General features: G+C 45.8%; 2 protein-coding genes and 1 long non-coding RNA gene across 6 annotated transcripts in view; all 3 read right to left on the bottom strand.

The window, feature by feature from the left end:
• Positions 1-9320: 9320 nt before the first annotated feature.
• LOC116861053 lies at positions 9321-37376 on the bottom strand. Of its 2 annotated transcripts, XR_004381401.1 has the most exons (5): positions 37168-37376; positions 27050-27273; positions 18202-18274; positions 12411-12644; positions 9321-9744 (listed from the first exon to the last, which is right to left on the bottom strand). It is a non-coding gene; the product is annotated as an uncharacterized LOC116861053 (long non-coding RNA). The 2 variants fall into 2 exon arrangements; XR_004381400.1 differs by lacking the exons at positions 9321-9744; positions 12411-12644; positions 18202-18274; positions 27050-27273 and adding an exon at positions 34612-35335.
• A 16124-nt stretch (positions 37377-53500) lies between these two features.
• On the bottom strand, positions 53501-59353 carry IGIP (IgA inducing protein). The gene has a single exon (XM_032847511.1). It carries the CDS (start codon positions 53825-53827, stop codon positions 53666-53668), a length of 162 nt encoding a protein of 53 aa, XP_032703402.1. The 5' UTR covers positions 53828-59353; the 3' UTR covers positions 53501-53665.
• Positions 59354-67023: 7670 nt separating this feature from the next.
• The window catches only part of PURA (purine rich element binding protein A), a 7378-nt gene continuing 5942 nt past the window's right edge, over positions 67024-68459 (bottom strand). For all 3 annotated transcript variants that reach the window (XM_032847508.1, XM_032847510.1, XM_032847509.1), the window contains exon 2: positions 67024-68179. In XM_032847508.1, coding sequence (XP_032703399.1) covers positions 67067-68035 — 969 coding nt within the window. In that variant the 5' untranslated portion in view covers positions 68036-68179 and the 3' untranslated portion in view covers positions 67024-67066. The remainder of the gene's footprint in view (positions 68180-68459) is intronic.

The following is a 68459-nucleotide window of genomic DNA, read 5'->3' as shown; positions in this document are numbered from 1 at the left end:
GGCCACCATCCCCAACATTAAGCTAACACAAAGATGTAAGCCCACTCAACTTGTCCTGATACATTAGGAGTAGTAAAGTCTGAAAAGTCATCCCACATTAATTATCCACAGTACTTCAACTTTATTTGAAAATATGATTATAGTTGGGGCACCTGGGTGGCTCAGTCAGTTAAGTGGCCAACTCTTGGTTTCACCACAGGTCATGATCTCAGGGTCACGAGACTGAGCTCCAAGTAGGGCTCTGTGCTCAGTGTGCAGTCAGCTTGAGATTCTCTCTCCCTCTACCCTTGCTCCTCCCCTCCCCCTCTCAGTCTCAGCAAAATAAAATCTTAAAAAAAAAAGAAAAGATGACTATAGCCAATCAATCTTGCCTCCTTCCAACATTAAACTCAGTGTGCAGATTTTAGTGTTCTTCCAGTCTTGGAGACTTTGAGGGAATCCCAAGGAGTTCTCTTCAAGAGAGGGTAACATACCCACAAAAACTGTTTGTATAGCTGTCTATAAAGAACCTCTTGCTGGATCCAAAGTTGTATAAAATCTAACATCTATAACATTTATTAAATGGTCCTTAAAAAAAATAATTGCTACATCAAAAGGTCTCTCAACAACTGAAATAGCCTACCTGAGCTGCCCAGGCATTGGTATTGCATTCCTCCCTAATGTTGGAGGAAGAATCCCTTTTTTTTTTTTTTTTTAAGATTTATTTATTGAAAAAACGAGAGAGACAGAGACAGAGAGACAAAGAGAGAACGCACATATGAGCAGAGGGAGGGCCAGAAGGAAAAGCAGACTCCAAGCTAAGCAGGGAGCCTGATGTGGGGCTCAATCCAAGGGCCCTGGGATCATGACCTGAGCTGAAGGCAGACACTTAACCGACTGAGCCACCCAGGCACCCCGAAACAGCCTTTCTTTTTACTTAGGGACCATCCTGTTTTCGTACATACTCTTCAAGAAAAGCATGTTTTTAAGTGAAACATTAAATAAATAAAAACACCCTATTCTTTGAACCAGCAATTCCACCTTTAGGATTTTATCTTACAGATAAACACTAGCTCTGGAATGCAAAAAAAAAAAATTTTATACACACAAGTTTAAACCCTCTCCACAGATATTACAGCATTTGTTTATCACAGCTATATAACACATCACACACGCAGGGACACACAAACACACACACACACAAAATGTATAAAATCCCAAGGGGCCACCAATACGGGAATGGTTAAATAAACCATGGAACTTACAAGCCATGGCATTATAATTTGGCCAATAAGAATGAGGTAGAATTATGTGCGCTGATATGGACAGGTGCCAACATCCTGAAAAAAGCAAATTGCAACAAAACACATTCTACTGCCCCATTTGAGTTGAAAAATAAAGTTCTATTTCTAAACCTGAATACATTACAGTTATATTAATGAATATAATTATTCATTTAACTGTATTTTACATACACACACACATTTCCACCTATATTTAACAATGGAAGTTAAAACCCCTGCCGATCATCTTTGGGTAAAGTCTACCACATGGCTTTGGGGAGAAAATAATCCATTTCATAATAAGTAGAAAGCCATGCTTCCAACAACTATCCAATGACCACTGAGAAAACATTCTGCTCTTGTCACCACCTAGAAAACCCCAGCTCCAGATCAGGATCAACTGTTACAAACAGTCTCATGGATTCCAGGACCACCTCAGCAAGGACCCCTTTTCCAGCCTTCATTAGTCATGTATGGTCCTCTGCAGAGACCATAGGCCTACCTGGATGTGGGACTTACTTCTGCCTTCAGCTTCTGGAAGGACTCCCTAATGGTGGACCTCAGCTTGTCTGACAGCTCCCTATAATGCCAACAAATCCCGACCACCACCGCCCTCCCCACACCACTGGGACCCGTATTTGGAGGAAAGACACCTCCAGCCTCATCCAACCACTCAGCTCAGGGGCTCTGGTCAGTAACCCAGCTACAATGTTATCTGAGAGCCAGTGGGGAAGTGAAGGTTGGCTCCTCCTCAGAAAAAAAGGCTGGGGACCTCTGAATTACATCTAGTCACTGGGACATATGGGACAGCATTATAACTCTCGAACTTCAAACAGCCAGCCCTCAAAGTGACAATGGAGAGAAAATGAGGCCCAGCAAGAGGCTGCAGGGAAAAAGAAAGCAGCAGTGAACAGAAGGGACAGAAAAAGGGAAGAAAGCTATTAACATAGAAAGTGAGTTGGGGACATGAAAGAAGAGGTTAGAGCACAGAGAGGAGGAGAAAGACCCAACTCTGCCCCCTGCCAAGTTGAGAGGACGCAGTATAAAGGGACAGGTCCATCGCTCCCAACAAGCCTGACAAGGCCACTTCCTAGGCCAGGTCCCCCACCAGCACAGCCCCTGCAAGACTGGCTCCCCTGCCCCCTCCGAGAGCATTAGATTAGGCTTTGTGGGAAATTTGAAATCCCGATGGCTTAGAAAGAGGCCCCTACAGCTTAATGTGGTGGCAATTTAAGTAAGCATTGCTGGTTCCTGCCAGCTCCCGGGCCAGCCAGGGCTCCACTCTGCCATTAGCCTGCTCTCCTGACCCTCGGAGCAAAGGAGCAGCTCCATCAGCGCTGTGGGGGTGCCTCTTAATGGGCCAGAGGGAATATCATGTCACAAGAGCCAGAGCCACTGCTGCCTACCATGTGCCCGTGTGGGCCACCCTAAGAGACCAGACCAGCCCCAAGCAGCAAGGTGTCTCCTCCTTTCTTCATCTTCACTGGACTTTTAGAGTGAAAGGCAATAAGGCCCAACCAAGTTTCCAAAAAAACAAATGCTAGGTAATTCCAGATTTCTGTCAGTAACATCCACAAAGAGCTATGATGTATGAGGAAGACAAGGGGCTCAAAGTAGTGGCAGGCATTGATGAGTTTAAAACAAAAACAAAAACAAAAAACTTCAATCCACCCAGAAATAAACCCACACTTATATGGCCAATTAATCTACAACAAAGGAGGTCAGAATATACAATGGGGAAAAGACAGTCTCTTCAACAAACGGCGCTGGGAAAACTGGTCAGCCACATCCAAAAGAATGAAATTGGACCACTTTCTCAGCATACACAAAAATACTCAAAATGGATTCAAGATTTAAATGTGAGACCTGAAACCACGAAACTCCTAACACAAAAACCATAGGTAGTGAATTCTTTGACACTGGTCATAGAAACATTTTTCTACATATGCTTCCTCAGGCAAGCCAAACAAAAGCAAAATTAAAGTATTGGTACTAACACAAAATAAGAAGCTTTTGCCGGTGAAAGAAACCATCAATAAAAACTACTAAAAAGGAAAAGATATTTGCAAATGATTGATCTGATAAGGGGTTAATATTCAAAATCCATAAATTAAAAAAATACAAAAAAAATACACACTCACACACGCATATATGATCTTACACAACTCAACATCAGAAAAACAAATCCAATTAAAAAATGAGCAGAGGACCTAGAGACATTTTTCCAAAAAAGACATACAGATGACCAACAGACACTTGAAGAGATGCTCAATGTTCCTCATTATCAAGAAAATGCAAATCATACCCACAATGACATAGTACCTTACACCCATCAGAAAGGCTAGAGTTGAAGACAAGAAATAACAAAAAATAAACAGCAAAAAACAAAGACAAGAAATACCAAGTGTTGGTGAGGATGTGGAAAGGAGCCCTCGTGCATTGTTGGTGGGAATTCAAACTGGTGCACCACTCTGAAAACCAGTATGGAGTTTCCTTAAAAAGTTAAAAATAGAATTATCATATGATCCAGTAATTTCACCACTGGGTATTTACCCAAGGGAAACAAAATAACTAATTAAAAAAGATATATGCACCCTATGTTTATTGCAGCATTATTTACAATAGGCAAGATACGGCTAGAGCCCCTTGTTGGCTTCATCTGTGGAACACGTGACTCTTGATCTTGGGGTTTTGAGTTGATATATGCTCCCCAAATGATCCTGCCCAAAGTCCCAATACCAAAAGCTGACTGGTAAAGCATTGTGGACAGCATTAAAAGTTTAATGTGTCATGGGTGCCTGGGTGGTTCGGTTGGTTAAGTGTCTGACTCTTTTTTTTTTTTTTTTTAAATTTTTTATTTATTTGTCTGAGAGAGAGAGAGAGCGCGAGCACAGGCAGAAAGAGTGGCAGGCAGGGGCAGAGGGAGAAGCAGGCTTCCTGCTGAGCGTGGAGCCTGATGTGGGACTCGATCTCGGGACACCAGGATCATGACCTGGGCCGAAGGCAGCCGCCTAACCAACTGAGCCACCCAGGCGTCCCAAGTGTCTGACTCTTGATTTCAGCTCAGGTCTTGATCTCACGGTTTTGAGTTCAAACCCCACATTGAGCTCCACGCTGGGTGTGGAGCTTACTTTAAAAAAATAAAATAAGGGGTGCCTGGGTGGCTCAGTGGGTTAAAGCCTCTGCTTTCAGCTCAGCATTGGGCTCTCTGCTCAGCGGGGAGCCTGCTTCCCCCTCTCTGCCTGCCTCTCTGCCTACTTGTGATCTCTCTCTGTCAAATAAATAAATACAATCTTAAAAAAAAATAAATAAAAATAAAATAAAATAAAAATTAATGTGGCAAAAGTCTAGCACCTCTTCCCAGGTCATCTTCTTTCCAAATAACTTTGTTGTTAATTATTCCCCATCCCTATCTTTCTTTGAACAATGAGACCATGTGGTCTGATAGTTTTCAGTAATGATATATTTTCTGGGCCAACTCTCTGGGGATGACTAATGATTCTTTAGCATAAATCAGAGAACTAATGATAGGCATTGTGAATACAGCATTACTCCTCAGTGAGTAAATTCAGGTAGATCAAACTCTCCTCCCACCATGACTACCAACACTGCCTTAAACCATTTAACTGAAAGGCTTCACAAAAATATAGGTTCGTCTGGGTGGTTCAGTGGGTTAATGCCTCTGCCTTCGTCTCAGGTCATGATCCCAGCGTCCTGGAATCAAGCCCCGCATCGGGTTCTCTGCTCGGCGGGGAGCCTGCTTCCTCCTCTCTGTCTGCCTGCCTCTCTGTCTACTTGTGATCTCTATCTGTCAAATAAATAAATAAAATCTTTAAAAAATACATATAAATCATCCCTTGTTTTTGGCAAAGTCATACTTCAGAATTGCTATCCATAGAGACTGAATTCAAACCACTTGTCTCGCCTACTTTAGAAGTGAGGGCCCATCAAGTTTCCTAACGCAGGTTCTGAGGCCTAAATCAATACTAATATTCTACCCATGTCTCTTTAAAACCACACAAGAAATCATTCCAAGTTCATTTCCTTTTGAAGAGTCCTTTGTAAATAGTGCACAAAGTGGTGTGAACCTTTTTGGCTGGAGAGTCAACTCATGCCCAATCCCCTTGCTTCTGTACTGCTGTTTAATTGCTGACTCCCACTTTATAGCCAAGCCAATTAGTAGCCTTGGCCAAGTGCTGGGAACTTGGAGGCCTGTAACTCTGTGCTGCCTGAGAAAAACAAGAAGCCTCTCCCATCAGAATTTTCCTCATGTGAAAACCATGCCTAGCCAACAAATGCCGGAAGTCTAAGAGATGGAGACTGTAGTTCTGTCCAGTTCTGGGCACACCAAAGCATGTGAGTATCTGAGTAGCAGGACCAGCGGACTGACACAGGATATGGGAATTTTAAGAGAGGACTATTTCATTCCTCATTTAATTTACGAAGCATTATTACCCACTTTTACTTCTGATGAGAATAACTAACTCCTTTAGAGCTGACAGGATATTGAGTAGAAAGCTCCAGAAAGCTCCACACCCGGCTAAGTTACTGGCTTACTCTAGGCACTCTCAGAGAACCAAAAAAGAGTGGGGAACCATCGAACTGATTTCCTTATGAAACATAAACCTGCATTTACCCTCAGGCCTCCAGGTGTTGATTATAGGCTTATCGATAATCAAATACCGCAGAAAAAGCCAACAAAACACCTTAGAGTCTGAATAAGGATTTCAAAAAAAATTTGAATGTTCACCTCTTTTTTATTTCATTACATCTCAAAATACACCATTCATCCAAGAATTAAAAGATTCAGCAGTGGAGGTATCATAGCCAATGAGGTTTATCTGAAGCACAATTATTGCTAATTGAAAAGTTTCAGCTTTGGAAGAACTCAAATTTCATACATGCCTCTCATTAATTCTCCTTGGTACCTCTGCGAAGGGAGTTCTAACTATTATCCCGTTTCAAGGTCAAGGAATGTTTCTCTCCCAAGAAAGGACTCTTGTTTCTCCTGCCCGGAGGGCCTTGGGTGACAAAGGGCAAGGCTAAGAATTCTCCTAGCTCAGTCTCTGGCCTGTACCACCATCCCCCCCACCCCCGCCTTACCTCTCACCTTGGCTCCTAGCCCCTTATGGGACAGCATTCCCGTTCCTCGACACAGAGCAGCCAGCCCTGGTGTGTATCATACTTAGGTTTAGGGAAACACATGAAAATAATTATGTGGGTGGCATGGGTGAATGAAAGCAGAAAATTTCCCAAAACTCTTGGCCTACTTAATGGCCCTGACAACACATAGTTATAGTGTTTGGGGGGTGGGGGTGGGCTGTTTCTTTTCAAAGGAAGCATGATTAGTCAGCTGGTTCAAATACGTCCAAAGAGATTTAGAAAATGGTTAAAAATCCTTTTTAAATGTGGCCGAGAAATCTAACCTTCAGAGATTCTAAATATTATAGGACTCCTGCAAAGACCCTTAAAAATCATTATCACAAAAGCCCTACCACCTGTAGGAAAAACTCTTCAGTGAGTACTGCGTGGTAAATGCCCATTGCTCAGGTGACGTATCATAAAACTTATTTCACAGAGAATGGCCTCACTGATCTGAAGGAAGGTCATTTTCCCTAAGTGCCACCCCCCTGGATTTGCTCTCCCTTGAGTACTGTGCTGGTTTGGGCTGCACAAACCAGTTGCCGCCACCTTCCCAAGTTCTCTGCTGTTCCCTAAACTACCTTCTACTGTACAGGATCCCTAGAGGTCCAATTCTATTTTCTGCAGCAAACATAACACAAACTGGTGGGAAGGTTCAGCCATTTCACATTCTCCCAGAAAACAAATTGCTAAGGTTCAGTATAAAATGGAAAGCAGCGATTTTTTTTTTTTAAGGTCACAGAATCAGCAAATTTCAGAACTGGGAAAAAAAGCATAAATCAGCAAATCATTACTCTTAAATAATCAAAATTTTTTGTTTCTTGGGAGGCCTGGGTGGCTCAGTCGGTTAACCGGCTGGCTCTTGATTTCCTCAGGTCATGATTTCAGGGTTGCAGGAACAAGCCCGCGCATGGAACTCTGCCTGGAGCCTGCTTGAGAGCTTCCTCTCTCTTCTTCTCGCTCTCTGCCCCTCCCCGCCACTCACATGCCAGCATTCTCTCTTAAAAACAAAAACAAAAAAAACCTTGAGGGTGCCTGGATGGCACCCTCAGTTGAGCATCTGCCTTACGCTCAGGTCATGCCAGGTTCAGGGATTTAGACCTACAAGGGCTCCTTGCTGGGTGGGGAGCCTACTTCTCCCTTCCCTGTGCCTGCTGCTCCCCCTGCTTGTGCTTCCCCTTCTTGTGCTCTCTCAGTGTCAAATTAATTAATTAAATAAATTTTTAAGAAAAATTGTTTCTCAGGAAAGTAAGACAAATGGCCAATTAACACTTAAACAGCCTTAAGCTGAGAAGCCCACAAGAGGAAGGGGGCATGTATGAAAGAGCACCTCTTAGTTCTGCAATTAACGAAAAACAGACTCCTTTCAGTTTCCCCAATGTTCCATTTCATGTTTTGGGCATGGATTATCCTTTAATAACTTTCCCCCATTAACTCTCCTACCAATCACTTGGCATTTGGGTTTCACTTTGGGGATAATGAGTGTTTTTAAGACACTGAAACCTCTGAAGGCCAAGTGCTGTGGACAATACAACCCCCGTGCTTAACGAGGGGGACAAGCTCACAGGTAGACATTAAATCCGGTCAAAAGAGACAAGAGGAGCCCAAGACTAGCTCAGTCAGTAGAGGGGCAACTCTTGATCTGGGAGTTTTAAGTTCGAGCCCCACCTTTGGTACAGAAGTTACTTTAAAAAAAAAAAAAAGGCAATAAGAAAATGAGCTGCAGTTGGGTGCTTCCTTTTCCTGACAAGAATTTTTTTAATTTAACACTGGCTGGAGAGGAGGCACCTGGCTGTCGGCGTCCTCTTTATATTTCATAAGCAGGGGTCACAGAATCCCAACAGGCCAGAGTTCTAGGCGTTGTCACCTCTTTCCCAGGCTGTCCCAGCAGCCTCCTCAGCTTCTCCCCATCCCAGTGTTCCTCTTACCCCAACCCACGATTCAGTGGCTCCCAAACCCTCAACCGGGCACTCAAGAGTTTTTCCTAACCAGCCCTAACCTAATTCTCCGAAGTTTTTTGTTGTTGTTTGCTTGTTTGTTATTTTTCCCAGAACAGCCCTAGCCCTTGGTCTAGTCAGTCACCCAACAGTCTCGTCTTTCCTTCACCTCCTGCGCAAGGCTCACGGTCTCCTTCCGCAGAGGTCCTCTTTTCCTCTCTCTATTCTTCCGTCCCCCAACCGCTGCGGGGAGATTAGTCCTCAACCCTCAGGACTCCACTCAGATTTCACCTACACCAACAGGTCCACTGAGATCCCAGTTACCCCCCTCTCAAGAATCAGGATTCCTTCACCTCCCCTAACACCTTCTCTGAACACCCCGACCTCTGCTCCCCCCAGGGGGCCTCCCGAGCGGCCTCCCGGCCCCCGGCAGCGTCTCAGAAATCGCAGCCCAAGGCGAAGAGCTGCAGAAGCCTCCCGTACAAATCCCCCGGGACGGGGTGTGGCGGTCCCCGCTTGGAGCACGCCGAATCCGGGCATGGCGAGACACGCTGAAATGCGGTGCCCCTTCAGACCACGGCCCAGTGGCCGGCCGGGCGGCGCAGGATCTCCACCCTCCCAGCCTCCGACAGCGGCGCGGCGACCCAGAACTGGACGAACAGCCGCGGGGCTCCTGGGTGGGCTTTGCGCCGGCTCCCGTTCCCTCCCCGGGGGCTGCGAACACCCCATCCGAAGTCGGTCCGTCCCGTCCCGGTGCCTGCCGCCCTAATGGTGCTCTTTGGGGGGCTCGCGGGCGCGCCAAACCTCCGATGGGCCCTGCCTGCGCCTTACCCCTCCCCGGTTCAGCTCGGCTGGGCCTGCGTCCGCCCCGACTCACCTCTCCTCTTCTCGAATCCGTAGGGCACTGGTTTGGTAAAGACCTGACCCGACTAGATGAGACCGCACCAGACGCACCGCACCTGCCACCGAGCCAGAGAGGAGCCGCGGCAAGTCTGACGTCACGGCTGCCCGGAGCGCCGGGAGCTCCGAGTCACCTGATCACCCCGGCAACGCGCGCGGGGCGGGGCGAGGCGGGGGGCGGCGTCACAGCACGAGCCCCACCCCCAGCCGGCCGGCCTCTGGGCGCCTCCGGGAGCGCTCCGGGTCGCTTGGCTTGGTGAGAACCCGAGGCGGGATCCGGGCTTTCCTGCTCCTGCCTGTGAGCTGGGGAGGACCTGAGACTCCCAACGGGCACTCGTTTCAGGTTGGATCAGTCGCGAAGACTCCAGATGATTATCCCTCTCCGCTAGGACAGGTGCCTGGCTGCCCCCGTTGTAACCCGCTCAGGCTGGGTTCACTGTAGGCCTCTCCTCCTGGTGTCTTCTTGGTCTACACCCGCATAGTCCGGGATTCGTGAGCTGTACCTGAGAGGAGTGGGGGGCTATGGCTAACTGGATTGCTCTCTGGCAACTTTTCCTCATAAACGTCACAGCAAGTAGTGCAGCCTTTGCTAGAGAATGTAATAAAACCTCGTTCTTTCAGGCGCAGGTCCAAGACTTCCTGTCCTAAAGGTCTTCTGTTCCAGCAAGGAGAGAAATGACTGAAACACTCCCAGAGCAAAGTCGAGGAAAAACCTGCAAGTCCTGCTTGCAAAGAATTTTTTGTTACTCATTTTAGAAATTGATTTTTCTCTAATGTACTCCCCTTGCTTGCTACAGCCATAGGCATACACCTCACTGACTGGTGTAGACCATCAGCTTCAAAGTGAGAATTTAACATCCCATGGAGGTCCCAGTTTGAGAACCACTTTTTATCTCCTCCCTTGGCTTCTTGCTGATTGAATTTCATTTTAGTTTTACTCTCTTATTCCCTGCGCTGCTGTGGAGGTTTCATATATATTGTCCTTCCCTCTCAAACTATAGGATTTTAGACCTGTCAAAGAGAAAAACCATGGGTCCCAAAAGGTGTCACTTTGGCCAAGTCACCAAACCCAGGCTTTTTTTCTTTCTTAAGATTTTTAAAGGGGCACCTGGGTGGCTCAGTGGGTTAAGCCTCTGCCTTCGGCTCAGGTCATGATCTCAGGGTCCTAGGATCAAGCCCCGTGCATCGGGCTCTCTGCTCAGCAGGAAGTCTGCCCCCCCCAACTTGTGCTCTCTCTATATCAAATAAGTAAAATCTTAAAAAAAAAGATTTTTAAAAAGTTATTTATGATAGAGCGAGAGAGGGAACACAGCACAGGGGAGGTGAAGATGGAGAAGCAGGCTCCGAGCTGAGCAGGGAGCCTGATATAGGGCTTGATCCCGAGATGCTGGTTGGGATCATGCCCTGAGCTGAAGGCAGACGCTTAACGACTGAGCCACCCAGGCGCCCCAAACCCAGGCTTAATAACACAACATAATTGCAGTTTCAACCTTTGCCAGAAATGTGGTCAGGAATTTCCTGATAAGCACCAATGAGGCAATCTGTCACGTGGAGCTCTCCATCCCTCAAAGGAAGGTGGGGTAATCTGTATTACAGGAATCCCGCTACTCTACCCCAAACAGAATATCCTTTCTCTTCTTTTGCTAATAACTTCCTTGCTCCAACCTCACTTCTACGAAAAAAACCTCTTCCATTTTGTACAAATCCCCTCTAATAGGTAGATGGGATGCTGCCTGATTTAGGAATCATTTATTAAAGCCAATTAGACCTAAAAGATAAAGTTATTTTACAATCAGTTTCTAGTGAGCACCTTTTGGCGTTGCCCAGCTAACTGGCAATGCCCAGCTGACTGAGACATTGTCTTAGAAGATCAGTTGATGAATAGTGTGTCTCATATCAAAGTACCACCTGTACTGTTTACTATTTACTTAATAGTTTAAAGTGATACTTTTTCTTTTATACATTCATTTTTAAAAGAAATGCATATAAATGGGAAAAAAGACAGTTGTGAGGGGCGCCTGGGTGGATCAGTCAGTTGATCAAATGCCTTCTGTTTGGGTCATGATCCCAGTGTCCTGGAATGGTGGGAACCCAAGTCGGGCTCCCTGCTCAGCAGGGAGTCTGCTTCTCCCTCTCCCTCTGCTGCTCCCTTTGCTTCTGCTCTCCCTCGCGTGCTCTCTCTCAAATAAATAAATAAAATATTTAAAGGGGGAAAAAAAGACCATTGTGAAAGGTAGAGAAGAATCATGGCTTCAGACAAAGTATTAGCTCTACTAACAGAAGAGACTGAAAACACGACCCCAGGGTCCTAAGGGGCAGAGATGAGTGGGCAGGAAGATGCTGTGAGCAGGGCAGGGCAGGGAGAACTGGGTTGTATGGCAGATCTGCAGAGGGGAACTCCATGTGGAGGTGGGGTGTGTGCGGAATTGAGCTGGAATGAGGTTTGAGGGAAATGGTGGAGGGGAAACATGCTGAGAACCGAGACAGAGAAGGGATTGGAGAGAAAGGAGAAGTACCAGGGGTTTGGGGACAGAGGCCTATTAGCCTCTGAGGAATGAAGGTCACTCAACAACACCCCAAAACCACATTTGGACCATCAGGGGCAAGATCCACCCTTTACAGAAACTAGTACAGAGGAACTGATGCAGAGCTCATCTGTTCCTAAGTATACTCTGACAGCAAGACTTTTTGGCTAGAAAATTTTCCAGGCCTTTGGGATCAAGCATATGCCGCTGAGGTTCTAATGAGGGCAGGGCAAGGTGAGGAAGGGGGTATAAGGCAGGTATAAGCATCTTTAAAGGGAGGAAAGCTTCTCAGGCTAGTTGGGACAAATGGAGGCTGTGCTGGGGAAGAAGAGATGATGAGACACATTTTCAGTAAGGTCCCTGGCCACTCCCCTTTTACTGAATGGGTAGGGATTGAGAGGGCTTAACTATCAAAAGAAAAACAGGGGTGCCTGTGTGGCTCAGTGGGTTAAAGCCTCTGCCTTCGGCCCAGGTCATGATCCCAGGGTCCTGGGATTGAGCCCCACATCGGGCTCTCTGCTCAGCGGGGAGCCTGCTTCCTCCTCTCTCTCTCTCTGCCTGCCTCTCCGCCTACTTGTGATATCTCTCTCTGTCAAATAAGTAAATAAAATCTTAAAAAAAAAGAAAAACAGAACATTTCCCACCTTCACATCCACCTCCACATCCATAGTAAAGGAGGGTTCTCATGTGAGTACAAACCCAGAGAATGTTGCTGGCAGCAGCCAAGAACCCAAGAGACATGGCCAGGTTATACATACCATGTGGTTCTTTTCTAGAATTTGACCTCAAGGGCCAGAACTCAACAGCCAGCCAGTGGTAGAAGTTGCTGGAGTTTCACCAGGTTTCTTCACACAACAGCGGCGAGTTGCCTTCCATTCCTGGAAATAAAGAAAAATGTCTGTGTAGAAGACCCTGACAAAACATATTTTCTGTAAAAGTTCATTAGCCACAGAAGCTGCAGTGGATTTTCCACATACGTGACTTTGGGAGAACCAGCTAGGACTGCAGGGGCGGCACAGCACAGGGGTCGGGGAGCCTGGGATTCATCCATTTCACGAACGTGGCCAACTAACCCACTTTCTCTGAGCCTCAATCTTACCTACAAAATGGGGATAATAACACCTACCTCTTTTACTTTTTTTTTTTTTAAACACCTACTTCTTAAACTTTACAGGAAGTCTCAATGAAAGGAAGAATCCAGATTCATGATTTTTCACAAGGCCATTTTATCTCAGATTTTTTTTTAAGTAGGCTCTACGCCCAACATGGGGCATAAACTCACAAACCTAAGATTAAGCGTCACACGCTCTGTCCACTGAGCCAGCCGGGAGCCCCTTCACAAGGCCATTTTATTTTATTTTTTTTCCCTGTAAAAAGGATTTATTTTAACATAGTTATAAAGCCATTATCACATCCGACAGAATTAATTGTAACATGTTTTTGTACACTATTAGCAAGATACTTTACCATATAATTTACATGTATATTATGTACATAAACTCTGTCTACGTCCCTGTCTGTGTAGACATTTGCCTGTAGAAAAGAAGATTCAAGAACTTGACCTGATTTGAATGTTGGAGGATTGTCACATGGCAGAAAGTTTTAGATTTGTTGTGTTTATCTGCCCACAAGGCCATTTTAAAAACCATTATATTCTTAGGGGCGCCTGGGTGGCTCAGTTGGTTAGGTGGCTGGCTTCAGCTCTGGTCATGACCTCAGACTCCTGGGATGGAGCCCCATGTTGGGCTCCCTGATCAGCAGGGAGTCTGCTTCTCCCTCTCCTGTGTTCTCTCCCTCTCTCTCTTTAAAATAAATAAATAAAATATTTTAAAAAATAAAAATAAAAACCATCGTATTTTCACTGGATCCCATTTGTTCTTTCATCCAATGAAAGAATGTTTCTTGGATGGCTAATGTGCACTCAAAGCTGTGATGGCCACGAAAGGAGAGGTGCTCCTTTAACAACTCCTCCAGGCAACTGCCTCCTGGTGGGAAAGTCAGGGAGCATGAGACCTGGTAAGACCCCTGTGAAAATGAAGGCTCAACTATGTTGTCATGCTCTTTTGTATTCCCGGCATTCATGAAAGGGAGGCCACACCAGCTGCACAGGCTAAGGTGGGATGCATGAAAGGAAGGGTGTGGAGTGGAGCCTGGAATGGCAGGATTTGGAGAAGTAGGAGAAAAGAGAGCATTCTCAGTATATATGTGCTGAGTGAGTAAATGAATGAATGACTAAACAAATAAGCAAAGATGGGGCGCCTGGGTGGCTCAGTGGGTTAAGCCGCTGCCTTCAGCTCAGGTCATGATCTCAGGGTCCTGGGATCAAGCCCCACATCGGGCTCTCTGCTCAACAGGAGCCTGCTTCTCCCTCCCTCTCTGCCTGCCTCTCTGCCTACTTGTGATCTCTCTTTCTCTGTCAAAATAAATAAATAAAATCTTTAAAAAACAAAACAAAAAAAAAAAAGGAAAAAGCCAAATAAGCAAGGACAATAAAATCAGAGAATAGTAGGCATAACTGTAAGACCTGCCTGAGTGGACTGTGGGAATTGTAGAGCTGTGAGGAACAAACTAAGAGACAGCACAGGTTGTAGAAGAGCTCTGGAGATAGCAGAATCTTCTGGTAGGAGCATGGGGTCTAGAACTGGAATGACAGGGCTGCATTTAGACTCCATCACTTACTGGCCATGGGACTTGAGCAAGTTACTTGACCTCTCTGTGCTTTAATTTCCTCATCTAAAAAAAAAATAGGGATAGCATTAATATCTACTTTAGAGCATCATTTTGAGGATTAACTGAGATAATGCATGTGAAAGCATAGTGCTAGCACCCCATAAATGCTCTACACGGTGAGCTTTTAGTCTCAGCATTTGTTTTATTAAATGCTAAGAAGAGAGGCACCTGGGTGTCTTAGTCGTTAGGCATCTGCTGTCAGCTTGGGTCATGATCCCAGCGTCCTGGGATTGACCCCGAAATCGGGCTCCCTGCTCAGGGGGGAGACTGCTTCTCCCTCTCTAGCTCCCCCATGCTTGTGTTCCCTCTCTCACTATCTCTGTCATAAATAAACAAAATCTTAAAAAAAAAAAAGGCTAAGAAGAATATAGATTCAATATGAAACCTACAGTGAAGCAGTGAAACACCTGGGAATGGGAAATGGGAAAGGGAGGCAGTCTTTTTTTTTTTTTTTTTAACATATAATGTATTATTTGCCCCAGGATACAAGTCTGTGAATCATCAGGCTTACACACTTTACAGCACTCACCATAGCACATACCCTCCCCAATGTCCATCACCCAGCCACCCTATCCCTACCTCACCAACCCCCAACAACCCTCAGGTTGTTTCCTGAGATTAAGAGTCTCTTATGGTTTGTCTCCCTCCCTGGTCTCCTCTTGTTTCATTTTTTCCCACCCTGCCACCCATGACCCCCCGCCCTGCCTCTAAAATTCCTCATATCAGAGAGATCATGTGATAATTGTCTTTCTCTGATTGACCTATTTCGCTTAGCATAATACCCTCTAGTTCCATCCACGTCATTGCAAATAGCAAGAGTTCGTGCTTTTTGATGGCTGCATAGTATTACTGTGTGTGTGTGTGTGTGTGTGTGTGTGTGTGTGTGTGTGTACCACGTCTTCTGTATCTATTCATCTGTTGATTTTGATCTGTTATTTTTTAGATGAGGAAATTAAAGCACAGAGAGGTCAAGTAACTTGCTCAAGTCCCATGGCCAGTAAGTGATCTAGGTTCTTTCCATAGTTTGGCTATTGTGGACATTGCTGCTGTAAACATTCGGGTGCATGTGCTCCTTCAGATCACTACGTTTGTAACTTTGGGGTTAATACCCCGTAGTGCAATTGCTGGGTCATAGGGTAGCTCAATTTTCAACTTTTTGAGGAATCTCCATGCTGTTTTCCAGAGTGGCTGCACCAGCTTGCATTCCCACCAACAGTGTAGGAGAGTTCCCCTTTCTCTGCATGGGAGGCAGTCTTTTGTTAAGAATCATTGGGCAGCAGAGTTCAGGCTGGTCAGAAGGGAAAGGGGGGTCATGGCAAAGTTGCAGCCCCAAAGGGTCAAGAAGGGCTGACAAAGGACTGGAAATAAGCCTTCCTCAAAAAGAGAAAGCCTGCTACCATTTCCTCAGAACTGTGTGGAATTAGAGCCTGGCACACAGAAGCACCCAGTAACTGTATTAAACAGCCTCCTCTAGATGCTGTGCAAGTTGAACATCTTTATGGAGCTCCCTGGCTCATTGGCAAACACTAGTGGAACTCTTCTAGGTAAAGTCCAAAAAGTTTTATTTTATTTTATTTTTTAAAGATTTTATTTCTTTGACACAGAGAGAGCGCAAGCAAGGGGAGCAGCAGACAGAGGGAGAGGGAGAAACAGGCTCCCCACTGAGCAGGGAGCCCAATGCATGGCTCCATCCCAGGACCCTGGGATCATGACCTGAGCCGAAGGCAGATGTTTAACTGACTGAGCCACCCAGGAGCCTCAAGTCCAGAGAGTTTTAAAGCACTGGAGAAGTCCACTAAGACCTGGCCTCTGGCTTATTTCAGTGTCTTCTACTTACAGAAGCAGACAAATGAACATATGTGAAAACAAAGCCAATGAATGTGGCCAACACCAGCACTGACTTCAGAAGAGAATGACCAGATTCTTATTTTGTATCAGGGTATTAAAGAAATGAAACAAACACTTATGCTTCTTCTTCTCTTTCTTAGTTCACTGCTTTACCAGAGTCTAATGGAATTTGAGGTCCAGGTCAAGGAAGAAGAGGCAAACTCATCAGTTTGCCTCTGGCCATGGTTCAAGATTTTGGTTTTCATCTGAGCAATGAGTCTCACAGTTTTGTGCCTCTTTTCCTGATCTACATTTTCAGATTCTACTTTACTAGGCAGGAACATCTTCAACGTAATTGACTAAAATGTTATTAAAATTGGTATAAGAAAGAAGGAAAGAGATTTTATGTATTGGCTCATGAAACCAAAAATTCAAAGGTAAGTTTCAGGCATAGCTGGATCCAGTCACTCAGACGCTGTCACCAGGAATCTCCTCCCCTGCTTTTTCTGGCTCAGCTCTCTTTTCTCTGCATTCCCAAGTAGCGCCTCTGACAGTTTCACAATTACATCTCACAGTAAAAAGTCCCAGCAAACAAAAGGCATTCTCTTTCCCAACAGTCTTAAGAAAAGTTCCAGGTTTAGTGTTTACACTGGCTTTGGGTAACTTGGCTTTTTTCAGAATGGGGGGCTGGAGCCAAGAGATGTGACACCGTGAACCAGCTCCAGAGGAGAGCTGGGGGTGAGGTTAGGCACCACCAAATCCTACAGTTGGAAGTGTGCAAGGAACATTTCAGGTTTCCCTAGGAAACCTGAAGTTTAGTTACCATAACTAGGAAGTGGATGCTAAATAAACAAAAAACACAGCTGACCCCTACATGCCACCAAAACCCAAACCATAAGCCTTTGGCACAAGTGAAACAACAATCCAACAGGCTAATATTGAATCAGTTTGGGAGTCAGCCTATCTTCACCTGTATTTCCAGGAAAGTTGCATCCAACAGGGAACAAATTTCAGCACTCAGAGGTTGAGCCTTCTTGAGATCATGGCATAAAACCAGCCATTTGTTTTACCTAAATGCACTCTCCTTTCTGGAAGTGTTCTTTCTGAGGAAAGTGCTTCAGGGAGCACTTAATGCTTTAAATGTTTGTACAGCACCTTGAGCCCTCAAGAAGCATCACATAAATGCGTACGCTTTTAATTGTGACTTTTTGAAGCATTGATTCCTCAAGTGGCCTGGTATTCAGATAATGATCTTAGGACCCCAGTCCTGGAGAAAACCACATTTTTCTCTTAGGCAATGACGCAGGGGAGTATGGCCATAAAATTCCCATCAATAATGTTGGAGAATAGCCCTGAAATACTCAACCGTTATGTCCATTTGCATTTATATTTTTTAAAATGGGCCAATAATAATAATGAAGCGCACAACATACGAGGCATAAGAACTAAGGACAAAATTAAATCCACGTATTCATTCAATACACTTGCTATGTGCCTACCATGTGCCAGGGACTATCCTAAACTTCGAGGGTGTAGAAATAAAAAAAAAATGGATTTAGAAAATCCTTGCTTATGGGTGCCTGGGTGGCTCAGTCACTAAGCGTCTGCCTTCGGCTCAGGTCATGATTGCAGGGTCCTGGGATCGAGCCCCGCATCAGGCTCCCTGCTTGGCAGGAAGCCTGGTTCTCCCTCTCCCACTCCCCCTGTTTGTGTTCCCTCTCTGGTGGTGTCTCTCGCTGTCAATTAAATAAAATCCTTTAAAAAAAAAAGAAAGAAATTCCTTGTTTATATGAAGCTTACATTTGCAATAGTGTGTACATTGTATACATCTTCCAGCTGCCTCTATTATTGACAGGAAATATACAGCAATAAACCAACCTGGCAAAGTCTCAGAGAATGCCATTCTCCTCTTCATAAGGATTAAAAGGAGTCTTCTGAGAGATGCAGACACCTGTTCAAGGGGCCACAGAAAATAAGTGGTAGAATCAGGACTGAAATTTGTATCTCCTTATCTGCCTCTAAACTACTATTCTCTCTTAGGGTGTGGATGGAGGGTGACAGAGAGTGGTGGGGACTTTGGCAAACCAGAGACCAAGCTCTGTGCAAAGGGAGCCACTATTATTCAGCTCCCGCCATGTGTCACAGGGAAATGTGGCCCACGGCAGCTAGGTTTTCTGAGTTTCCAAGAGGAGCCTGCAAACAGGATTTTGATGTGAAAACTGATTTTTAAAACACCGTGGAAGCCAAAAATAATCTGTCTGGGCATAATTCAGGCCCTGCGTCTGCCCCTCTATTAGAGGTCACAGTGTGGCCAGGAGCGTCCCTGGGGAGGTAAGACTCCAGATAGCAGCTCCAAAACTCAGTGTAGGGAGCAAGCTGCAACAACAGCTGTGGTCCTTGCACAGTCTGTCTCAGGTTGATTTGATATGGCTAAGGTAGAAAACAGGTGGCTTGTTTACTAATAAAAGCGAAGTCCTTAATGAAAGGGAAGTCTGAGGAAGCAGCTGGAACATTCCACCACCCCCCAGGCCCCAGCGTGGAGGAGGTTGGCATAGAACCATCCTATGGCGGGTTGACAGGCCACGCTTATCTGAAAGGGAAAATTTAACTTCAGGGCGGGCTTCGTGTTACATCTGAGGTCCTAATAATGATCATTATGCTGTCAGCACACAAGACGTGGTTCAAAATAATTCTCCTCCTAAAAGTCACATTCTACTCGCTTCCTGGCCCTCCTTCACCCCCTCCACCCCTCAGCCTCCCACACTCAGCAAGTCTTTCCTCTTCCCCATCCCATTTGCCAAGGGGTGACAGCCATGGGGCATACAGAGGTCTCCTCCCTGGGGTGGCCTGGGGCCAGAACAGAGTTGGTGGCCGGGTCTCCTCCTGTCCTAGCTTTTGGGGGAAGGGAGGGAACACAGAAGAGCTTCCACCTTTAAAAAACATTTGCACCATCAATAGAATGAAACTCTGCAAGACAATAGTTTTACTTACAAAGTGTAAAGGAACTCCCATCCTCCAGATCTTAAGATCAGAAAACCTCCGTTTACTACAAGAATTGTTTCAGAGAGGGAGTGAAATCTGGCACACGGAAAATCCCATTCCTGTCCGCTCTCAACATAGTAGCTTTGTAGCCATATGCCGTTGAGTACGATGGCATCACAGCCAAACAGGACTACGCTGTGGCACTGGAGACAGATTTGCCGCCTCAACCACCTCCTTCTGCTGCTGGAGGCAGGTGGCAGGGCTGTGAGATCCGCAGATCAGGCAAGGGCTCCCGGCTGGGACCTGACAACTCCGTTTGTGCTATGAGGCCCTGGGAGCCTTTTCTTTGGAAAGCACAGGAAGTAAGGACCTAGATTCTTTCTTTTCTTTTCTTTCTTTCAAAGATTTTATTATGAGAGACAGCGAGCAAGCCAGAGAGTGAGCAAGACCATGAGTAGGGGGGAGGGGTAGCGGGAGAAGCAGATTCCCCGCCAAGCCAGAAGCCCAACCCCAGGCTTGGGCTCCATCCCATGACCCCAGGACAATGACCATAAGCATGAGCCACCCAGGAGCCCCAGGACATACATACTTTCTGAACAGGACAAGACGGAGAAAACTTATACTGTGCCCCACTCCCTTGCTTGGAAGATCATTTAAGATGAAGAGAGAAAGTGACCTCTCCCCCTTGTGGGGACAGGGCAATGCTAGGATTCAAAAGGTCCAGAGGCCAGTGTTCCAGCCCAGGTTCCCCTGCATCCTGGCTTTGGGACCCAGAACAATTTACTAAACCTCTAGAGGCCTCATTTCCCTCATCTGTAAAATGGAAATAATGGGACCGAGCCCACAGATCTGTAGTGAAGTTCGGGTGGTGCACAGAGGAGAAGCTGCTTTCTCTTCGCAGAACTTACATAGAGCTCCCCACGGCCTTCCTGAATCCCCACCATGCACCCCCCCCCATCTACACCCTAGGAGAGGGTGCATATGCAGACCTGTGCTTCAGCCTTGGCCCCAATCCTAGTTTCTGCGGCTCCCTGGACACGTCATCGGGAGTTTCATGTGACGACCAGGGTCACCCTCTTGCTATTCTTTAGCTGCCACAGTGGAGACACAAGCTACCTTTGCTCCCACTCCACCCCGAGCCTTATTTTGGATGCCACCTTTGCCTGAATTGCTGGACTGCTTTGGCCACATTCCAGACGAGAACGCACCTGCCCCACCTCCTGCTCCAGGCCTCTGGACAGCCCAGATGACAGCCCTGTAGGTATGGCATCCACCAGCTGTCCGCACTCTGTCCATACGCAGTTTCTCGGGCTCTGGCATAAACCTGTTGCTTCTGACTCCCTGGGACCAGGGCCTAGGGATCTTCAAGTAACAAGCCCAGTGAGGGAGCAGGTGCACATTAAAGTTAGCATCCATGGCCCCCTGGGGCCTCCAAGCATGAATCTCTTCCTTAACCTGTTTCTTGTCATCTGTCCTATTTAACTCATCATTCCCCAGGGGAGCCAGGCCTCCAAGCCAGAAGCCAGGTGGTCCCCCAGCTTCAGGACAGGCCCAATCACCTCTTAACAGATTTGGACCTTCTCCCTGCCCTGCCTGCTCCTGCTTAGGCCTTCCCTGTGATCTCACTCCAGAACCAGTGGTCTTACTCATCACCTGACCATTCTGGAAGGCTTGATCTGAAATGTTAATTTAGGGACGCCTGCGGGGCTCAGTCAGTTAAACCTCTGCCATCATCTCAGGTCATGATCCCAGGGTGCTGGGATCGAGTTCCACATCGGGCCGCTTGCTCAGCCATGAGCCTGCTACTCTCTCTGCCTGCTGCTCCCCCTGCTTGTACTCTTTCTCTCCCCTTGACAAATAAATAATAAAAAATTTTTTTAAAAATAAAATCTTAAAAAAACATGAAATGCAAATTTGGCCCTAATATTCCCTTACATAAAATTCTTTAGGGTTTTTCCCTCCTCTGCAGGATTCAAAAGCCTGTCCCTACAGCCTCAGATCTCCTGCCATTTCCACTCCTACAGGGAAAACTCCAACTAGACTGACATTATGCTCAAGTCTTTGAACGTTCCATGGGGCTGCATGTCTTTGGGCTTCTGTAGACACAGCACCCTCCACCGGAATAGCCCCTCTCCTCTGCTACTCTTCCTTCAATCTCAACTGAAATGTCACCTCCTCCAGGAAGCCTTCCCAGTAGTGCTGAGTAATCCCTCCTTTATCTCCATACACTCCCCAAATATATCTATACCCATGATCCTATTTTGCCTTTATTTGCTTCTGTGTTTCTGCCCTACTAGATCCATACAGGGCTGTGCATTTTATTCATTTTAAATTCCAAGCCTTTATCAGGGCTGATAAGGTCCTTCAAGATCTGGCTCCTACTCTGTCTCCTCTCCACTCTGTCTCCTACCTCTCCACTCTGTCTCCTACCACTCTCTGCCCCACCCACTTCACCCAGTCACACTGGCCTTTGGACTGTTGCCGAGGGCACCAAACTCCTTCCTGCTTCTGGCTCTTTGTTCCTGAAGTGACCCTTTCCTCGAATGCCCTCCCCTGGATCTTTCCATGGCTGGCTCCATATTGACATTCTGATCTCTGCTCTAGTATCACCTCCTCAAGAGTCCTTCCTTGACCAAACCATCAGAAGTAGTCTTCCTTCTCCATTTTTCTCTCTTATAATACCATGTTTTCTTCCTTTGGGGGCACTTATCACAAGCTATAGCTATTTCTCATTCAAAATCAGCCTTATTGGGGCACCTGGGTGGCTCAGTTGGTTAAGAGTCTGCCTTCGGCTCAGGTCATGATCCCAGGGTCCTGGAATCGAGTCCTACATCAGGCTCCCTGCTCAGTGGGGAGTCTGCTTCTCTCTCTCTCCCTCTGGCCCTCTATGCCACTCATGTGCTCTCTCTCTCAAATAAGTAAATAAAAGCTTTAAAAAAAATAAAACAAAAAATCAGCCTTGTAGAGGTATAATTTGCATAAATAAAAGGTGTACAGTTAGATGAGTTTTGACAAATACCCATATACCCACCATTCAATTCAAGATACAGAGTATTTCCAAAACATATTCAATTTTCCTGATCCTTCTTTCCAGTCAGTATCCACCCCCCACTATCAGTCCACAGCCAGCCCCAGCCAACCACTGCCCTACTTTCTGTTCCCATGGCTTTCTTTTGCTTGTTCTAGAACTTTATTTAAATGTAATCATATGGTATGTGTTGTATCTGGCTTCTTTCACTCAGCCTAACGTTTTGGAGGTTTCTTGGTGTTGTGGTGCTTAGCTTACCCATATTTGTTTCTTTATTACTGAGTACCAAGCAATTGTAGGAATTTTCCACAATGTATCTATTTGCCTGTTGATGGATACCTGGGCTATTTCCAGTTTGGGGCTATTATAAATAAAGCTGCTTTGACAATTCATGTACAAGTCTTGTGTGTGGACATCCATTTTTATTTCTTTCAGGTAAATAACTATAATGGAGATCGCTAGGCAGATGGTAAGTGTATGTGTAATTTTATAGGAGACTGCCAACCTTTTTTCCAAAGTGCTTTTCCATTTCACACTCCTAGCAGCAATGCATGAGAATTCTAGCTGGTCCACGTCCTTGTCAACACTTGTTACCAGTCTTTTCAATTGTAGCCCTTCTAATGGGTGTATGGTGTCATCTTGTGGTTTTAATTTACATTTCCCTAATGGCTAGTACTATTAAACAACTTTTCCTGTGCTTATGAATATTTGTATATCTTCTTTTAAACTATCTGCTACGGCGCCAGGGTGGCTCAGTTGATTAAGTGACTGCCTTAGGCTCAGGTCATGATCCTGGAGTCCCAGGATTGAGTTCTAGGATCAAGTCGGGCAGGGAGTCTGCTTCTCCCTCTGACCCTCCCCCAGCTCATGCTCTTTCTCTCTCATTCTCTCATATAAATAAAATCTTAAAAAAAAACACTATTTGTTAAAATCTTTTGCCATATTTTAATTTGGATGTTTGCCTTCTTATTGAGTTATATATTTCTCTGTATGTTGTAGATGCAAATTATTGTTAAAAATATGTATTGCAGAACTTTCTTCTATTCTGTGACTTACATTTTCATATTCTTAATGCTGTCTCCACCCCTTTTTATGATTATTTCTACCTGTGATCTAAGAAAACTCTGCCTATCCCAAGGTCATGTAGATTTTCTTTTATGCTTTCTTCTAGAAGTTTTATAGTTTTTCTTTATTAAATACTTAATTCTTTGATCTATTTCAAGTATGTTGTGAAGTAGGGATTGAGATCCCTTGTTTTCCTTTTGGATATTTGGTTACTCCAGCATCCTTTGTTGAAAAAAAATCTATCCCTACAACCATAGTTATTTAAATTCTGTTCCCTTTTTTAAATTATTATTTGTCTCTCCCACTAGACTATGGGCTCCATATATTTATTCTAATTTATTTATTTTTTTTAAAGATTTTATTTATTTATTTGACAGAGAGATCATAAGTAGGCAGAGAGGCAGGCGGGGGTGGGGCGGGGAAGCAGACCCCCTGCTGAGCAGAGAGCCTGATGTGGGGCTCGATCCCAGGACCCTGGGATCACGACCTAAGTCAAAGGCAGAGGCTTAACGCACTGAGCCATCCAGGCACTCTATTTGTTCTAATTTAATCTGAGCTCTTTTCCACCCCTGCTACCTCCTTTCAAGGGGAGAAGGCAGAGAAAGAGCTTACTTGGAAGTCACTTATAGAGCTGATTCTAGGGGCCAGGAGCATGGAAGTGGGGAGAGCCCACGGGAAGGAAAGCAAGCCAGGACATGGTGTGCTATGGAGCTGGTCACTGCTGCAGGGAACTGGGGCCTCCGCACCTCCACCCTGTATCAGAGAAGGGAGAAAATATCTACCAACTCCAGCTCTGTTGGTCAGCGGTTACCCCAGCAGAATTAACCTCCCCAGACCTGCAGACCACGGTGCTCGAGCTCAGAGACAAGCCCTGGGCAGAAGGCAAGAGCCTCAGGGAGCAGCTAAGACAAGGGGTTTCACCTGCTCCAAGCCAGATGCCAGGATGCCCCATGAGTAAAAGGTGGGTCAGGAGGATGAGAGGAGAGCGTCCCACATTTCTGATACACAGTCATAACAAGTATTTATCTAGTGTCTCCTCTGTGCCAAGCATTGTGTTGAGCAGTGGAGACAGTCATCCAAAAACCAGTCCCTCCCCTTAGGACGGAGACAGACAGCAACCAAGCCAGTGACTGATCTGCATTATACCAAGAAGAGGTCAGTGCCGGGAAGACAAACAAAACAGGGTAAGAGAATTGTGAATGTGAGTGCTGGGATGGGAGTTATTTGCACCATCAGCAAGTTTCTTGAAAAACTGCTGGAGAGAGAGAGAGAGATAGAGAGAGAGAAAAGAGACAGAGAGACAGAGCCATGTGGATACCTGAGGCAAGAACAATCCGGGCAAAAGGAGCCACAAGTGAAAAGCATTTAGGAAGGACTAGCTTAGGGCATTAGAGAAAACAGGAGGTCACTGGGGCTGGAGCAGAGTGAGAGGCAGAGCCCCTAAGAGGTCAGGGAAAGCCTCAGAAATTAGTTTGAATTTTATTCTGACTGTGATGGGAAGCCACTGCAGGGCTTTAAGAAGAGTTATACATTTGTCTTATTTATGACTTAAAAGTTATGTGAGATACCATTACACATATGTTAGAATGGCTAGAATTTTTTTTTAAAGGGATGATAGCCAGGACTGGCACTTTGCAGAGGGAAGGCAGCTCTCCCACCACCTGCTGGGCCACCAGTGTGCAGAAGGGTTGGGCGGAGTCACAAAAAGATAGACTTAAACTTAACTGTGCAGCCCAGCAATCCCACCCTTAGTTATTTACCTAAGTGAAGTGAACCTTAGGTTCACATCCAAACCTGTACATCAATGTTTGCAACTTTATGTGCCATCACCAAACAGCAAAAATAGTTCACATGTTCTTCAGCTGGTGACGCTAGCCTGTGGTCCATCTGGGTAAGGACACTCCTCAGCCACTAAAGGACATAGACTACTGAGAATACACGTGACAACCTAGATGGACCTCAAAGGAATTATGCTTCATAACAAAAATTCCGTCTCCAAAGGCTGTATTCTCAAAATGAAAAGACTGTAGAGTTGGAGAACAGCTTAGTGGTCACCAGGGGACAGAGAGGCATGAAGAGAGAGTGGGTGTCCATACAAAGAGGTGGCAATGAGAGTCCTTCCATGATGAGGGCACAGTGACCTTCCTTGGCTGTGGCTGTGGACACACAGATCCGTACACAGGATTTCAGTGCACAGAACTATACACACATCCATGCACACAAATGACTGCAGGTTATAAAATGGTGAATGGAGAATAAGGCCTGCCACATAATTAACAGTAATGTGCCAAGGTCAGTGTCCTGGTTCGGATATTTTCCTACAGCTCTCTGTAAGATGTCACCATTGCAGGAAGCTGGTTCCATGGTGCACAGGACTCTGATTTGTTTGCATCTTCCTGTGAATCTGTAATTATTTCAAACTTGTAAAAACTTAGAAACAAAACTCTGACAGGTGGGTAAAAAGTTAAAAAAGACTTTTTTTTTTTTTTGGAAATAGGGGACATTTGCAAATGGATGGGTAGTAGATGGCACTTGAGAATTGTGGTTGCCTTTCTCAGTGGGACATGCTTCTCAGTTGTCCTCACTCTTGGGTAATCCATGTGAAGCATTAGAGGGGCAGTGTCAAGGTCTACCACCTGCTTCCAGTGGTGCAGCAAATATATACCTGTGTATATACATCATTTTAAAAGACAGCAAAATGGAAACAAATATTGAATGTAGGTAATAGGTTTATAGGTGTCCACTGTATTATTCTTTAAACTTTATATTTGAACATTTTAGTAATAAGAAGTTGAAAGAAAAAAAAAGGCATGAACTGTGGACAGGTACAACAATCTGGGTGAACCTCAAAACATCATAGTAAGGGGGCACCTGAGTGGCTGAGTCGTTAAGTGCCTGCCGTTGGCTCAGGTCATGATCCCAGGGTCCTGGGATCGAGTCCCAAATGGAGCTCCTTGCTCAGTGGGGAGCCTGCTTCTCCCTCTGCCTGCTGCTCCCCCTGCTTGTGCTCTCTCTCTTTCTCTCTGACAAATAAATAAATAAAATCTTTTTTTAAAAGCGCGAAAGAACAACAAAGAAGTCCATCATGGTAAGTAGAGAAGCCAGATTCAAAAGGCTACCTACTGAAAGATTCCATTTTGTAGAAGTTAAAACTATAAGGACAGCGATGGGAACAGTGACTGCCAGTTGCTGGGGATGGGAGCAGGGGGGTGGCTGGTCACTAAAGATCAAGAGCAAGAGAAAATTCAGGAGGTGATGAACATATTCTGTATTTTGGTTGCGATGATGATGGTTACGTGACTCTGTTTGTCAAAACTCATAGACTTTGTGCTAAAAAATAAAAGTGATTTTAATGCATGTAAATTACACCTGGAAAAAACAAAACAGAAGCAGAGGAAGTTATCATGTGTGGAACCATTAAAAAGCAAGCTACACGAGGGCAAGATCTTCTCTGTCCTGGACTTGTTCGTTGTGCTTATGACACAGTTGGCATCAACTAAGCAATGAATAAATATGAGCTCATATGTGCAGTGAGTTTTTTCCCTGGATAAAGCCCTTGCACCACAGGGACCAGGAGCTGGGCAGTGTGGTGTGGCACAGGCTCGGCACAGGGTCACTGCCTGATGGGTGATGTGGCTTCATCTTACTCACATGGGCTTGACATTTCACTGTAGCATCACCAGGAGCAGGGAGGTCCGTCAGTGTCCTGCGTGCTGGTGCTCTCTGGCTGGAGGGACCTCTGTGGGCCATCTCAGGGACCAGCAACAGCTCCAGGAAGTGACAAGTGGCTGCTCCAACAGAAGGGGAGGTAAAGGAATTTCCCTTTCTCTTGAGACTTGTCAGTCAAAACCGAACTTCCTTCTCCGAACTAGCTCCTTTTAAAAAGAAGGAAGAACTTATCAATTCCCTTGGCAAGACTAACATGCTAAATAAACATGACACGTTATTTTCCAACATAATAACAACTACCATTGAGCTTTCTCAGTGCCGGGGCCCTTTATGGTGCCATGTTACTCTTACAGCAATTGAATGTGATGGCTACTCTAGGAGCCCATTGTACAGGTGAGTGAGCAGAGGTTCCGGGAGGTGAAGAGACTTGCCCTTGGCCATGTCCTGGGGTGCTCAGCCGGCTGACCCTGCACTTAGGTAAGTGGCCTTTCACAGAGAGCCCGTCCTCTTGAGCCCCCCAGCTGCCCAGGGGACAGCTTTCATGTAGAGTCACTGTGGATTCTGCAGCACTGTTTGGGCGGTGGAAGTCTCTTCCACTGGCCCAGAATGGCATGTTCTCCCTGCTGTGGGGTGAGTGGTTGCGTCTAGGTCAAATATGGAAGGCGAGGGGAGGAGTGGGGGTGAAGGAAGGGAAGGGCAGGGAAGAACATGCAGAAAATACCAGCTGCTTCTTCTAGCTTTGAAAAAACACAGGCATTAGGGAACACAGATTTTTATCACAGTTTGTCAGGAGGGAAGAGGAGGGGGAAGAGCAGGCTGCAGAGTAAGAAAGGGCTTCTATCCAGACCTCAGCACTGGGTCTGAGGCCCGATGATAATGACAAGAAAGATGGTAATGGTGATGATAGTCACCAACACCGTGCCAGGTGCTGAGCTGAACACTCCCTATGAGTGACCTCAGGTAGCTTTCCTATTATTTTCATTCCCATTACAAAATGGAGGCCCATGGGGCGCCTGGGTGGCTCAGTGGGTTAAAGCCTCTGCCTTCTGCTCAGGTCATGGTCTCAGGGTCCTGGGATGAGCCCCGCATAGGGGCTCTCTGCTAGGCGGGGAGACTGCTTCTTCCTCTTTCTGCCTGCCTCTCTGCCTACCTATGATCTCTCTGTCAAATAAATAAATAAAATCTTAGAAAAGAAAAAAGAAAAGAAAAGAAAAGAAAATGGAGGCCCAGAGAGTCCATACACAAACTCATAAACATATTTTCACATGTACAGATTCATATACATTGAAGGAGGTCAGGAGGGACGCTCATGAAACTAACAATAGTAGTTACCCGAGAAGGGTGGTGAGTGTGACAAAGGGGGAAAGCTTAGGCTTCTTTTTGTATTGTGTAATATTTTTTACAATGGGAATGGTACCCGTGGGTGTGTACTTAAACAACAGCAAAAAAAAAAAAAAAAAAAAAGGTGGGAGGTTTTAAAGGCCGAGTCCGAAGATCCCATAACTAATTTGGGGCAGGGTCTCTCAGAGGGCAGCTCTCAGTCCTTAACCCTCCACCCCCACTCGGCGCCACGCCTATCCACGAGAGCCCGCAGTTCTGGGCCCCCCACACCTGATGGTGCAGAGGGAGTAGGAAAAGACTTCTGAGCGGTGTCGCCTTTCCCTGGGCTTCCCTAGGGGTACTGTGCCAGGCTCGCGCGTCTTGGTCTCTGGGGAGCTAGTCGCTCGGGTTCCAGACCCAGGGCCCGCCCACTGTCACGGAGTGGACTCCCGGCCAATCAGACCGGGGTGATGCCACGCCAGAGATGAGAGTGGCAGGAAATCAAGGTCAAGGCCCCGGACACAATGGGGCCATTGTCGGTCTCCAGTCAGTTGACTTTCAAGCAGCAGTTCCCCATCCACCCGCGCTCCTTCTCAGCCCCGCCCCTTGCCAGGAAGTCACCTAAACCCACTGCCTCTTTTTTGGGCCCCTGCGGGAGGGCAGCCGCATTCCGAGTCCTACCCCAGACGGGGGAGCTTGGCCTCCCCCTGCATGGTCTGTTATGTCCACCAGGTGGCGACAGAACACCACACTTCCGAGGGCGGGAAGCAAGGCCCGGTGCCAGCAGCTCAATCACGGATCAGGGCGTGGGGGACCGTGCCCTTCCGTTTTATCCACAAAACTAAATGAGGCTATACTTTCCCTTCACCTTTTACTCTGAGGTCGCTGAGATCTGGAAACTCAGGGGCTTTTCTCTCAGCAAATGGCAAAATGGCCGTGGGCTGAAGCTCTTTTCCTTGATGGCGAGAAAACTGAGGGAAACCTCTCTGCTACGTAAATCACAGCAGGTGAAACTGACCGCCTCTAAGGCCTGGGTTCATCAGTTGGTTAATTGGTTGATTGACTGACAGCCTCTTGCTGCCTCTCAGCCTCCCCGGGACTCTGTGGGTCCAGGCAGGCTGTTGTTTACCTTAAACACGTGGCCTGTGCGCCAGGCCCTAGGGGCAGTGATGAGCAAAGCTAGCTTGTCTCTGCCCTCAAGAAGCACCCAGTCCTGAATGGGAGGGGAGATGGTGATCAAAGCCACACCTAGCACTGCAATAAGCGGACAGGGCAAGGGCCTGGCCTGAGCCATTCCCTCAGGAAGTGATTCGTGAGTTGGGATGGGAAGGGTGGGAATGAAGACCCCTTTCCTCCCAATCCCCTTAAAACAGCCCCTTTTGGGATTGATCCAATTACCCACTGGAACACCAGGCCCATCCTAGGCCAGGCAAGTGGTTGGAAAGAGTAGATTAAAAACAAATGTACCCTTGGGCGCCTGGAGGACTCCACTGGTTAAGCCTCTGCCTTCGCTCAGGTCACGATCCTAGGGTCCGGGAATCAAGATCCAATCAGGCTCCCTGCTCAGTGGGGAGTCTGCTTCTCCCTCTGTGCCCCTCTCTCTCTGTGTCATCAATCAATAAATAAAATCTTTAAAAAAAAAAAGATTTTATTTATTTATTTGACAGGCAGAGATCACAAGTAGGCAGAGAGGCAGGCAGAGAGAGGAAGGGAAGCAGGCTCCCCGCTGCGCAGAGAGCCCGATGCGGGGCTCGATCCCAGGACCCTGGGATCATGACCTGAGCCGAAGGCAGCGGCTTAACCCACTGAGCCACCCAGGTGCCCCAATAAATAAAATCTTAACAAACAAACAAACAAACATACCCCAACAACACAGGCTCCTTCTGAGATCCACTGCCCTTCCCTTGTGTCACTGGAGGATGGCCCCACACCATGTCAGATTCCCAACCCAAGCCCTGAGGAAGGAGGAAGAGCCTTTCAGGGAGGTGATCTGGGAAGGCCTTCCACAGAGTCCGAAGGCCCTATGAGGGGGGAGCCTGGGCAGTGTGCTATCATGAGGCCAGCATCCCTGGTTGCCACGGGGAGTCTGGCAGCCCCTCTGCACAGTGGGCAACAGGGGGAGCCAAGGGCTCCAACCACCCTCACACAGCAGCCACTGGCACATCATGAGAGCTGAGAGCATGGACTCTGGGGGCCTAGCCCACCTGTCTCACCAGCTTTGGCCAATTACCTAACCTAAACTTCAGTCTCCCTGTCTATAACATGGGGGCAATAAGAATGGCACCAACCCTCCTAGAATGGTTTTGAGGATTGAGGGAGATAATACGGGCACTCTCCTGGCCCACAGTGGGCACTTAATAAACACAGGCATTATTGTTATCCACTTTTTCATGAGCCCCTTTATCACAAGGTTATGCCAGTTGGGAAACCAGTAACGTGTGACCCAGAGAGGTTAAGTAGCTAGCTTCCAGTGTCAGGATCCAAACCCAGGTTCCTTTGACTCCAAAGCCTGTGTTCTTGGGAGGTGGGGGAGGGGTTCTCCGGGGCCCCAGGTATGGTGGGGTCAGAGCAGGAAGCAATGGGGAGGCAGGGTGAGAACCCCCGGGGCAGGTGGGTGCTGAGGCTACCTCCAGAACCCCGACATGCCATCCTGCCAGCCCTAGCCACAGATCTCTGCTCAACTCTGCCCCCAGGATTTGTGGTGCCCCCTCCCTCACCCACTTTGGCCCGTTGGGTTGGGCCCTTTCCCTTTTCTCTTTTTCCGGGCCAAGTGCAGTAATCTCAACTAACAAAAGTGACCATGGCTACTCTGACGTGCGTGTGACGCTGATGCTGGCCAGGCTGGGCCCAGTCCGTGGGCCAAGCGGAGCTCAGGCCCCTTCCCACGTGCCAGGCCGCATGGACTGTGCCACTTGGGCCCTTCCCCATGAAGCACCCGAGCAGCCCTTGCTTTGGAGACACGTGCCAAGTGTGTTACAAGCACAACGAGCAAGGATAAGACAGATAAGATCTTGGCGTCTTTTGTGTTTTAAACAACTGTAGGGCTGGGGGCATTGAGGTTGGGGGAGCGGTAGAAACTTCTTGAGCCCAGCCTGCTCCGGCCCCCGCCCGCCCAGCTCTGGAAGGGTGGGCCAGGACCTGGGGCAGAACTGGGCTCAAGATAAGCAGAGCCCAAAAAATAAAATAAAATAAATAAGCGGAGGCCAGATAGGCCTCAGAGCGCAGAAGATGCTGCCCTGTGAGGCCTTGTGTTTGGGGTTAGTGGGCGTAGTAGGGCAAGAGCGGTGTTGGTCCAGCTTCATCCACCCTCTAGAGGTTTTGAAGTTGGTCAGACCACGTGTGAGTCCTGACACTGGCACTTAGAAACTGTGTAGCTTTGGGAGGTCACTGAACTCTTCTGAGCCTCAGTTGCCTTGTCTGTAAAATGGGGTTCATTAAATGCTCACAAGGTTTGGGAGGATTTAAAAGGAATGAATGGCAAATGATCTGATCTTCTTTGTTGTGGCTGCTGTGGTGGCTCCCATCACCGTCGTTGATGATGGCTTGGAGGTAAGGCCACCCAGAGTCGGACAGTTTGGCTGGCCCCCAGATTGGGGAGGGGATGGTCAGCTAGGTGAGGTTTCCTCCCCGCCCAGTCTTCTGATAAGGACACCAGGTCCTTGAGCCTGATGCAGGAAGCTCAGAGGTCCTGCAGAGGGGAGTCACACCCCCCAAACTCACCCCAGCCTCCCTCCCCTACTTACTCCAGCCAGCCTGTGAGGTGGGGTAGGGACCCATTCTTCTGAGGCAGCCTAATCTCTCTTCTCTCTCACTGATTCTTTAACTTTTGCCAGCTTCTGTGTTTGAGGGATTAAGAGGGGAGAAGGAGGGAGCTGGTGGGGGGACAGAGGAAGTTCTCCAATCTATAAAGAGGGAAGGGGCTCTTTCTGTCTTTTTAATCTCAGGCAGAAATTGGTGACATTAGGTAGCGTAGTTAAGACACCTGTCTCCACAACCTGCAACCCACTTACGGAAAGGGCTGCTTTCAAAGCATGACACTGTTAATGAAAGAATAGAATCTTTCACAAGGAAATAAAAATTATTAACTGAAAGCAGAGTCTGCAGTCCAGTTGGCCGACCAACACCCCATTTCCAGGGCTGGGGTCTGTGGCTTCATGTCCTTGTCTTTGTCCTCCCTTCCATGCTCCCCTGAGAGCAGGCCACGGCTGGACTGGTGGAGGGCTGCAGTGCTGGCTTGCGCTTAGGTTGGGACTGAAGTCCTGCCCTTTGGCCCTTTCTAGAAATATCAGCCTGAGCAGGGGCCTCTTGAGAACCTGCTCATGCCCAAGTCCTGTTCTTCAGGCAGGATCTTTAGGCTCCTCCTGCAGGTGGGGCTTCTGACTCTATTCCCATTCCTCTCCTCTCCATCCCTACCCAGTTCCCCCCACAGAATCTGGAGAGGGAAAACTCTGGGCCTCCAGAGCCTTCTGAGGGTCTGGAGGAATCTCAGAGGACCTGGGAGCCCGAACTCCAGCTGGCCGGCGCGAGGAACAGGCAAGCTCTGGGGAGTGGGGGTGGGGCGTGGGGGAAGTTGGCCCCAGTGTGTGGAGCCTCTGGAACTTGCCGATCTGAGGATCGATTACGCTGAAATGTTCCCGGTCCGGTTCACAGCAATGTCCGTGGGGAGACTGTGGGAAGGTGTCTGTCTGTCCCAGGTTCCTCAGGCTTGGAAACCCACAAGCCCTGCCTTTAGGGTCTGTGATTTCTGGCCTGCCCACTCACAGCCCTCTCCTTTTGCCTCTGCCCACCTCATCCCCATTTCTTGGCAGCCTCAAAGGATTTAAGCTTCCCTGGTCCTTGCTCCTATGATCTGCCCACCCCCACTGGTGATCACTTTGGTCTCACTAATTTAATTCCGGCTCTTTCTTTAGGACCCCCCTCCAGGACACCCTCCTGACCCTTCCCTGTCCCAGGCTGGGCTGGCCAGCTGTCCCCGTCTTCTAGCATGCCTGCTATCTCCGCAGTAGTGCTTTGTAAAGTACCTGTTCCCTCTCACACTGCCATTTGCCTGAGGACAGGGCTGGTGCCACTGCTGGGCCTGTGGAGGGGGCTCCACTGGACTTGGTCAGTGAGTGGTGATCAACGTCTTTCTGGCTTTAGGAGTTCACAGTTCATTGTGCATGTGGGGGTGATAGCCAGGGTGACTCTGGTCTCTCCCAAAATCCTGGATTTCAGGTTCCCTTTCTCTTCCTCTCAACCTTCACTCCCCCCTCCCCACTGTCCTAGTAAGGGGTGAGGAGGTAGTGCAGCAGAGTGGACCACAGGGCCACATGCCCACTGAGGCGGTCTGCCGCAGCTTTCCTCTTCTGTAAAATGGATCATCCAGCACCTTCTTTGTGTCACTTTAAGGACTGAATGTAATAATCCCAGAAAGAGCTCCTTCCCTCCCAGTGGCAACTCTGGACCAGGGGCAATTCTCTTTCCCAAAGGTTCGTGATCCCTTCTGGGGAGGGGAGAGCACCCTAAGTGCGGCAGTTCTGTACCCCTCATGCCCAGCCTACCCCCTCTGTAGGGCCACACCTTCCCCCAGTGCAGAAGCCAGGGCAGCTCTGGGACACGTGGCAGGGGAGTCCAGGCATGCTCCTGGTCAGAAGGGACAAACAAGTGGGTTCCGTGGCAGGTTCTGACCTTATGGGTGAGTCCCCAATCTCATGACTGCCTGCCTGCCAGGGGCCAGGGTCCAGGGTCCAGGGTCCGGGGAAATCACTATCTGGGCTCAAGGTGGGGGGCAGAATCAGTTAGCCCAAGCAGCAGGGGAGCTCAGCCACCAGAAATATGGGTGAGCCGCCACCTCCCTGCCATGATATCTGGAGGCCTCTTTGCCTACCATCAGGCCACAGTCCCCAAGACCAGAAAGACAACCTGTGTGGAGGCCGCCAGCATGGCCTCCTCTCCACTGCCCCTCCCTCCCCCAGCTCAGGGCCTTAGGGGATGGTAGTAGGAGGGATGGAAGGTACGAACCCTGGAGACAAACAGGCATCTGTTTTAATCCTAACTATCCTAGTGAGATCTGGGGTTAGTGACTTCATTTCTCTGAGCCTCAGTTTGCTAAGCTGTGAAATGGGGAGAACGACAGCACATGTCTCTTAGAAAGCTGTAAGGACTGAATGGGAAAATTCACATAATTCATTCAGCTCGGAGTGCACACATTAAGAGAATAATAAATGGTGGTATTACTCTTATTATTATGTGTGTCACTAGCATCTACCCAGGAGACTTTAATGTTGTCCAACCTAAGAGAGTCAGAAACTGTTGAACATTTATAATACCTTGAAGAGGAGCTCGGTTACCTGAAGTGAGTGGAGAGGGCCCACCAGGCTCTAAAGCAGGGGCACTCTCCTTTTCTGTACCCACCCCATGCTGGGATCCCCTGGTGGTCCTGCTGTTGTCTTTACCTCTTCCATGTTCAAAAGCTCATGGAGGCCTTGGTGCATTTTCTGCATGTGGGAAACTCTTCTATAAAATGCTCAGCTGGGCAGCTCTGCAACCATGAGCCAGGGGCCCTGGTCTGAAGGCCACAGGGCACTATGGTGGCTCGAGAGTGGGCTGGGATGCAGGCCTGGCCAGAAAAATGATCACAGGGATAACCTTTGCTCGGTGCCACACTTCTGCCTTTGCAACAGGGAGTCTCCAGCTTTTCTTGCCAGGGTGATGACTCGTGGACAATGACACCAGCAGCACAAGGGGCCCCTTGCCCTCTACTGGGAGGCCTTAGTTTTGTAGCCACTGTGAATTTGGAGCAGCTGGCAGAGTGGAGGCTGAGAGACCCGCTTCCCTAATGGCCTGCGCCACAAAGGAAAGCAGGGACATCAAGTATCCCCCGAGGTCCCAGGCTTTGGCCTCACAACAAGCAGCAGCACAGGGGGTTACACCTGCCCCCGAAGACACACACATTGGGCTCATCCACATCTGTAAAGACAAAAGGAAGCAAAATGCAGAGGACACAACTGCCTGAGGGTCTAGGCCCCCCTCAGGTACTAGAGGTTGCTGCTGGCTAGCCTGCCCCTGTGGCATTGTGGGTGTCAGCTGAGGGACCCTGGCATTCCCAGTCAAGCTCCCCTGAGGAGAGCAAGGACGATGAGAGAGAGGCTATGCCCAAGGATGTAGGTTGGTTGGTGGCCCTGGCCACATAGGTGTCCCTTAAGGCTGAGGCCCAAGTCAAGCTCCCCACAGTGGACAGCACCCATCCCCAGTCACCAGCCATGGGTGGCACTAGTATCCCCACTGCCATTCAGTGGGGGCAGAGGGATCCTCAGCCTTCTTTGAGCCAGTTTGGAGGTGGGACGAGCCACAGAGGGGCTCCCTCTGGCCTCTTTGTTGTGGTAGTGGGGTTCCCAGGGGGGCCCCCTGGCTCTCTGGGCAGTGCAGTCTTGACCTGGAGGCATGGTAGCCTGTCCCACCCCGACGCAGCCCAGAATGTGGAGTGGAACGTGGGTTCTTTTATTAAATGCCCCAAACCCAGCTCCTCATATGGAGATCAGGAGGCTGGGACCTGGCAGCCCCACATCCTGGAGCCCCACCTACTGGCCTGGAAACTTGAGTCAGTGGCCATGTGGGGCCCCACGTGGCCAAGGAAAGGTGCCTGGCATCCTCAGAGACCGAGCTGTGTGCAAGGGCTGGGAGGTTCCCTGGGTTTGGGGGTGAGGGTCAAGGTATAGGGAAGAGCCTTATAGAAGCTCTGGGATCATGTTTCGGGAGAAAGGTGAGCACCATACCTGATTCTGCCAGGTCTATGTCCCATTCCGGCACCTCCTACTTCCCTTCCCACTTAGAATTCCTCCTGGCCCTCTTTACATGTGTTTAAAGGAGCCTGTGATTCTCTTGATCATGGCTTGTAATTCTCTACTTGATAGTCTGTCTCCCCTATGGACTGTGAGTTTAGGAGGTGGTATTACTAGGATGGCTGACCAACAAGAATCAGAATACAGACTGACAGGCACAGCCTGGCACTCCTGCTGTGGAAATCAGGGCTCAATGGCAAGATTTGAAACCAGAGCTTATGTGCGGATTGGGACATCACTTAATCTTTTATTCCTACTTTGAGGGTTGCAGAAAGCTCCACATCAAACCAAACTGAACCAAAATGTGAGTGACTGACTAGCAGGCAAGCAGAGAGGTACTATTTCAGGGACACCTGGGTAGCTCAGTCCTTTAAGCTACAGACTCTTCCCCACCATTTCTGGTCTCCAGTCCTGTGTGGAGTCAGCCTGATACTCTCTCTCCCTCTGCCCTTCCCCCTCCTAAATAAATAAACAAATAGGTACTGCTTCAAAGACTTCCTTTGAAATGAAACATAAACTTGACTTTCTTTCATTCAGTGATAAAAATATTTACCCAAAATGGATGCAGGCTAGTGAGTGGACACCAAGAGGACACACACACACACACACACACACACACACACGTTTGCCAACTCTGGCGGGCCTGACATGTTCTGATAAAGGCTGACTTGGGTCCCAGAGAATGGACTCCTTTTCTATGTAAACAGCGTCTCATCCAGAGGAAAGATCCAGGGGCGCCTGGTTGGCTCAATCGGTGGGGCCTACAACTCTTGATCTTAGGGTTGTGAGTTCGGTCCCCACACCGGGAGCAGAGATTAAAATCTTTAGGGGAAAAAATAAAAGACTAAAGATCCCCAGCAGTGCCAAGGTCCAGGTCGTGTGGGGGTGGGGTGGGGGGAGGCAGGTCTCCTTCCTGATCCGTGGAGGGGGGGTGTCTCAGGCTGCAGCCCACAGACTTACCAAAATATGGTCTTCACCACTGGCTGTCCCATAGGGGAGTCGACGTGTGCAACTGTAAACCCACTTTTTTGTTTTGTTTTCCTAAAGCCAAATGCGGCCGCTTCGGGAGGTGACCGCAGCCGGGCTGGCGTCTATCTGGGAGGTCGGCTAGGGCGGCGCAGGTTGAGGCCCGCTCCAACAGGTGCAGGTGCACAGCGTGCGCGCCCGCCGGCCTCGCGCGGGGTCCCTCATCCGGCACCCGCGGCCGGAACCCCAGGGCTCAGCCTCCTGCGCACTGCCCGCGGCCGCTTCGGAGGGCCCGGGAGAACGCGGGGAGTCGAGCTGCGTCCTCCCTTGTTCCCCTCTCAAATGCCAGCGTCCTCCATTTGCTGCGCCCAGGGTGCGGCCTACTCAGTCACCGGCCCGGCAATCTGGACGGCCGCGAGAGCAGAGCCGGGGCTGCCAAGAGCGCGGCGGAGGGGCGGGAAGGGAGCGCGGGGTGTCTGCCCGGCAAAGCCCGGTGGCGCGCCGAGTCGGGCGCGCTGTCTGCCCCGCCACCTGTGAAGGCGCCCGGCGGCTGCGCCCGGCCCAGCCCTGGGGGCCCCAGAGCGGCCAAACGGGCCAGAGGGCGGGGCTGGACGTAGCGGCCGGGCCAGGCTGAGGCAGCGGCGGCGGCAAAGGCGGTCCTGGCGGGCGCGCCTTTCCCGGCCCGGCCTCCCGGAGGGCAGCGCCCGCGCACCCGGCGCTCCGAGAGCCGGCGGGCACCCTACTCGCCCCCTGGCGGCGCCGGGGACTCGCCTGGCGCCGCCGCTGCCACCGCCGCGGAATGAGCTGTCCACAGCAGCACTGGGCGCATCTCGAGGTCCCGCAAGAATCTGTCCCGGGGCTGCGAACCCGGAGGCAAGCCGAAATTGGAGGAATGGGGGAAAGATAGGAAACGCGGCATCTATGAGGTTTGGGGGGTTTCCCCTTGGATGCACGTCCTCGATATTCCGCGTGGGCTTCTCCACTAGCATGATGATGGACTCCCAGGGACCTCATCCCCTACTGGTTCCCCCCTCCCCTCACCCAGTCTCTCTGGAAACTAAAAGCCACTCTCTGGTTCTTAGTCATTTTGGGAAAGCTCCCCACATCTCCTCTCCTTCTGCAGTGACCTGTCCATGGCAGTAACCTTGGTGGACTTAGCCACACCAGGACTTACCACACTCAGACCTTTCCGCAGGTGGAGAGCTCTGAGGCGATGCTCGGAGGTTATCAGAAAGATCAGCATTCCATGTGGCCCCCAGTGCCCCTTGGGAGCCTAGCACTGCCCTAGGTTTTGTGGGAGATTAAAGTCCTTGCCCTCTAGGTACTTCCAATCTCAGAAGTCAAAGGTACTCAGGAGACTATTGGCACAGCAAGTGGCCTCGCTGCATGAGCTCAGGGGAGGGTGTGGTGGGGATGGGCCAGAGTATGAGCACTAGAGCCATGAGAATTTGCTGAATGGGCCGGATTTGGAAGGAGAGAGAGGGAAGAAGAGAGAGGACAGACAGTCCTGGTCCAATCTAGAGTGGAGGACTGGTGTGGGAGAGTTGGGGTGGCCAATCCCAGAGGCCCTTAGAGGTTGGCTTCTGCAATGGGAAAGACAGAGGGAGAAGGAAGATCTGGAAGCTGGACGCCCTTCTGGGAAGCAATAGCAAAGTCTTGCTCTGAGGTGGTGGCTGAGTGAGGAAGGTTGCCACGTGCAGTTCTGAGGGGCATGCGTGCAGCTAGGAAAGCAAGGCAGTTGGGCCATACACTACTCTCTGCACCCCACCCCACCCCCAAAAGCTTGGGTTAGATGCGGAGGTGTTTGTCAGGAAGAAGGAAGCCCAGATTATGGAAGGGAGAGAGACAGCTGTGCCTAGGTCCAAAGGCCAAAAAAAAAAAAAAAAAAAAAAAGAAAAGAAAAAAGAAAGAGTGAGGGGAAGCAGGACGGTGGAGTAGCGCGGGGAGGAGCAGCAGGCTGCCTCCTTGGGGAGGAGGAAGCCCGAGGGCAAGAGCCTGTCTGAGCGGCCAGCAGAGGGCGCAGGGGCCCTAGAACCTCCAACCCACTAGAGCAGGCTGTCCTAGACAATCCGGCTGCCGTGTGTGGTTTCTTCCCTTTTTCCCATTCCACTTTCTTACCGAATTCATCTAAGGTAATTGGGAAGACCCCTTCTGCCCAGTCTCAGGTTTTGTACAGAAGATGTGGCGAACCAAAAAATGAAACTTGCAGGCCTTACTTTGACCTCCAGCCCAAATCTGCCCAGGTCTTAGGGCCGCTGTTATACGGCCTCATTTTTAACTTAGAAAAGCCATCTTTCTGGCAGTTGGAGACAGACAGACCATTGGGTCTTGTCTCAGTAGTGTGACTTCCCACTTAGCCTTGGCTTCCACAAAGGCCTGTCTGTACCTGGGATCCTGGCTGTTTCGTGATGGCCTCTCAACCTAACTCTGAGACAGGCTCTCAGGAGGCCATGGGGTCAACCTGGCAGAAGAGCCTGGACATTCGGGCACTGGCTACGCTGGGACTTCTACGGGGAAGACTGAGGCTGTCAGGTGATGAGCCAGGAGAGTCAGGGGCTGGCTCTCCAGAGCCAGTAACCACAAAGAGGGCTCTGGGTAATGGGACTCCCCCACAGCCCTGAAGTCAGGTAGGGCAGGCTCTATGATGCCCCTCAGGTGTGGCAGCCCGGGAGGAGGGAGAGGGAGAGGGCAAGCACGGCCACCAAATCCTGCCACAGTGAGGGCTTTGGCAGGTCACTCCACAGGAGAGGGTCCAAGGAAGCACCATTTGGAAGAAGGGCCAGGGTCAGAAGTCTTCCAAGAGTGGGGTAGGGTTCTGGGGTGTGTGCAGAACTGGGCTGAGGAGGGGAAGGGTCCTGGCCTAGCAGGGACCACGCAGGTGCTTCTTTGCCAGTACTCCCTTGCCCAGGCCAGGTTTCCTTCCCTTTGTGGTCAAACCACAGCTAAAGGAGAGCTTCCATTTACTCATGCTCTGCTTGAGTTCCTCCAGGGCCAGCTACCCTTCACTTTCCCCTGTTTCACCAGGAAGCCTGTTGGAAAGGGGAGAAGCATGCCTAATTTCCTCATGGATGATGCTGACGTGAGTGCGCCTGAAGGTGGGCCCATCCCATGGCGTCTGCTGCCATTACTCCCTCCACCTCTGCTGGAATAGGTCCCATTACAGAACATGGTCTCTCAGCCCCCTTGCCCTGCCACTCCTTTTTGACATTCACAAACACAGTGATCAATTTCTAAGTCCTTACCACGTGCCACGCACTGTGGTAGGCACAGTGGGTGGATGACCTCATTTGTTCCTCTTAGTAGCTCCAAGGCCCAACGTCCCTACTCTTTGGTTCCGGTTTCCAATCCCAGCCAGGCACAAGGGGTTGAAGTCTGTTCCCTGAGCTGATATAGAGGACACAGTCCAGCCTTGGCGTCACTCACCGTGTGGTGGCTCAGTAAATATTAATTAACTGTGAGGACAAGCTGCACTTTGACTCATCTCTGGCTAATTAAATAAACCTGCCATGTAAATCAGCAGTGGGGACAAAGAGATATTAGGCTGTCTTGAAAAGAAATTGGGCTGAGGGACAGATGGCCTCCAAGCAGAGATCTACCTTGGCCTGCTCTGGCTTTCTTTTGTGTTCTTTGAAGCTAGGGCCAGCGTGGTGGGAATGAGGAGTAACCTACTTCTCAGAGAAAGCCTCACCCCCGACATCCTGAAGAACAGGGAGGAGGGAGGCAGGCCCACGGTGACTGAGCATTCTCTTGGGAGCCCAGACAGAGCTGTCCAGCCCTCCCCGCTCCTCTCCCACTCCATCTCCATCCTCGAGGCATCATGTCCCAGGGGTCCTGGTAGGCTGTAGGAGACCTGGGGCTCAGGAAAGACATGCTGTGAACGCCCCTTCCATTAGTACCTGGCAGTTTGGGACTGGTGGGACTGGCAGTCACCTCACTGGGCTCTGCTTCCTTCTGCTCCTTCCTACAGAAAATGAGCCATGGCAATGTCCCAGATTCTCTGGAGGCCTGGCTGCCATTCTGACCAACCTAGGGCAGGCCACTTAACCTCACCAGGCCTGGACTCGACATTGTCAAATAGGGAAATAGCAAAGTCAATCGGGGGGGGGGGGGGTTGCTGTGCACAAAGTAAGGGCTCAGGATGTGGTGACTATTTGATGATGATGATGATGATTGTATCTGGTTCATAACAGCCAACTGTATCCCCCAGTACCACTGGGCTATCTTGAGATACAGTCAGGGTAGCTTCTATGTTTGAGCCTTAAGCTGTTACTTTGAAGGTGGCTATGCTTTATATGGAAAGAGAGAGTATCATTTCAAAATAATACCACGATGTGAACATGTAAGGATAAAATGACATAAGGTAGGGGCAAGGGCAAGGGTGCAGGGAGTGTGTGAGCTTCGGAGGAAGAAGGGAACAGTGTGCCCTCTCCCCTCCCCTGCCCTCCCCCCTTCCCTCATCTCCCCTCCCAGTCCCTCTCTGTAGCCACATGTGAGCCCTCGACCCTCAGGGCCCATGTCCCTCCTTCTCTCCTGGCTTGTGTTTCCAGCACTAGCATGGCTCTGAAGGTTAGGGCCAACCATGGGGCCTGTGGTTCATTCAAGCTGATCCCCATGCTGTCCTCTACTAGGGGGAGCCACACCCAGCACCATGGTGGGCCACAGGAGTTCTACAGGGTCCCCTAGAACTGCCAAGCAGGTACAAGACAAACATCTACACTCAACGCACTGGAACAGATCAAATGTGGTTCTCAAAAGCTCAGACTCGCAAGCTTTGGAGAAGTCCCAGGTTTGGCTCCTTTTAACTCCAAACAAATTCTTGTGGGATGTTGCAATTACTTGTGACAATCCCTCTCCCTGCCTGGGACTTTGATTTCAGAATTAGACATGTAAAACTGGGTGGCTTGCTGGGCCTTGAGCAACTTGGGGGGTAGGGTGGGGGATGGCGAAGGAAAAGTCTTTGTAGCATATTGCATTTGAAAGAAAGATCTCAAGGAATCAGACACTGTAGCTGTTTGTGTTACCAGAACTTTTTCAGCCACTGTGGCAGATTTCCTGTCCCTGAAATTGGTTCACTGTGCTGGAGTGGCTCATTCTGTCCTTTGAAATACAAATGTCTAGGAATCATTTTCTGTAATAGTCCTCATGTTAGAGTAACTTTCCGAACACTGTGACAAATTCTGCAGACCTTACCCTGAAATCTTATCCCAGGGTTAAGCAGCAAATGAAGATCTGTCAAGCAACAGAGGATATTTTCATGGTAACTGGGGCTGACCTGACCTCTCCTTCAGGAAGCAGGAGTTGGTGATGCAGAGAGAGCCAAGCGGACATAGAAACAAGAGAGGAGCATGGCTGGGCAAAGCGTGTCTGGAGTCGGGGCCCTGTGGCCTTTCTCAGTACTCAGTACATGGGCAAACTGCCAATGTCTTTGTGTTGCTATTGTACCTGCCCTTCAGGCAAATCTTAACCCTGGACCCCATGTTGGGCTGCTCTTTTCCTACTTTCCAGCCACCCCCGCCCCGGCCTGAAAGCCTACACAACCTTAGTTCTGGCTCCTTTGGCTTTTCTTTCATAGTGGCAACAACAACTGCTGGATACCACTGTCCCTGAAAGGGTTTTGGGCAGAAGGGCCTTCTTTGCTTCACCCCTAGGCTTTTGATCAGGTCAGCTTCACCTAGCAGCCTGTCTCTTTAGGCTGGTGCACAGGACAGAAATCAGGGACCAAAAGTGGCCAGGAATTCCTAGATGCTCTGTGGAGTCCAGGCTGATGTGCAGAGTCACATGTTGGTACCTGCTGGCAGATCTGGGGTCATAAACTCTTGCCATTAGTGTGGGTATCTGGCATAGGAAGATACCTGTATTTCCTCAAATACCCTATGAGCTCTCCTCTCCTTCTATCCATCTTGTCAGGATGAAGCTTAGAAATTACATGCAACAGTATGAAAAGAGAGGTCGGAATGAGAGGTTGTGTTTCAGGCCAACCAGATTCCCAGGGAAGTCCGACCAAAGGAAACATCAAGCTGTCTTCCTCTGGATTAGCAGCATAGCAGTTCCCGAGGGAGCAAGATGAGAAGGGAGATTCTGGGAATGGGATGTAAAGGCAGGGAGTAAAGGAGATAGGACAATCCCCCTGGAGTTCTTTTGAGTCCTAGAAAGATAAAGCTTGGAATGCCTGAGCAAAAGCAAATGCTCACTGCTTCACTCATATCTGAGTGGGAAGAGGGAGTGAATAAGCTAGGATCATGGGACATGGCAGTAAAAGGATCTGGTGGCTCAGGGCACCAGCTAAGGGATGCTGAGGGGACCGCAGGAGTCAGCAGGAGAAAGAATGTCTCCCCCAGAGGACTTTAAGAACATAGCTGAGACATTCTGTTTCTGGATGAGAAGACTCAATGTTATAAAGATACCAACTCTCTCCAACTTAATTTATATGATAAAATAAAATCCCAACAATTCCTAATAGGACTTGTTAAATGAAACTTGATAAGCTGATTACAAAGTACATCTAGAAGGATAAAATATGTACAAATAATAAAACAATTTGGGGGGAAAAACAAAGGGGAAGTATAGACTATATCAAAACATACTCTGTTGGCTTACTGAATTTAAAATAAAAAAAAAGAAAAGAAAAAAATACTCAAAAATTACAACTGAAATGGTGTGCTACTGGTCCAAGGAATATGGAAAAAGCTCAGTGCAGTGGAACAGAGAATCCAGAAACAGTCACATATAATCATGGGAATTTTGAATATGATAAGAGTAGTATTTCAAGTCACTGGGGAGAGGATGGCCTATATAATTCCGGGCAGGCAGCATGTGACCCTCTGGAAAAAAAAATTAGATTCCTAACTCACACCATATATGAAAACAAATTCCAGATGGATTAAAGGACTAACATAGAAACACAACTATAAAAGAAATACAAGAGAATATGTTTATTATCTAAGGATAGGGAAAGCTTATTTGAAGACCATAAAATACCAAGGCATAAAGGAGAGGACTGATATATTTGCTCATAATGAAAAGCCTCTGTATGACCCCAGAAAGCATTCAGGTTAGAAGGACAGTCAGCAGAACAAGCCCAGGAGTGGACTGAGAGACCAGATGGGCCTTTCGGGCCTGTCTTTTCCCTCACGATCCTTTCTCCAAAGTCCGGGTTTGAGAGGAAGCAAATAAACACCAGAGGATGGCTACTCCCTATTGTTTATCATCCCTAGGGCCCTATAATCAAGAGATAATTCAAGAATTCAAGTCACAGTTATTAAGAGCTAGCTTAAAATGAGTGGGTTAAGGGGAGCAGCATACAGGAGAGGAGGTGATGAAGCAAGACAGGCGGTCCTCTCTGGCAGACATCATGGTGTCAGTCCTTAGGCTCATCTTACACAAAGTGGCCGTGGCTCATGCAGCCTCACTTTCCCTGCACAGAGAGCCTTTTTGGAAGAGCACGCTGAGAAAGTGTCACCTCATGTGGGCTTTAATCAGCTCCATGAGATCCCTCAGCTCTGTGGCGATCAGGGCGGTCTTTGGAGGATGGCCCCTGCCCAGACCCCTACTAGCAGTGATGATGGATATGTCTATGTCCGTGGACGAGCTGGGTGGCCTTGCATGGTCTGATGGATCCAGGTCAGAGGCCTGTGTCCTGCAGGCTTGACTATTTCATATTTGGAGGACAAGGCCTCTGAAGCAAAGTGACACTTTTATCCCATGGAGCCTTCTTCAGCCAATTCACCCTAAGGGGAACAGACTCTACTCTTGGGGGAGCCCAAGGGCTCTGCTACTCTCAGTCTATACTGCCCCTTATGACCTGACTCTGAGCTCAGAGCATGTCTGCCTGATTCAAGTAGGAGGACAGCCAAGTCTTCGGAAACCTCTGCTGCATTCTGATGCCATCCAGTAAGCTGGGTTGAGCACGTGGACCTGAGGTTTGAGAAGGAGGGGAAAAGTCTCGGCAGGGAGGCAGATGCCATTTCCTAGCATGAACAAGAAACTGCAACAAAGAATGAAGGGTATTAAGAAAAGCAGGAGATGGTATCAGGACTGTCTAGAATGGGGGCATAGGCTCAATGATAGAATCATATTCCAAAAGCATCAAACAATCTCACAGGCCCCAAGTAGGCTTTCAGACATATTGTTCAGGATTTGTAGGGCAAGGAGTAAGGAGCAAGTAAGCACAGCTGGAAATACGACCAAGGAATCTGACCCCTAAAAAAAAGGATGCCACAGGGGTAAGAAGCCGCTGGTCTCCAGGAAGTTAAAAAAGTTAAAAAATAGACTATGGGCCTTAGATTTAATGTCTTTAAAAGGAAAGGAAACAACTCCATACCAGTGCATAACCTATGGCTAGGTAGTGACTGAGTATCAAACTTTTGAATGACAGTAATGTGACGAGACCCCTGCATCTCCTACCACGACGACCACCAAAAAAATGCCCTGAGAAGCACCCAACCCTGCATTCCACTTCTGAGATGACACCGGATCAGACCTCCATGTGGCACAAAATACGGCAGTTTAGAGTGCCTTAGAATACTATAACCAAATTTCAGGGAAAAGAGTTATTCAGCTAGCTCAAAACCCCCCCACTTCCCAAATGGATATGCTGGGCTCCAACCAGCCAACACAGGTCCAACACAGAGGGTAGCTCTCCTACCTCAAAGCCTCAGCAACCCTTCCAGGCCCTTCTCACTGACAGTCCTGTCAATCAGCCAGGCTAAGCTTCTTAGAGAACCCCAGAGGAGGGTTCCCTTTCTATTCTCAGAGCAGGACCAGTGATTCTGAACCTATTTGGGCCATGACTTCCCTTAAGAGTTCTGAAGAAAACTATGGATCCTCTTCTTAGAAAAATGTACATTGCACATGCAGGTATAACTTCGTAAAAAATTTCAGGAGTTATACAGACCCCCGCCCCCAAAAACTCCAGCTTAAGAACTTCTGCCAAAGGCAAATCACTCCTTTTCTTACGCAAGAGCTGTTTCCCAGGGCTGATTAACTGCTATCTTAGATGTCCAACAGGTGAATTAATATTCAGCATTGACCTCTAGTCATCCCACACCCTTGGCAGATGGCAGAGTCTCTGTGGCCAGAAGGAAGCAGAGCCCCTAGACAGAGACCACATTTTGTTTTTCAAAAAAGCACTCTTACCCACCACTGCCAGAAAACCTCAAACACCCTAGGTCTAGAACAGAGGCATTAAATAACAGACCCAAATAAATCTAGTCTAGAACAGAGGCATTAAATAACATAGCCAAATAAATCTGGTCTGGTATACAACTAGTATCACAGCAGCTGTGAAGACAGAGCTATAGCCTGATCCTCCTTGGACTGGCAGGAGAAAGGTATGCGGGTAGTCATGTCCCTAGGCTGAAATGGAAAGGGGTCAGAATGGGTGTGCTTTCATTTAAGCTCAATGCAGAGGGGCTATTCATTCTAGAGGCATCTGCTCTTTTCATGGCTCCTCTGCCTGGAACATGGAGGCTTCTGTTCACTACTCAAGTTCCACATTTCTCTCTCCTTTTCCAGTAACAACCACAACAGCACATGACAACAAGACAATGATAATGAGAGCATGTATTGAACATTAGTCTGTGCAAGAACTGTGTTATAAGCTCTTGACATAAATTCCTTCATTCAGTCTTCCCAACAATCAGATGAGGGAGGCCCTCTTATCCTATTTACAGATGAGGAAATTGAGACTAAGAGAGATTAAATAGCATCGCTTAAGGCACAGAGCTAGTGAGTGACAGCAGTGAGACTGATTTCAAACCTCATACTTTTTTTTTTTTCCAAGTAGGCTCCACGCCCAGCATGTAGCCCAGCATGGCCCAAACTCACAACCCTGAGATCAAGACCTGAGCTGAGATCAAGAGTTGGACACTTAACTAACCAAGCCACCCAGGCACCCCTCAGACCTAATATTTTAATCCCTACCTCCATGTTCCTTCCCAAAAGACTGGGACTCAGACAAAGGCCTTGGAAATCCTCCAGAGTACCAGTCTGGTCTCCTAAGTCCTTGCTTTCCCCTCCCTATCCTCTGCCCACCATGCAGCAGCCTGGTTCCCATCAGGGACTCACTTCATGGAATGAAGTGGCTGGAAACCCTCAAACTCCATCTCCTATCTCTGTCTGACTTAACTATGACTGTATGACTCCACCACCTGGAGCCGAAATTTATTTTAAACTCAGCTGAGCTCAGGAGCTTCATTTCCTCCTCAGGTTTAGAATCAAGGAGGAAAGCTCTTTTCTGCTTCTTCCCTGTGGAGTTGGGGGGTGGGGAGTGTTTGTCACCACTCCCATCTTGAAGACTGGGGGGAGGGCTAGGTAGAGAGTATAAGAGCTGGGATTCAGTGAAATGTCACCAGTGATGATGGTGCTCTATAGAGGCCATACTCTTCTAGATATCTCCTACCCCTCAGCATTTGGAAACAGCGTACATCACCTCTGAGATAGTTAGTCTCCTTCCTTCCCTCAATTAGTAGGTTCCAGGGAGAGCAAGTGCCTAGCTCACCAAGTGAAAAGCCCAGATGAATGTGGCCAAGGGGTCCCCAAGGACATGCTGAGTGGCTTGAGCCCCAACTAATGATGCTTTGGGGAGCTTCTGGGGGCAGAGTGGGCATTAAGGTATCTGTCCTTACCCCAGAGCTTCAACTAGAGATGAAATAGCTCGGGAGAGGAGATACCGAGCCCCCTACAGAAGTGGGAGGTACAGGATGCTAAGAAGGTTTGGCAGCAGGCATAGAAAATCATCTCATATTCAGGGCCCGTGTCCTATGCCACCTGTGGGCCAGTGGCAAGATAAAACAGAATGACAATACTTGCATTCAGAGTGGATGAGGAAGTCAGCCCCAGAGGCAGAGCTGACTTTCAGTAGTGGTCTGTGCTCGCTGGAGTCCAGTCATTGAGCTAAAAGGTTTCTTGAGTGCCTGCTGTGTGCCAGACTCATTCTAACGCTGGGGATGCCTTAGTGAGTCCCGCCCTCATGGCATTAGCCCGTCAACAGAAAAAGACAGGAAAGTCCGTCTTGGACAGTGATAGGCATTAGGAAGAAAAACAGAGCAGTGAGGGAGAGTCCACTTCGGTTTGGGTTGTCAGAGGAGACCCCCTTGAAACAAGAACACACCAGCAGAGGCCTGACGAGAAGGGCCAGCTGTGTGGGGATGTGGAGGGAAGCACGTTCTAGGCAGAGGGAAGAGCAAAGCCAAAGACCCTTAGGTGACCATGGGCTCCACGAGTTCATGGTAGAAGAAGATGACCCCATGGCTTAAGAGAAGTGAACAAGGAGGGAAAAGGAAGAGACAGAGCTGGAGAGTTAGGCAGGGGCCGGCTCATAAGAACCTCGAAACCATATTTTTAAGTAGGCTGCTGTGTGCAGAATGGATTGCAGGGGAGAGAATGGCAGTAAGGAGACCAGCAAGGGGGCAGTTAGGTGAGAAGACGGGTGACCACGTAATCTGTCATCCAAACCAGGACACTTGTGGAGGTGAACAGGGGTGCTACCAACAATTCATCAGGGACAACAGGCATAGCCAGGCCTTGCCATTGCCCTTTCTCGCCAGGACTGTCACAGGAAGTTCAGCAGTTTTTAGCTCTGACACACAGCTCCCAGCCCTGGGAGAACGAATCACTCTTCTCTTCGGCCCCAGGCTCCTGGCCTGGTGCCTCGTGCCTGAACATTTGGTTTCTGTCTAGAGGCCATGGGTTACGGTCGCAGCACATGCATGGAGCGTGCCCTTTTCCCTGTGCATCCCGGTGCGCTCTGGGCGACAACCAATAGTACACAGATGAGAGCACCAAGAGGGGAGAGGGCCGCCTGGGGGCTCAGTCGGCCAAGTGTCTGACTCTTGATCTCGGCTCAGATCTTGTTCTCAGCGTCGTGAGTGAGGAAGGTGAGGGCTCCACGCTGGGCATGGAGCCTACTTTAAAAAAAGGAGAAAAAAGAAAGAAGAAAAAACAAATAGGGGAGATGTGGCCATCCCTTCCGGAGGTGGTGTCAAAGGGATGGAAGCCAGAGAGGGATGGACATGCTCTAAGGGCCAGCACAGGGAATCTTTACTTGGCCCTCAGCCAGGGTGGGGTCGGGGGGGGGGGGGGGGGGAGACAGGGGTGTGAAGCAGGTGAGAGGGCTGCAAGCTTTCACCAGATTCTCAAAGACTCAAAAAACCATAGAGAACCTTGCTTGAGAGAACAGCGGCTCTCACACCTCAGTGTGCCTTACGGTCGCCTGGTGGGCTCCTTACAATAGGGATCACTGGGCCCCTGAAGAGCAAAGTTAAGGTTCTGATTCAGTTCATTCCTGAGTTAGGCCCAGGAATTTGCATTTCTCTTCTCTTTTTTAAAAAAGATTTTATTTATTTATTTGACAGAGAGAGATAGACAGCGAGAGAGGGAACACAAGCAGGGGGAGTGGGAGAGGGAAAAGCAGCCTTCTAACAATTTCTAAGGGAATGCTCATGCTCTTTGTCCAGGGGCCACACTTGAAGAATCACTACTATAGATGATACAAAACACATGAGGGGTTCCAATTTAAATTGTGAATTTCTCTTTTCAGACAAGAGTTCTAACAGATGCCACAAGCCATCTAAACCACCCTAAGTCCCCAGGAATTTCATATTTTATTTTTGGAAGAGGCCCCTGGAGAGTGACAGCCTCTGGACCTCCCCTTGGAGGTCAGGAAGCATCTGGAAAAAAGCATTTTAGAGGATACAGGAAAGTGCCTTCAGAAACATAAAAAGCCCAAGCACAACTCTGAGCTAGAAACTACAGGACTAGCCCTGGCTGATCCAATTACTGGTGAACAGTGAGGTTTTGGGAATCTGGGCAGACCCGGATCCTTTCCTAAACACTGCCTCCTGATCCTTTTTGAACCTATATCTGAAGCCAGATGGGCCCAGATAGGAGGTCCACTGTGAGCAGGACAGGGTGTCTGCTGGAGACTATAACCTGGGAAAAGGAAAGAAATCAACAACTCCACTAGACAGAATTCAGGGGCTTCATTCACAGAGCTCTTTGATCAAGTCATTGTGGTGAGGGCAGGAAGAGGCAGGAATAGTATTTAGGACTGTGCTAACTTTCAAAAAGCACAGTGGAGAGAGAGGCCTGGAAAGGCTATTGCCAGCTTTCCTCAGTCCTGCTCTGAGTAAGTCATTCCCCCCTGAAAGGGAAGGGGGAAATGAAAATGTGGATTCATTCATGAATCAACCTTCAGAACAGGAAGTGTGGCTTTTGAGCTATACAGGGAACATGAGCTTTGCCATCCAGCTAAGTACATCCTGAGGTGAGGCAACATCAAAGTCAGGGAGACTCTACAAGTTAGAAGAGAAGGCAGAACCTTAGAGGGAAAACAATATGCTAGAGTGACTGAGATCAAGGGTGTGCTCCAGCATCAGGCTGCCAGGACTTGTGACTTGAATTCTGTGTGGCCCTGGGCATGTTACTTAATCTCTCCATGCCTCAGTTTCCCTCTTATGTAAAATGGGGGTAAATAATAGTGCCTATCTCATAGGGTTGTAGTAAGAATTAAATAAAGTAATCTAGATAAAACACTTAGCTTCGTAAAGTAGTGGGCTTGGAAAAACTTACGATGGTAGCAGTACAGGCCCACCCTTAGTGTCACTGCCAGAGACAAAAAAAACCAGAGGCAGGTTAGATCTGCTGCCAGTTTTCCCAGGAGGATGACAAGGAAACTCCCGCTCCTCTGGGGAAGGTCTAAGTTGTGAGCTGGATCCTGAGGACTGGGGTGGGGGGGGTGATTCAGTGGGTAACACCATGGGCTTTAAGGGGGGATATTCTGCTCTTTTAAACACTGCAACATTCACTGACTATTTTGTGACATTTTCTCAAGGCCATCTTAACTGTCAAATGGCCCAAATTGAACAAATCAAAATAAATAAAAATCATTGTTGAAGAGAACTGGGACAACCTTACTGAAGACACGCTGGAGATCTGCGCTCTGAGGGCAGAATCCCCATTTTCAGGAAAAAGAAAAAGTGACTCCTCCCGCTAGAGTTCCAGAAGTGTGGGGGATGGTGCTGAAGTGAAAGCAGTGGTGTTGTATGCCGGCCCTGAGGTTAGCTAGCAGTCAAGCACTGAAAAGGAGATCGCTTCTTTCCTCTGATCCTGAATGAGCAGAACCTCTTTCAAATCCTGTACTCTCAATCAGAAAATCCTGTCTGCTTAGAAAGAAACTGTTACTGGAACTAGGAACAAAGAGATTTATAAAACCACGCAAAACAGCCGAAGTAAAATGACATACCACATGGTTAAATAAAAGTTAACATCTTTTAGAGGTGGTGGTGGGAAGAGTTTGTCAATTACATCACTTGAGAAAACAAAGAGCTAAATAAAAATGACAAAGAGTTCTGTTGAACACGAGCCGAGCCGCCCTTTTCTTGAGGGGTCTCCCTCTGTGGCAGTACAAGCCTTGTCCTGTTGTCAGACCTACTCCACATCTGTCCCCCCCCCCCAACCCCACCCCCAGCCCTGCAGAACTTCACTACTTGCTCTTCAAAATGACCATCCACAGAGCATATTTTTATAGTCCCATATGGGGTTTTTAAAAGAGTAAGGTCACAGACAGGGAGGAAGGGGCTTCTGAATTTTCCTTCCCTTATACTTACTGCAAATCCTGGCTAGAATTTCCACCTCAAGCTCCTATAATTAGTTATATCCCTTTGAAAGGGATCCAAGAGTTAGACTGATTCTACCTTGGGCCCAGAAGGGAATCTGGTCTCCTTTTCAGTAAGTACCCACCTGTTCTGTGGGTGCTTCCCAAACTAGAGGCCCAGCAGAATGTAGGGAAAACTTTATTTGCACTCCACCTAACTCCTCCAAACAGTGACACCCTCAGCTTTAAGTTTTCATAAGCAAAGTATTTTTACTGGAGTGGTGGCTGTCAGATGTAGAAGCTAGTCCAACAGCTAGTCTGATGTTCTTTACAAAGAAGGGCTACTTTAGCAAGAAAAAAAAACAGTAACAACAATAGCAAAACCTTCTCAGGAGTCACCCAGGAAAGTCTAGAACTGTAATACTATGATCTTGAGATATTTTTATAGCCATATATCAGTTTTAAAATACAACCACTGTCACATACATTTAAGTACACTGAAAAATTCTCTATGGTGTGACTTTTGCAGGAACCTTGTCGCTGTAACTACTTGCTCCAAGCCTCCTTCTATCCAGCCTGAAGGTAAATGAAAGCATCAGCAAAGGTAAAATGAGGAGAAAGCAGAAATAATACTTCTAACTATACTCCTAAAGGCTGGGGAAAATGTCAGACACCTAAGGCCTCCACTGGTTTTTGAATTAGAGGACAAAACTAGGATTTTTTTTGGTCCAATAATCTGACCTTCTGTAAGAAGACCTCATAAAAACTATTCTGAAGGATCGCACCTGGGCCACATTTTCATTGGTAACTTTACTCTCTACCACTCTGCTCACCAGAAAAGCAGTTCTGAAAGGATCTTTAAGCACAGCCTCTATTTTCTACATAAGATTCTCTTCATGTTTTGTCATGTACTCTTTGGTAAGTCTTCCACTACCCTAAACCAACTTCAAATTTAAAACGACAGAAGACTAAAAACCCTTCCATGGGAAAGGAGCATGATGTATGAAAAAAGTTCTTCTTTTTTCTTCAATTGTGATGGGCTAGGTTAACCATCATACCACGAGAGAATTTTATAAAACTGACTCAGGGCACCTGGGTGGCTCAGTTGGTTAAGTGTCTGCCTTCAGCTTAGGTCATGATTCCAGGGTCCTGGGACTGAGCTCCATGTCTGGGCTCCCTGCTCTGTGGGGAATCTGCTTCTCTCATTCCTTCTCCCTTGGCCTCTGCTTCTGTACTATCTTTCTTTCTCAAATAAAAAAAATCTTAAAAAAAAAAACTACTCAAAAAGATAGGCAAGTCATTCACATAAAGTCTTTAGAAATAAGTAAATGTGTTTTAAAGACATTCGTTTACTTTTTTAAAGATTTATTTATTTGAGAGAGGGAGAAAGGGAACACAAGCAGGAGGGAATGGGGGAGGGTGAAGCACGCTCCCACTGCGCTCTGGGGCTCAATCCCAGGACGCTGAATTATAACCTGAGCCAAAGGCAGATGCTTAATGATTGAGCCACCCAGGTGCCCCAATAAATGTGTTTTAAAATAAAATAGAAAACAGAGTTTTCCGGTGTGAGAAAACACACTTAAAGCTTACAGCCAATTAATGATCAGGCAAGTATACCTGTTACTGAGTCCTAAAAAGGTTTCCATCTATCAGGGGAAAAAAAAAAAAAAAATGCAAGAACAACCAGATTCCCCCCCATAGACACTGAAACAAAAGACTGATCTGTTTATATAGTCACATGAAAAATAAACATCTTTATTTTTTTGCCTACTTTATTTCATTTTTTCAAATAAAATTTAAATCTGTACAAAGTATACTGTTACAGTATATATTTTGTAAGAATCAATGCCTAAAAGAATCACAATACTTCAATAAGCAGTACAGCAGACCTCGCTAGTTTCAGCTTTGATATTGAACAAACTCAAGCCGGCTGATGCACAACACATTTGCTTGGTTTCCACATGGTGAGTTCCCAGCACTGAGATGGGAGAACATGACAGCAAGTATGGTTATATTACAGCCCGACACACTGCGCTTCTTCATGTGATAATAACTGCACATATTTAATACAGAATGCTCAAATTTACTTTTTAAATTGCATTTGCTTACTTCTTAGTTGGCAAAATTCAGCATTCTTAATGGGGTCCCCAAACAGTGCAAATTAATGATATTCTACTGTATAATTGGCACATTTCCAATAAGGATTAACTTGTAAACTCAAAGAATATCACAACTTTGTCCTAAATTTTAACTAATATACATCTGGTCCATTTTAACCAAAGTCAGTTTGGAAAGATATTAAAGAACAATTCTATTTTTGAAAGGATACTGTTTTGACCATTCTTTAGAGAAGTAAATTTTTAAATTGTCATTAAAATGTTTTACTATAAAAATTTTACAAACTTGATTAGAAATTTCAAGATTATGATTCACAGCAGACAAATACAAACTTTATATTCCAACAATACCTACTCTTAGACTTTCAAACAGAGCACAACCATGTCAGCCGTGTTAACTAAAATTCTGAACGATGTACTAAATTTATAAGTGGTGCTGGGTCTAGCAAGTGTAAATACACAGTATATTTTAATGAAAAGAATTGTCTTCTTTATACTTTATTTGTTTTCCCATAAGGAAACATTAATGTTTACATTCTTTAATAAAGTTAATCTTACATCAGAATATAACTTAATACTGTCAGCAACAGGGACCACACACAGTAAATAAGAAGCACATTTAAAATAAGTCTGAATTCACATAGATTAACATTTGTTGGTTAATAAAATATCGACAGTATTACAATCTTACAATATTTACAGTAAGAAAAATCTAGAGTAATATATACCTTTCACAGCAGGATTCCTTTTTTTTTTTTTTTAATTATTTCTTCCAGTTTGGGATTGTGTATACATGAAAAGCTCAAATAAAGCAACTCTGCAATATAATCTTAAAATAATGGCTACTGGGGGGAAATTCTATCACAACCATTGAAAATAATGGTGACTTTTCACGGAGTCTGTGGCATCTGAGAACCCAGTTAATTAACCAAAGTCTTGCCCCAACCAGCCTCAGTTACCCAGATTAAAGCTGCAGAACTCCGGCCTTCCCTGACTGCTGAAAACCCAACAGATTTTCTCAACATGCTATAAGAAAAGAGGGAAATAGGTTTCAATTCACACCTCGTGGCTGGAAGGCTCCGGCCAGTGCATATTCTCCAACAGTCTAAAAGGGCCCATTTCACCTCCAAAGCATCACAAGAGTTCCCCTCTAACGACAGGGCACTTTGATATGGAGCTTACTCATTCCTCAACTCTTGTGCATTAAGATAAGGCATGAACGTGGCCCATATAATACACACCAGCATCTTACTTGGGACCAGGGCAAAGAAACAGACTAATGCAGTTTGCACTGAGGTCAACAGGGAAAATGGGAAGCGATGCAATTTCCAATTAGAATGGCAAGAAGAAGACCCACATCCCTAAACTGGAATTTGGCCAGGGCCTCAGAGTTAGCACCCCCTCTCTGAGTACCACAAGCGATTAGGATGTGTGCTCTGGGCCTCCTCTGAGAGAGCATCTACAGTAAGTAATACCATGTGGGACATTAGTTCAGTGATGACTCCCAAGAAAACAGATACAATTCTTGAATCTGGGGCTGTCCACAGCACCTGAGGTCACTCATCTGAGCTGTGACTGTCCCAACCCTGCTTACTTTAAGAGATCTGATGGGCACAGAGCACTCAGGGATATGGCTGCTGGCTACTTTGGACTCTAGATCTCACAGGTAATCAACAGGTATCTGGGATTGAATTAGCAAACTGTACCATAGCTCCTTAAACAGACACTGTCAGGTTTGAAATCATGTCAAGCATGAATCTTCACTGTCAGGTCAGAAATCAAAGTGGGTATCTTCCCACATCAGTCAAGGTTATTTTGTTAAAAACCTTAGAGGAGTTGGACAGTTTTTCATGTTCCAAGTGATTAGTTTACTTATTTCAGTCAAGCTGGATTGACAAACCAGACTGATCTATTTAGTTAGCTTTGTTTTTTTGATTCTTATGTATGTGTTTAACCCAAAGCTGTTGTATTTGGGCTAAATACACTGACAGAGAAAATTCAAACAACAAAAGTTTTCAGCAAACTTCTGTGGTATTTTGTTTTTGGAAGTCAATGCAAGATCTAAAGGTATTTCTACCCAACAAAGTCTGTTTAAGTGTTTAATGTTATTTCCTTTTTGGTCCTATACAGAATGCTATGACTTCTATATAGGTCTGAATGCTGCTCCATGTAGATTCCTTCTGTATATCTAAAAATATATACTTTTCAGTAGTTCAATACATGGTTAATCTTCCCACAGAGGAAGATTTTTGTAATCACAAGTTGCAAAGTAGAAAAAAAATCTCCTTTCTAAGAAAGGAAATATACTTTCCTATTATACACTTTTGAAGAAGCCCAAAGGCATGCACCAAAAATCATTATGAAAACTAATACATGCACTAAAATGGTGTAGAGTTAGGACTTAAAGTGCTGATTTCTCAATTTTTAAATTTGGAGAAGACATTTTGTCAGTCGTTGACTCAAAAATCTCCCCCCACCCCACCCACCCCACTCCATGGCATCAAGAGAGAAAAGTAAAAAGTATGCATAAATCTTTAAACTATTCTTTACATAGGGGAAAGGACAGATACAGTAACTATCCTATTTATAAACTGGATTCCCAGTTTTAAATAAAACCAATATTTACTGGTAAAAATTGTCAAAGCTAATACATCCAAACAAATGTTACTAGTAAATAATGTTCTACATAGAGAATAATTTACTTTGGTTTTATGTACCTTCTCACAAATAATACTGGTGTCCCATACATCACCAAACTGATGTGTTCCAGCAAAGTTGTAAGGCAAATCTTTTTTCCCAGTGACATCTTTTTTCCTAATAGACAAAACTAAAATCTTTTGGTGAGGAAGGGGTTAAGATAATGGCTAACCCCGTGGCATCCTGAGCATTGTGGTTTATCAAACTCTACCCTGCTAGAAGCTGTCAGGCACCCTGACCCCTGTCTTGAACCAGGAATGGCTCCCACGTCTAAAGATGCCCTGACTCCTTATAAATAGCTCTCAGAACATTGCTTCTTTTTTCCTTCTGTCTGGATGTCTAACAAAGCTGGTTGCAATGTCACATTTTGCTAGTAGGGGCCACCATCTAACAATAATTCCAATCTGAAATGTTTTAAGCCAATAGTTAATTCTTAATTTTATCAATTAATTGCATTAAAATTTTCTCTACAGAGATTATACTTAGAGCAGAGATCCTTATCTTGGGTTTCAGATGTGTGATGCCCCTGAGGTTGCATGTAAAATTATCTGTGTATGTGCATTTTTTTTTTCCTGGGGAGAGGGTCCATCACTTTCATCAGATTATCAAAGGTTTCTGTGATCTCAAGAAAGGGGTTACAAGGACTTAGAGGGATACCCGTAATTCATTTTATACTAGGGTTGGGAAATGGGGGCAGAAAACTAAAAATGGCCTCAGAAAAAAGGGGCCAAATTGCTGATCTTTTCCCTTTATTCAAATTTGGGAAATAAGTGCTTCAACCTAGGAAAAATAATTAATTAAGCTGATTAAACTCCATTAAAAAATAATCAAAGCCACTTTCTAAAATATTTTCATTTTCCATATATGGTAAGTTTAGTCTCCAAGAAAAGGTTTGGAGACTGAATTTTTCTCTTTTCCCTAAGGAAATTCATAAACACAATGCTGATCATCATCCACATTTGAAGATCTGACAACCTAAAACTTAAGACAACTCTAATACTATAGCCTTTAATTTACGATTTTGAGTAAAGGATTATCTAGAGTCAAATACACATTTGTCAACCTTCATTCCCCAAAATTGGTCCATAGTTAGACAACTATCGGGCACAATCCCACTAGATAAACCTAAAATTTGAACAATGGAAGTTTAACTTTCTATCCCAACTGAAAACAAAACCACAAAGTTCTACAATAAAGTCCAGCCACAAACATTCACACTATGTCATAGAGGACTTACCCATTTCAATACATCACTGAATTTTCAACAGAATTTATAAACATGAGATCGAGAATGACTACCAAAACATGCTAAGAAGAGCATGTCAAGAATTAAAACACCACCCTGTGCGCACCGCCCCCCAGTCGAGAAACACACTCAGGCATTCCAAAAATAAACCAGACCCTAAAGAGAGGCCTCTCACTCGTTAAAGTATGAAGCGCCCAAAAGGATACAGGGAAGGGACTATAAAATGAAATAATTAAATAGCATACAAAAATTAATTTTAGCCAAAACACATTCTGTTCTATTGACAAAACTATCGACCTTTTTTTTTTTTTCAATTTTGAACACTGTGTTGCACAATCTCACTAAGACAAAAAATATGTTCACAGGTACACATTTTGTTCTCCGATTCTTCCTAGAGCACATCTTGAGGTTATAAGAATGCTTCTAGTTAAAATAAAGTCTCTTATCCCTTGCTGCCCTCCCCCCCTCAAAAAGTGAGTGAACCTTGAATTCCAAAAAGGAATATTCATTTAATGTAATTATTTCAATATCAGTTATATCACATAGACCATGATGAAGCTCTATGAGCATTATGGAAAACTACATAAAAGAGGGAGCTGCCACTTGCCACCCACTTAGCTTCCAGCTTTTTAAGCCACTACCCAGCTAGACTCAGATCTCATTGACTTCAGTGAAAATAAATCAACACTCCAAAACCAGGCCATCTCAGGCTGGAAGCTGGAACTCAAAGACATCGTTTCATATACATATATATATTTTTTTCTACCCTAAGCTTTCACTTTGTCTATTCAAATAGTTTAATAAAGCTCACATTTACAAAGGATTATATTGGCAAATAAAGGCCCATATTAAAAACTTTTATCAAAACAAATTTTTGTTCTACATAGCTAACACTAAGAAATATTTTCTTGGACTTATAAAGCATATTTAATTGCATATAAGTTTTGCTTTGGGTGGGATATTGAAATAATTCTGTAAGAAATTAGAAAAGACTAGAAACAAAAGTGAAAGTGACTAGTCTTAACTTTCAAAAAATCAAGTGCAAAGATAAATAGTGCAAATAATGAAAACTAGAAATTTTATAGGCAACTTTACATCTTTCCTGCTTTTGTACTTTTACATATTGATAACTCTATAAACCCTAACAACTGTATGCAGCATGGAAATGGGCTATCATTTATCTCCATTGACTAGACTCAAGGAATCCTTTCGAAGGCAGTCATTTAAATCACTGGTTCTTGACTAGATTTGGGAATTCATTTTTTAAAAATAATTCCTAAGGGAGAGGCTATTTAAGAAGGCTTTGCACAGATTTAAACAAGTTATAGAATGTAATTGTATCATAATTTAAAATCGGCAGGATGGGAAAAGCATACTAAATGCTAATTCTAAAAAATAAATTATAATAATTTTATTGTTAATGAACTTGGCATTTGTAAAAAAAAAAAAAAGTTACTTTCCAGATACAAAATAGAACCTCTTTTTTTACCCAAGAAATTTTATCACTAATATATACAGATTTGGGTAAAAAGTCCATGTTAAACTAAAAAGGAGTCCAAATATGCTTGAATTATGTAATTAAAAAAACAAAGTGTAATAGTAATTCTTCATCTTAATTAAAAATGTTCCTGGGATATTGGGAACAGAAATCTAGACACTACCAGTTCACCCTACGAAGAACATAAGAACTTCCAAGATATATTAAATTATATTATTACCTGCCACTACTGAACACTTGGGAATTCTACAATTTTAAAGTAACAGAGAAAATGGGAATACAAACAGAAATTTGAGTTTGGGGAGGTATGTTGTCTAATTTCAGAAATATAGTATTACTGAGGGTCACAAAGTCCACAGTCTTAAATATTGGGAATGCAAATGTAAAAGATAAATAAAATTGCAGTTTAGTGTTTTTACCTGGTTTACTCTCCTCTTGTAAGAAATTAATGTGGACCAAAGGCTCAAGGTTCTGTAAAATGAAGGTATGATATGGATTTTGTGAACTAAGGACCATTTTGAAAAGTAAAGCTAAACTACACTATAACATGAGCCCAGGAAAATAATCTGTATAATAAATACTTCTGATAGTTTAAAAATAAGTGAAAAAGTTTGAAATTTTCTTATCTTCTTTTCCTCAAAATAGTAAGTCCCCAGTACCAACAGGCTTTGACCAGAAAAGCTGTCATTTCACTATTGTGCTACTTAATTTGTCCAGAAAAGCAAACATCCTACACCTGAAAGCAGATTTGTGTAATGCATCATCATCATCATATCTAGCTACAGACCAACAGCTTTCTCATAACCAACAAGGGACCCATTTTCTCCGGCTTTACTGAAACTTCATTAGTGAAGATCAACTTCATTGTCCTTAGCAAACAACGCTCATTTAAGACTCCACTTAGTATCTTTTCCTACCTAAAATTTCTCCCATTTTATCACCAAACCATTCCCTTATATAACTCTCACACTTTAAATCATGAACACATTGAACAGTTCTTCCCTTTCTGCTCTCAAATTTCCAAACCATAATAAATCTCACCCCCAAGTAACTTACCTAAAATACACATACTTCTTACTCTCTTCAATACATAAATTTTTTAAAACAATTTCAATGCCCTTCAGATTGCCAGCTTAAGACTATGGGGAAAATAGCACTTAGAAAAAACTGCCCAATTACCTCATTATACAGAACTCTTTCTGGGATCAGTTAGCCATGTTCTAAGACAGGAGCCAGCAATTTCTTTACTTCCCTCTTAAAGGGGTAAGTTTGAGTGTCACTGGCAGGCCTATGGTAAGGAAAAGAATAAAGAAGGAGAGCAAAACAAGGAAAAAGGAGAATGGGAGAAAAAAAAAGCCAAACATATATGGTAGGGATGTATGTCAAATGCCACCAACTACCTACACTGGAAATTGCCAATCCATTCCAGCTGAATGGGTGCTTGACCCAATCCCAACATGTGTCTAATAATTCATTACTTGATGCCCATTACTGGTTGAGCTAGTCAAGGTGAATACATAAGTCACCTGTCCCATAAGTTTGCTACTTCACAATAAGGACATCCTAAGTCCTCTAAGGATCCTTCTGTTTTAATGCAGCTTAGACTAAAACACATGTTAAGAAGAGTACTTCCATGATTCTCAAAATTCCAGAATATAAAGGTTTGGTCCTTGAACTTGGAGGCCTCTCAAATTATTAAAGTGCACCCTAAATCAAGAAAATTAAACTTTTAGCTTAATTTTTTCCTATGAAATGTTACAAAAATTTTAATAAGCAAACTGCTAATAGTCATCAAAACAAAGTATGCTTTCATGAAAATTCAAAAATCTTGCAATTCCAAAATGAGTAAAATATTTCTGGTCCTTAAGAATTAACTTTATTTTACATAGAGGATCACCACCATGTTTCTACCTATCAAACAAGACAATTTTCCACAAAAGCAAAGCACATCAGGGGAAAAAAAGAAAAGAAAAAAAACAAATATCAAACGTAATATGGGGACAAAATAAAAATACATGAGTAACTATGAAACTTTTTTAAGAAAAATGTTTCTAACAAATGACCTTTGCCATACTCAGCTTTCCTAGAGACATAAATTGCCTAGACCATTCAACATCAAAACTTGGTAGTCAGTTTAGCAGCTGTAAGATGACAAATGGTTGGCTTGAATCAATCATATTGTTTACTTTTCACTTGGTTGTTTTTGCATTATGAAATTCTACCTGACATGATAATGCTAGTTTAGATGATCCTCACTTAACCCATAATAATGAAATTTGTTTGAAAAGAGCCTGTCAAATGGCCTAGGCCTTAAATTCAGGTTTTTAGGATAAAATAACTCCCCAAATATTAAAATCAGGTTTTCTTAAAAATATGTTGCAAATTCTCTATGGTAATTAATGCAGCTGGGTGAAAAGAGTAATTTTAATAGCAGTGATCATTTTAGTTTTATAGTGTACTCTATTACAAATGGTCTAAATTCAGTTAACTTGCAATTAAAAAACCCAGAAATATTATAATTTATGATTTAGAAATGGGTAAATTTTAACAGAAAACACAAATAACTTGTGAATTTGCTTACGTAAGCAATTCCAATAAATTCTTTCCTATTCATTCCACTCTCACAAAAAAATAATTCTCTCCAAATTATTAAGATACTCAGATTTAAAGATATTCAATTATAAATGTTATACTCAGAGTTATCACCAATTGTTCCAAACCTAAGTTGCTGAAGATTTCCCCCCTTTTTAAGCATCCTTTTACATAGAAAGCAGGATCTCATTCTGATATTGAAAAAACTCAGAAAAAGGGAAAAAAGTCATTAGATTTGGTATCTCATTTTTTTAAATGGGGAAAAATATTAAAAGTATATTCACATGTAAAAGAAAATGAATTGTGGAGCTATGAAAACAACTACAGCAACAATCTCAGAAATCTCCATTCTAAAATCATGTGGTAATCTGTGTGTGTGTGTGTGTGTGTGTGTGTGTGTAAAATATGAAAAAATGAGTGGGAATATTGAAGAAAAGAGGGCGAACCATGTGTGGGAGACAGAAGTAATAATCATGCCCATGGTGGGTTCACCACAGCTGGCATATACTCAAAATGTCATAAAAGAAAAATATGTTTAGAAAGTTTCAACAGTGCCAAATGCAAAATGTTACAGCACAGCAACAATGAATGAGATAATCCCCACAAACATCAAGTTCTATATGAAAACAGGAAGAAAAAAATCGACATATGCATCTTCTTTAATATACCAAATCTTAATTGACTTAAAGATCATATAAAGTGCTTGGGCCATGGTTACCCACCCAGATTCTCATTATCAACAGACTTATCTCTTCCCCTCCCTTCCACCCAAATTTAGTAGTGTTCCTGCAGAAAAAGGATAGCATTCCTGTATTAATAAGAATAAGAAATGAAAACAGTGAGTACAACTGATATAGATCCATTGACTTTTATTACAAATGTACTTGATCACTTGGCTTCAAAAAGTTTAAAATCAATACCCTATTTTCTGTATGCCAGTACAAAGCAAACTGTTTTACAAATTAAATACCTAAAAATTTGACAAAAATATTAAAATTTGATGAAAAACAATTATAAAAATCCTTAATCTCTCTCTCTTCAAAAAAGGAGGCAGTCTTCCCAGTCCTATTATACAATATTAATAATATTCACCATTTTTAGAATAGGTAGCTAAATTATATTTTTCTGTTAGCATACAAAACTCTTAGACTAATAGATTTCATTTGTATATGCTCCAGTTAAGTTTGTGAATGCCATCTGATTGCAATATAATCAACTATCTTTAATTGAGTCCTAATTTACACTTATTTAATAATTTGCATAGTTTAAAAGGGATAAAGGTTATTCTACAACTAATTATCATAGGCTATTACAGTGCTATTTTTCAAGGCAATAAGTATTTGCTCCCAAATGAAATTATCTGTCTTCTTTAGGCAGGGGTTAAAATTACTAGCAGCTTTCTCCATTACCTGAAAAATCAAATTGGAATAGTTATCCATCTCTAGATGTGAAGACCTAAAAAAACATATCAATATATTTTCCACTTTGAGTCAAATTTCAACCCTTGCATGGGACTAGAAAGTGAGACTTTCAAGGTTTTTATTTCCCTGTTGGTTTTGGTTTCTACTCTCCATGGCTTTTAGGAAGCTGGGAAAGTTTGTCTTTCCTGACTCACATTGTCTCTCCTTTCCATTTGGCAAATATTCATCTACCTTCAATCTGTATCTAGTAGAGGAAAAGCCGACATGGCTTTTCTTATGAACTTCCTTTGTTGTCAAAGGCATGTATAATGATTTCTACAGTTCTGGTTAGTTAACTTTAGCTCCCTCTGTGGCTGGATGACTGCTGCTTCTAACATCAGCATGATAAATAGGAGGCACAAATAAAAAATAGCTTAAAAAAAGATTTGGTGATTTAAAAGGAAAAAAAAAACCAAACAACACCAAACACACACACATATATGGGCATTTCAAATCTGGTGGCTGATCTCTGGATTAAATTACTTGACAGTGTCTCTCATTTTAAAGAACGTAAATATTGCAATGCATTTCAAGTTTTCTTTTATACTTAGGCAAATAATATAGTTTAACCAAGCTCTTGGACCTTAATCGTAAGACAAAGCAGATCATTAAAAATAAGGCATACTTATCAGGAATTAAGTTTTGTTTGCTTGTTTTTGGCACATTTGATCATACTGTCTTCTATGAATAACACATATGGTCAAATATACCATCTCCTTTTTCATTTCAGCACAAACAGGGTTTACCAACTAGTAAAATAAAAACAAGGAAAAACTCCAACATAAAACACTGAGATATAGAACCTTGGTAAAGTACCGAGCACCTGGGAGGAAGGGCAAGGAAAGGATGAAACAGTAGAGGGAAGGGAAGGTTGGAAGGGTGCTTGGGGAGGTAAAGTAAGATGCAAAAAAGAGCATCTTTACAGACACTTAGTCTTTTCTAAGATCACCTCTCAAGTCTTAAAAGATTTGCATGTGGATTTTTTTAAACCCACTGACCATAAATCAGACACTGGTTTCAAAATCTTATTAGTAAGATTGTGTTTAACTGTTATAGTGTAAAGACAGTTGCACAATATATGTGCTTATTGATCCGGTAGGATTCCAAGCAGAATCTGAAGTCTGTAGGTAAGAAAGGCTTCACTTTAGGTAACTCTGACCCTAAAGAAAACCTCATGAAAGAACTCGCATCTCAAAGAAAGGACACTTTGCCTAAGTTTGCTGTGTTTTTGTTGACTTGCACTACTTATTGCTGGCTACTATGAAACACTGATCTAGGAGTACTCCAACAACCTGTAGTACAAGGCTTAACTTTAAGAAGCTATAGTAAACAAGAGACAAAATCAAAGCAATTCTCTTTTCCTAACTAGTAACAGCACAGAGAATGCAGTCTTTTCCATATCACAGTAAAAGTACAGTGAACAAAACAGCTCAACAAACCTTAAGACAAAAAAGTGCAGGTTATTAATGTTTACATGCAGTTGATAAGCATTCCAAATGTCACATTATGCACTGTAAAAGCTCAACTTTACTATATGGAAATAAGAAAAATGCACCTTGGGGGAAGGGGAAAAGCAATTTAATCATTTCCAGTGATTTTTGTAAGTAAAGAAATTCCTAACTATTGTACGGTCACCTCATATTTAACATTGTATGAATATTAAAAGCAAACAATTTAATGGGAAAATGCACAGTACAATGGAAATAGCTTGTTATTCAACACATACAGTAGATCTCAAAAACAAAGACAACACACTCAACCAGGGAGCTTAAAATATCAAATCAAAACCCAAAGAACCAGCAGAAAAAAAAAAAATCCTTCAAAAAGACCAGTTTCACCTTCCTAGGCCAATGCTTTACAATGTGAGAAGCACTGATACCTTCCAGCTCCTACAGGTGGTGTCTTCTACATACAGCAGTAAGATCTATATGGCTGGATTGCCAAGAAACAATTCCATTCCCAGAACTCTCTATGTCAGACAAGATCCTTTTTTTTTTTTTTAAACCAAAATACTTTCTACAGAATTCCAAACCAAAATGTACTGTTTAAGGCATCTTTTTTTTATAACATTTTCTCTTCACTCAAAGATGATAGTCATGCAGCAGTTTAATGATAAAAATATATTAATATTTTACTATACAGCAGCAAGAAGTTAGTTGTCAATTAAAAGCACACGAACATCTTTAAATGAAATCCTGTAAAGACTATCGTTACAAACAATTTCAGTTTGGAGGACACCAACTTGGTAAAGTGCTCTCCTAAGCTTTGCATTTTCATACCCTACACCTTGAATTATATGAGTTATAGAACATACTTTTGATAGAAGGCTTGTACACTTGGGGAACACAAATACATTTAGCATATAATGTAGCCAGTAATAACTAGCACCACAGCTACATGGAAATCCTTTACACATACCAACTTGGCTTTCACTTTTAAAATGAAACTCAGAATCCATGGCTCAGTAGGATAACTATAATTGTGTTGCTCTGCTTTTTAACAGGTCTACATAAGTTAATAGCACTGGCAAAAATCAAAGAACAGCTTCAGACCTCTTACTAGTTTAGGAGACAGTGCTAGTGACCACAAATAGACTCACTACCTGATGTCCAAGTACAGGTTCACTGGAAATTGCTGCACGTTAGTTTTTAAAATCTTTCTACACATAATAAAAAAAATATATTATGAACGATACATCTCATATACACAATAATGACAAAACACCTACTCAGTCAAAGCAAACAGATGCAGAAAAATATTATGGGAGATTTCCTTTATCTTTCTTTCTCTTTTTCCTTTTACTATTTGAATAACTTTGGTTCCAACCGTAAAAATCACAACTTAGCAAATTTCATTTAAATGCCTTTTTTAATAATTTCTTCATGTTCACAGAAGTTTCACTGACCATTTTTATATGTTTAAGGTCCAGATGCAATGCATATTGTATAAAAGAGAGCACTTATTGTTTACCTTGCATGAATTAAACCTACGTACCTTTAACTCTACAAACTTCTGCATAACATTTAGACAAAGCTCAGACACACAGCATGCCTAGCCCTCATATATATACACATCTCTAATCACAGGTATATAGGGTGTCAAATATACTATAATAACCTCCATGTAAGGTTTGAAATTTGGTAACAAAATGAGAAAAACTAAAAATATTATTTTACGTGTTCTAAAATATCTCTTTTTTGTGCTAAAGTCAAATGTTAGCTCAACATGAAAAGGACTTTTATATAATTCAGCAATATTATAATCTTGACCATTTTGCAAACACTTTTAATAATAATAGCTTAAACGTGTACAAAAGTTCTTGGTTAATTAGGGAAATAAACACTCAGTTCTTTATATTTTTTAATCAAGTAGGAAACACAGTTCATATAATGTTATTACTTTTTGTATTTTTTTTGTTTTTTGTTTTTAGCAGCTGCTTACTGTTTTATATGGTGGATAAAGTGGACAACATCCAGCGATGGGTGGCAAGTCAGGAAGAGAAACTGTCAGTTGGTGGAGGTTCTGTGGGTGGTGCTCCCTTGGAGTTAACAGTTATTTCTTTTTTTTTTTTTTTTTTTTACTTTTTTACTTTTTATTTTCTCTCTTTCTTTACAGTATATTTTCTGTGTGTGGCTGTGTGTGTGTATGCATGTGTGTGTGGGTTTTTTTTTTTTTTTCCATTCAGTTTAATCAATCTTCTTCCCCTTCTTCCTCACCCTGCAGCAACAGGGTGGCAGCGGCAGTCTCCTCCTGCTGCTGCTGCTGCTGCTGGTGGAGCTGCTCACAGGCAGCTCGCTTCTCCCTCTGCTTCTCTTGAATCTTCTTCATCTCCTCCGAGTACTTGCAGAAGGTGTGTCCGAACTTGGCCCACACCTTGTAGGGCACGGTGATGGAGTTGCGGTAGGTGGGCTTCACCTCGCTCACTCGCATAAACACGCCGTACTTGTTGGAGCCCACATCGAAGAAGAAGCGCTTGTTGTCCACAGTCAAGGAGGTGCCCTCGGGCAGCTCGGCCGGCTCCTCCTCCACTCCGTAGTCATCGATGAGCTTGGCCAGAGCGTCGCGGAACTCGATGAGCCCCTGTGCGGGCAGCGCAATGGTCTGGCCCTGCGTGGAGCCCAGGCCGGGCCCCCGGTTGACCGTCTGGCGGATGCGCAGGAAGCGGCCGCGCTGGTTCTCCTTGAGATCCATGTAGTACTTGCGGTTCTCGCGCACCAGGAACTCGCTCTTGAGCGCCCGGCGCGGCTCGTCCTGCGCCTGGGCCAGGTCGGGCGGCTGGCTGGGGCCCAGCTGCGCGTAGTGCTCGATGAAGTCGCCCAGGTAGTCACGGAACTCCACGGCCACTGACATGGAGAGAGTGAGGCGGCTCTTGTTGCCGCCCGCGCCCACCTCAGCGATCTTCAGGAAGCGGCCCTTGGCGTTCTGCTTCACGTCCAGGTAGAAGCGCTTGTTCTGGATGTCCACCCGCTTGGAGGCCAGCTCCTGCGTCTCGTGCTGCAGCCCCCCCGGGGCCCCGCCGCCGCCGCCGCCACTGCCGCCGCCGCCCCCGCCGCCACCACCTCCCCCGCCGGAGCCCGAGCCCGAGCCTGGGTGCCCCAGGGAGCCGCCCGAGCCCAGCGCCGCACCACCCTGCTCGCTGCCGCTGTCTCGGTCCGCCATGATGCTGCGCTCCGCCGCCGCGCCGCCGCCGCCGCCTGCCGCTCCGCCCGCCGCCTCAGTCGCCTCAGCCGCCGCTGCTTTCCCTCCCCGGCTCCGCCTGCTGCCGCCGCAACCCCCACAGCCAGTCAGCCACTCTCGCGAGATCTGCGGGAGAGACGAGACCCGGTAACAGGGCACTGACTCCCCAGTACAGTAGCAGGGCGCCCTACTGTACGCGCCCACCCGCCCGCCAGCACGTGACATGCGCCCCGTCCCTGATGCCAGCCCCCTGCCCGCCCGCCCGCCCGCCAGGCGGCGCCCACCCGCCGGCCCTCACCCCACACCCCTGGCTGGGGGGGGGGGACGCGCCGCGTCGCAGCTGCTGCCGCCACCACCACTGTGGCTGTCGCTGTTGGCCAGACCCTGAGCGGCCTCGGCCCAGGGA

The sequence above is a fragment of the Lontra canadensis genome, unplaced genomic scaffold (assembly GCF_010015895.1).
Source record: "Lontra canadensis isolate GAN:19392208 unplaced genomic scaffold, GSC_riverotter_1.0 scaffold189, whole genome shotgun sequence".
Classification (NCBI taxonomy): domain Eukaryota; kingdom Metazoa; phylum Chordata; class Mammalia; order Carnivora; family Mustelidae; genus Lontra; species Lontra canadensis.
Note: the sequence above shows the minus strand (reverse complement) of the source record. Positions and strands in the feature narration are given on the sequence as shown.

Coding starts and splice junctions, on each gene's coding strand:
- IGIP (XM_032847511.1), bottom strand. CDS start 53,827: ATGTGCAGTTATTATCACATGAAGAAGCGCAGTGTGTCGGGCTGTAAT.